At 36.6% G+C, this 72,089-nt stretch overlaps 4 protein-coding genes across 4 annotated transcripts; 2 read left to right on the top strand and 2 right to left on the bottom strand.

Annotated features, from left to right (window-relative positions):
- Window positions 1–9,014: 9,014 nt before the first annotated feature.
- Window positions 9,015–13,800, bottom strand: LOC110892429. The gene is made up of 4 exons (XM_035981171.1): window positions 11,991–13,800; window positions 10,106–11,708; window positions 9,328–9,985; window positions 9,015–9,152 (listed from the first exon to the last, which is right to left on the bottom strand). The coding sequence occupies exons 1-4, from the start codon at window positions 13,798–13,800 to the stop codon at window positions 9,015–9,017; spliced, it is 4,209 nt and encodes a 1,402-aa protein (XP_035837064.1).
- Window positions 13,801–28,460: 14,660 nt separating this feature from the next.
- On the top strand, window positions 28,461–30,935 carry LOC110894080 (FCS-Like Zinc finger 13). Its single transcript, XM_022141254.2, has 2 exons — window positions 28,461–29,251; window positions 30,294–30,935. Exons 1-2 carry the CDS (start codon window positions 28,710–28,712, stop codon window positions 30,451–30,453), a joined length of 702 nt encoding a protein of 233 aa, XP_021996946.1. The 5' UTR covers window positions 28,461–28,709; the 3' UTR covers window positions 30,454–30,935.
- Window positions 30,936–37,969: 7,034 nt separating this feature from the next.
- LOC110892430 lies at window positions 37,970–41,758 on the top strand. Its single transcript, XM_022139594.1, has one exon. The coding sequence runs from the start codon at window positions 37,970–37,972 to the stop codon at window positions 41,756–41,758; it is 3,789 nt and encodes a 1,262-aa protein (XP_021995286.1).
- A 5,623-nt stretch (window positions 41,759–47,381) lies between these two features.
- Window positions 47,382–59,302, bottom strand: LOC110894081 (DExH-box ATP-dependent RNA helicase DExH10). The gene is made up of 18 exons (XM_022141256.2): window positions 59,253–59,302; window positions 58,897–58,931; window positions 57,735–58,712; window positions 56,908–57,222; window positions 55,335–55,439; window positions 55,174–55,242; window positions 54,383–54,550; window positions 54,226–54,297; window positions 53,608–53,724; window positions 52,836–53,051; window positions 51,520–51,678; window positions 51,287–51,376; window positions 50,459–50,551; window positions 50,193–50,346; window positions 49,455–49,603; window positions 49,276–49,371; window positions 48,649–48,741; window positions 47,382–47,688 (listed from the first exon to the last, which is right to left on the bottom strand). Exons 3-18 carry the CDS (start codon window positions 58,698–58,700, stop codon window positions 47,578–47,580), a joined length of 2,973 nt encoding a protein of 990 aa, XP_021996948.1. The 5' UTR covers window positions 58,701–58,712; window positions 58,897–58,931; window positions 59,253–59,302; the 3' UTR covers window positions 47,382–47,577.
- Window positions 59,303–72,089: the final 12,787 nt, after the last annotated feature.

Below are 72,089 nucleotides of genomic sequence, written 5' to 3' on the forward strand. Positions count from 1 at the left end.
TTGTTATAGAAATTATTTATTTTTAATAATAATTCAGATAACGAGAGTTCATAAAGTTTTGGTTAAGGATGCAACATGTAACTAATTATTATAAATTGACAAACCAAAAAATAATCATAATTAATCAGTAGTTCTTTACAGCTAACAACCATAAACAATTATAAAAGGTAAAATTTAACTACAAAACCATTTTTAGAAATACATCTTTTGAAAAGTATCAATATTTTTATGGAAATAAAATGATTGATCCGGAACATGTTATTATAAAAGCAACTTGTCATAGATTAATCGCCGTTCGTCATTACTCACTATACAAACATTTTCTAATTGTTTTTGTCAACTGGTTTTAGTTTTTAAATAAACTCATTCCCAAGAGGTATGGAATATTATTTAAATTAACTTATTATGACATCATCCCTAATATATAGTCAAAGTTTGGTTCGTCTTTAAGTAATATATTAATATTAATATTAATAAATATTAAATATTTATATTAAATATTTAAGTAAATTACTATTTTGGCCCTTGTGCCATAAGTCCATAACCAGTTTAACCATTTCAGTCCAAATTAAAATCTTTTGATATATCAAACCTTGAGATTGCAGTTTATAATGGTTTTGACCCCTAACACTAACAATGTTACTTTTTTCCAGTTAAACCTAAGCGTATTATGGTCCTTTTATAGCTTAGGGGTTCTTTATGTAAGTTATAGAGTTTTTTAATATATTTATTTGTGTAATTACTTATTTTTTTTATTTCTTTATTTCATCATTATTATTTAACAAAATGCATTTTAAATATATAAATAATACATATTTCTTTAATAATTTGTTCCTTTATAAATGTTGTTAAATTTTTTTTAAACTTTTTTAGAATCGTCTATCGTTTTTGAAACCATTTCTTTTTAAACTGTTTGTTTTTTAAATATTAAAAAATCCTTCTTTTTTTTTAAATTGAAAAGTTCATTTTTACCATTCTTTCTAAAACTATATGTTTTTTAAAAAAAATCGTTTTTTAAAGTCGTTCATTTTAAAACAATTTATTTTTAAAGCGTTCTTTTTAGAAACGTTTTTGTAAAACGTTAGTTTTACTTTTAAAGCGCTATTTGAATCGTTTATCCTTTTTAAGAGTTTTCCAGTTCTTTGCCCGTTCGTTTGTTCGAAAAATGTTCATTTTTTAAACTATTTATTTATTAAAACCATACGTTTTCACATAATTTTTAGTACCTTTTGCTTTATTTTCATAAACGTTGTTTTTTAGATCTTCGAAAAAACCATTCGTTTGTTTAAAATTGTTTATTTTTAAATTCTTTTGATTTTTTAAAATCGTTCATTTTTAAATTCCTTTGATTTTTGAAATCGTTCATTTTTTAAAGCTTAAAGCTTATTTTTGCTATCGGAAAAAAATAATATAATACAAATTTTAAAAAACGATTGTTAAAAAATAAAGGTAAAAAATGAACAATTTTAAACAAACGAACAATTTTTTCGAAGATTAAAAAACAACATTTATAAAAAAGCAAATAGTATTAAAAATATAAGGTGTTAAAATGCCAATGATTTTTGTAAACAAAAGTTTTAAAAATGAATGAATTTCGAACAAATAAACAGTCTAAAAATGGAGGATTTTTAAAAGGATAAACGATTCAAATAACGCTTTAAAAATAAAAGTAACGCTTTACATAAACCGTTCTAAAAGGAACGCGTTAAAAATAAACGGTTTTAAAAATGAACGACTTTAAAAAATGAATTGTTTAAAAAACATATGGTTTTAGAAAGAATGGTAAAAAATGAACTATTAAATTTTTTTTATAAAAAGCAAAAGACTTGAAAAAGAACGTATTAAAAACAAACAGTTTAAAAAGAAATGATTTTAAAAATGATAGACGTTTTTAAAAGGGTTAAAAAACAATTTTTTAAAAACGATATTTATTAAAAAAACTAATTGTTAAAGAAATATGTATTTTTGTATATTTAAAACGTATTTTGTTAAATAATAATCGTGAAATAAAGGGAAAAAATTAAGTAATTACACAAATAAATATATTAAAAGAACTTTATAACTTCCATAAACAACCCCTAAGCTACAAAAGGACAATAATACCATTAGGTTTAACTACAAAAAAGTAACATAGTTTGTGTTAAAGGACAAAACCGTTATAAAATGCAATCTTAGGGTCTAATATATCAAAAGATTTCTTTTTTGGACTAAAATTGTTAAATTGGTTAAAACACAAGACCAAAATAGTAATTTACTCTAAATATTTTATATTGAAAAGACTTTTATATTTTGTGAAAGTTGAACATAATAATAAGTAGACGAATAGTTCTAATCTTAAGAGTTTTTTTTTATATTTGTTAAAAATGGTTGAGACCGGATGTCTGTGGAATTTTTTTTTTTAACACTTTGTTAGTATGAGTTGAATCGTTATTGATTAGGCTGGCCCTTTTTATGTTGAGATTAAAATTTTTCCTACACATATTAAAGTATTTGTCAGCTAATCCAGAAAGATTTTAATGTTATATCGTTGGATAACCTGATTAAATACTCTCACGTAAACTAAATCTTCGTTTTTCTTTTCTTGAAAAAAAAATAATATGTTTCTTTTATATTTGAAAATATAACAACATAAACAAATTAGAAACATACTATTTAAAGTTTATGTACATTTTAAATGACTCTTAAAACTAATTATGACAGTTTAAGTTCGGTTCAAATGTTCAACACATTCAACTAGTGTAAGGCTTCCTAATCCAAGATCTCACTCAGCTAAAGCCATCAACAGGTGTGCGGAATCCATCTGATGATTAACCACTGCATATGAAACACTAGTATGCAAGGATTTGAGAGAGAAATCAAGAATACACTGAGTATTCTTGATGAGGAAGATGAATGACGTCACTCACACAAAGCAGCCGCCAGACAAAACACACACAATGATTAGGGTTAGGTGCACAGAATTTCACACAGAATCGCCGCCTTGTCTATTCCACATAAAGGTATATATACAAGGCAAAACCCGGACTTTCAAGACAAACTAGAAAGTCCGGACAAACAAACTACACAAAGCTCAGACCTTTTGTCCTAAACAAAACTCAGACAAAAGGCAAGACTAAAACTTGGACAAAATGTCCAAGGATAAAGTTGTGACTATCTTTCAACAAATGTACAATAAAGACCCTACAAAATAGGAGACATGCACTTATCACCTAAAGTGCATTAACAACTAGTGAATAGATGATAGAATTTGATGAATTTTCTTCAAATTATCTAACGAAACGTGTTATAATGTATCATGAAATACAATAGCAATATATAAAGTAATATATTATAATTATGTTTCGCCAAATCAGTACAATGCATCGGATGATGAATACTTTGATGTTGGTGTGAACCACTTTTGAAGCATGTATGCAATTTGTTTATTGAAGATTGAGTTTTGGAGGAAACAATCATAAAGTGTTTCACAAGGGGTCACTCACTATCATTTTACTTAAATATTTTAATCAATTCAAGATTCTTAGTGAGCATAATTTATTTTCTTTACTTTATTAAATAGTTATGATAATATTTTCTATTTGGGAAGCTATATACAAACTATTAGCCCTGTGAATATTAGCTAACTTTTGTTTTCAAACAGAATAATAATTTTTTAATTAAAATGCAAAAACAAAGAATAGCTTTTGTAAGAATAATATTTGAACAAAATTGTCCAATAACACAATTCAATTTTATTTTCAATATCCATATCTATATTTCTAACCAATATTTTAGTATTTACAGGTTAAAATCATTTATGGTGACATGAAAAATCAATCGTTATTTTATAAGCTTCTAATGTATCTTAAGTTTTATAGGTAAACTTATTCAAATACTTAGGACAAAAACCTAAAGAATACAGGGTCGTTCTTACGTTTTTGGAGAACCTAAGCGAATTATGAAGTGGGACCCTAATTTCGCTGATAAACTCCCCTCCAATTCCGACGCCATGGGTGATTACCCTTACTTTTTCGTCTAGTGATAGCTGATAGCCTAGAAATTCAAAGCGATGGGAAGTGGGAACGATGGTTGCGGCTGTATTTAGGGGCTTTAGGCCGCTAAATATTAATGATTAGGTCTATAGTTGTTAACAAGACAAAATGGGTTTTGAAACTTGGCCTTTTTTTGCTAAACAATATTTATTTGCGGTTCCTTCAATGAAAAACCAGTTTAATTTTAAAATAAACGTATTTATTTAGGCCTAATATAATATATAAAAACTTTCTAAAAACTTGGAGGCTCTTATTTTTTGATGACCCTAAACTTGTACCTAGATTACCAAGCCTATAGAGCCGGCCATGATAAAACACATAGTAAAACTACGGAACAAATGATATAATGAACATCTAAACTATTGTAAATAACATAAACATTATATAGTCAAAGACTGGTGACCGCTTTAAGCCTTTAACGACAATAGTCGATCTTTTGAGTTTTAATTGATTTGTAATAATAATTAAACAGATATAAAATTAAATAAAGTACATTTTCACTCGAATACACTGATTTGTAAACATAAAATGATTATCGTAATTGGATTAAAATAAATAACGATAAAGAAAGTTGAAAATATAAAATGATTATCGTAATGGGATTAAAATAAATATCAACAAAAGAAAGTTGAATGACTAAATATTTTCATGGTACTATAATCCTTCAAACCTCTTCAATTGTTTTTTTTTTTTTTTTGTCTAAGGGGCTGTTTGGTAGTCTCTGAATGTTCATTAAGAGGCTACATCTTAATGGAACCATTAAGAATTTTACCAATTAGAAGGTAGAAGAATATGACATGTGATGATTTACCATTTAGAGATTACCTCTTAACCATTCAGACTTGAGGTTATCTCATATTCATTCAGGGGTTTTAAATCATTAAGAGGTAGCATTTGAATGGTCATTAAGAGGCTACCAAACAGTCCCTAAATATTTTACTGATTTGCTGTATAAATATAAGGAAAACTGAATTTTAAAAACTTAAAAACTGAGAATAATTCATATCGATAATGTGATCTATGATACTCATAACTGTCACTTTCGTTGTTAAGATCAATCTTACAATAACAAATAATTAACTTCATCTTACTCTAGTTTTCATATATGTAATTATATAACTATTTAATTTGCAAGATGTTTGTGTATTAGGAACTTGTAACTTGTGCTTTATTGATGTTTCATGCAATGACTTAGTTGTATCTTTTCTTTTATGGGTTGTACCATTTTCTATACATTCCATGTTGTACACTATGCATGTCTAATTGTATTGTACTATATGGTGGTTTTTTTGTTAAACCATGTGTGACTTTTGAAAACCATCTTCGGCTTCTCATATTTGGGCGTTGACACGTATTAGTATTTTGGGTTTTTTTTTACACACAATAAAGAGCTTCTCTTTTCACCACATACAGGTTCTCTCTAAAATCTCTCTTGCAGCGTAGTTTTTAAGGGGGTTTTGAACTTCATCGATGGCTGTTTGTTGTTTCTGTGACATTCTTGCCTTCTTGGTTGTTGTTTTAGGGAGTTTAAATCCCACAGACCGAATGCGAGATGTTGTTTGGGTTTGTTTTGATAATTTAAATGACTCCAATGTGGGGGTTTATGTAGACTTTGGGAGTTAAGTTGTTTGTATAGATGATTTAACTTGAAATGCAAGTGTCAGTAGTTAGTAGTTATTGAGTTGTTGCTGCATATTGTGGGACTGTTAAGTGTAATGAGCAGAAACAAATGGTCACGATGAATAACCGGATTCCAGTTCAGCCCAAGACTCTAGGAATGTTATCGATGTCATAATAAACAAGTCACGTTTTTATGCCCCCGTCGCAACGCGGGGGGTGCTTAATCCTAGTTTCAAAATAATTTACAACATTTTCACTGGGATAATAATTAGTAAGTTGTTCATTATGGGCATACGTAGTTACTTTCCTTTTGAGTGAGATTGTTTTTTGCAACAAAAATGAAAGTCAAGAGTGCATAGGTCACATTATCAGTATGAATTAGTATTGATCAGCATAACATAGTTTAGATTATTAAAATCTATTTTGCTTAAAATTAACAGACCTGCTATTACAATTTAATATAATTTAACATCACTTTTAGAGTTTGTAGCATACATATTAAAATATTAGGGTTGGCAAAAAAGCACGAGCCCGGTGGGAATATCGGAAACCTGAAACATCCGGTCAGGTATTGAGACGGTTATACGGGTATGGGACTAGGTATAGGATTGAAGAAAAATATTTCGCAAATATAAAACGGATATAAGATTAGGTGATACTCGGGTCGTTTACCTTAAACTATATACAAGTTTACCTGAACCATACACCCGAAGTCCCAAATCAAATAGCCGTATTCTTAATTTTCATTTTTTTTTTGCTTAGTAATACTTAATTGCAGAGCTTCATTACTTAGAAAATAAACTTTTCTTTTTAAATATATATACTAGATTAGAAATCCGTGTATTACACGGGTTGAATAAATGTAATTGTATATACCAAATAATAAAAAAAAATATCTTAAAAAACTTCGTTTATTACACGGGTTGAATAAATGTAACATTATATATTAAATAATAAAAAAGTTATATATTTAAGAACCCCGTGTATTGTACGGGTTGGGTAAATTTATTTTTATATAATTAATAATAAAAAAAGTTATATATCTAAGACCATGTGTATTACACGGGTTGAATAAAATAATATTGTTTACCAAATAATAAAAAAGTAATATCTTTAAAAACCCTCATGTATTATACGGCTTGAATAAATATGATTTTATATACCAAATAATAAGAAAATTATATTTAAAAAAACTAATGACATACTCGGTACGGCTTTTTTTATTTATTTTTTGTTAGACTTTAACTAAAAGACATATATATTTTAAAATTAAACTTATAAAAAATAAACTTTGAAGGTGAATTCTAAACTTAAACATTTAACAAAGAAAAAATAAACTTCCTAATATCTTTCTTTTTATATACAAGAATTTGTGTGAATCTATAATTATATTATATATTAAATGAATTCTATTCTATTAAATTCTATTCTAACATATATAAAGAATATGGCAAGGAATAGTATCTTCCTGCCATTTGTTCAAATGGGTGGTCGGCCCTCTCTCATTAGACCAACCAGTTTATTATTTTATAAATACTTTAAAATTACGTTTTTGCCCTGGAATAGTGTTTACCTGCCATTGGTCCAAATTGGCGGCGAGCAATACCCATTGGACCAACCAGTTTATTATTTTATACTCATTTTAAAATTACGTTTTTGCCCCCAGTTAAAAAATACGGTTTTGCCCCAACTTCAAAATACATTTACCCTTTTGCCCCGAGCTAAAAAATACGATTTCACCCTTGGTAAAAAAAATACGCTTTTACACTCAGCCAAAATTACCTTCTCCCCCCAGTTCAAAATAAAATTTTGTTTTCCTCTGGCTAAAAATTTTGATTTTACACCAGTTTATTATTTTAGACCCACTTTAAATTTACGGTTTTACCCTCAGTTTAAAATTATGTCTTTGCCCCCGGTTTAAAATAAAATTATGCTTTTGCCCCCAGCTAATGTTACGCCCCAATCCTACTATTAATTACGTACAAATAAGTAGGAAAATATTTTTGAAAATTTCGACATGACCTATTCGTTTAACATCATAAACCACCTGTTTTACAAACCAAACTTAAACATTAAACATCTTTGACAAAAACCCAAAACGAACAAACAAGTCCACATTGGTCACGACATGATTTCCATCTAGCAAATTTTTACCAATTTTTACCCTACGACAAAGATGACAACATACTAACTAGACTTGAATACATAAGACCAAGACTTAAACCATTCAAAAGGGCTTAACAACGGAAGCGAGAAGCGGGCGTAAACCATGTGTGCACGTTCCAAGTCGTCCAATCGCCTAAGTCGAGGATTTACCTACATTAAACATCAAACTTTAAAAAGTTAGTATAGGCGCTTAATTAGTCCACAATACCAACATGGTAATTACAATCATCTATATACGTCCATTTCTTATACGCATTCGATTACCCATCTAGTGAGTATGGCATACAATCTCATAATGAGATTTAAGCATTTCGCATTCGACCCGATAATATCGGGTTATATGCTTTCAACTTAAAATCTCTTATTCTATCCGTATAACGGATTGAACCTTCTTGCATACGATTTTGCTCACATGACCACCCGTTCTAGACGGATGGTCACATATCCTTACTCGACCTAGTCGTAAGGACCGGTCGGTTTGCATAACTTAGCATAATCCTTCTTTAGCATAAACGGATCCGCAAGGGATCTACCATCCTTTTACTAATATTGCAATTAACCATAACATAGGATAATTCTTATAACAAGGCTCGTTCAATGTAATTACTAACAAGTAAATAAAAAGTAAGCTTTCGTAAGAACGGATCATACCTCGGTCTTGTGAACCTTCCGGCTTCTTAGAATTCGAGCCTTCTTCCTTTACACCTAAATCAACATGATTAATCATTCATTTAGTACTCAAACTTCATTCCATCATTTTTCCAATTTACACATAACTACTCATTCAAGCATTTCATCGAGCACCTAGTAGGCGTTACCTTAATAAAGCATAGTGTACAACATCTAAAGCATAACTTGCTATTCCATCCTATACATCATCATTACTCAATCTATTTCTTACAATCTCTTTTATCTACATCAATTTAACTAGCTTTTGGGTACTACAAGCTGATTTACATGTAAAATTACATTTGTTCATCATTCCTATAATCCCCATATTCATAATCATAATTTCACAAAGTGGGTTTTTTAGAGGCTTTCTTTCAATTAACTAAAATCAAGCATGATTTCTACTCTAGGGAGTATCCTTAACATCTAAACAACACAAATCATATCACAATTCCATGATTGGGTCGAAACCCTAATTGTAAACATCATCAAAATCAAAAATTCAGCTTACCACTTTACTAGATATACTTAGATGTTTGAAGTTTCAGCACATGCAGCAATTAAACCTTGATTTCTCCTTGTCAATTGGTGAATTCTTGCAAGAACAAGGTAACCCTTGTTTTTCCCCTGCCCTTGATCGATCCCCCCACGTACAGAATGTTTTAACTTTAGTTAAAACATAATTAAACCCTATTAAGTGATAAATTTTTCATATTACCCCCCTTTAATCTTGTTTAACGTTTAATTCAAGCATTTTCATGATTTTACCTATTCTCATGTTAAAATAAATTTTGGGGTGTTACAACTCTACCCTCCTTAAAAGAGGTTTCGTCCCCGAAACCTGAGTACATAACAATTTAAATGTTGACGTACCAAAGAGAAAAGGGTAGTATTTTCGCATTTCATCTTCTGATTCCCATGTAAGTTCCGAACCCTTTCGGTGTTGCCATTGTACCAACACTTGTCGGACCGCCTTGTTGCGGAGCTTCTTTACCTTGACATCGTTAATAGCTATTGGTCTTTCGACATAATTCAACCCCTTGTCCAACTCAATGTCATCGAGAGGTACTAACGCGGTTTCATCCGCAAGACATTTTCTCAGTTGCGACACGTGGAAGGTATTGTGAATTCCGTCTAGGGTAGGCGGTAATTCTAATCGATAAGCAACCCTTCCAACACGAGCCAAGATTTTAAACAGCCCAATATACCGAGGACCTAATTTACCCCGTTTTCGAAAACGGATTATGCCTTTCCATGGCGACACCTTCAACAGCACGAAATCTCCAACTTGAAATTCAATAGGACGCTTTCTCTTATCTCCATAAGCTTTTTGTCGATCCTGGGCAGCTTTCAAACGAGCCCTAATTAATTCAATCTTTTCATTTGTCATTGCTATTAAATCAATTGGCGCGAGCTCCCTTTGCCCCACTTCACCCCAACATACGGGAGTTCTACACTTTCTCCCATATAGTAATTCGTACGGTGCCATTTGAATGCCACTGTGATAACTATTATTATAAGAAAATTCCACTAGTGGTAAATGGTCATCCCAATTTCCCCCAAAATCTAAGGCACACGCCCTCAACATATCAATAAGTGTTTGAATGGTTCTTTCTGACTGGCCGTCAGTTTGAGGGTGGTAGGCGGTACTTATGTGCAATCTCGTTCCCACGCTTTCGTGAAATCTTTGCCAGTAGCGAGAGGTAAATCTAGTATCACGATCCGAGATGATTGACACAGGCACCCCATGTCGAGACACGACCTCGTTCATGTAGATTTCCGCCATTTTCTTGGAAGAATAAGCTTCTTTAATGGGTAGAAAGTGGGCGCTTTTCGTAAGTCGATCTACGATTACCCATATTGTATCGTACCCCTTTTTCGTTCTTGGAAGCTTGGTTACTAAATCCATCGTTAGTTCTTCCCATTTCCACAACGGTATCCCCAATGGTTGTGATTCTCCGTAAGGCTTTTGGTGTTCTGCCTTCACTTGAGAACACGTTAAGCATTTTGCGACATACTTGACGATATCGCGTTTCATGCCCGGCCACCAATAGTTGGTTTTTAAGTCTCGATACATCTTTGTAGCCCCAGGGTGGACCGAATATCGTGACTTATGTGCTTCATCGAGTAGTGCGGCTTTGACTTCACAAAATCGGGGTATCCAAATTCGGCCGAATCGCGTCTTGAGTCCGGTCGAATTTTCTTCTAATTTATCAATAACGCCTTTTAATCTTTCTTTCCTTAAGTCTTCTGCTCCAAGAGACTTTCTTTGAGATTCCCGTATCGTTTCAAGTAGTCGTGGCGTAACTACCATCTTCATGGACTTTACACGGAGAGGAGACGGATACTCTTTTCGGCTTAACGCATCGGCTACCACATTTGCTTTTCCCGGGTGATAGAGGATGTCACAATCATAATCTTTGATAAGTTCTAGCCATCTTCGTTGCCTCATATTCAAATCTTTCTGTTCAAAGAAATACTTGAGGCTCTTATGATCCGAGTAAATTGTACATCTCGCACCGTATAGGTAGTGTCTCCAAATCTTTAAGGCGAACACTACTGCTGCCAATTCCAGATCGTGTGTTGGGTAGTTCACCTCGTGAGGCTTTAGTTGCCGCGACGCATAAGCAATAACCTTTCCCCTTTGCATCAAAACACAACCTAACCCCTGATGGGAAGCATCTGAATAAACAACCAAATCTTCAGTTCCATCTGGCAACGTCAGGACCGGAGGACTCGACAATTTCTTCTTCAGTATACGAAAAGCCTTCTCCTGTTCCTCACCCCACACAAATTTTTCTTTCTTTCTCGTCATTCTGGTTAGGGGTAGAGCTATCTTCGAGAAATCCGGTATGAACCGCCTATAGTATCCCGCGAGGCCTAGGAAACTCCTTATCTCAGTCGGACTTTTCGGGGAAACCCATTTCATTACAGCATCAATCTTTGATGGGTCCACTAAAACACCTTCCGCATTGATCACGTGGCCTAGAAACTGCACCTCCCTGAGCCAGAAGGCGCATTTTGAAAATTTTGCGTAAAGTTTCTCCTTGCGGAGAGTTTCGAGTACTTCTTGCAAATGCCTTGCGTGCGCAGCTTTGCTTCGCGAATAAACTAAGATATCATCTATGAATACTATTACTGATTTGTCTAACATGGGTCGGCACACCCGGTTCATAAGATCCATAAATGCAGCCGGCGCGTTCGTCAACCCAAACGACATGACTAGAAATTCATAGTGCCCATAACGGGTTCTAAATGCAGTCTTTGGAATATCCTCTTCCCGTACTCTAACTTGATGGTACCCCGAACGCAGGTCTATCTTGGAGAACCAGCTCGCCCCTTGTAATTGATCAAAAAGGTCGTCAATTCTAGGTAAAGGGTAGCGGTTCTTTATGGTCAGTTTGTTTAATTCTCTATAGTCGATGCACATGCGCATCGACCCGTCTTTCTTTTTAACAAAAAGGACGGGTGCTCCCCAAGGCGACACACTCGGGCGTATGAAACCCTTATCTAAAAGATCTTGCAACTGTGTCATTAATTCTCGCATCTCGGTGGGGGCAAGTCTATAGGGAGCCTTCGCAACAGGCTTCGCACCCGGATTTAATTCGATGCGAAACTCTATCTCCCTTTCGGGAGGAAGTCCCGGCAGTTCTTCCGGAAATACATCCGGAAATTCGTTCACGACCTCAACGTCTTCAAGCCTCGGGAGGGTTTGTCGGGTATCTCCTACATAAGCTAAGTATGCTCTACTCCCGTTAAGTAAGTACTTATAAGCTTGGACCAAGGTACACAACTTGGTTTCCACGTTTCTCTCTCCTTGAATACTTAATTGTTTTCCACTTGGAGCTTGAATAACCATCACTTTAGTTTCACAGTTAATCTCCACATGGTGTCGCGCCAACCAATCCATCCCCACGATCATTTTAAATTCCCCCAAAACCATGGGTATCAGGTCGATGTCAAATTCTTCGTCTTCTATAGTGAATTTACAATTTCTACAAACCTCATGTAACATATACATCTTGCTATCGGCTATTTCTACTTCTAAAGGCATTGGCATTCGTTCGATCTTAAAGGACGGATGTTGTATAATTTCATTCGAAATAAATGACATAGTAGCTCCAGTATCGAATAGAACATAAACCGGTATGGAGTTTAGTAAAAAGATACCTGAAATCACATTCGGGAGAGACTTGGCTTCTTCGGATGTAATTTGGTACATTCTACCCTTGGCCCTAGAACCTTCTTGTTTCTTATCTTCCTTCTTCGACTCTTGCTGGAGTTTCGGGCACTCAGATTTGATGTGCCCCTTTTCGAAACAGTTGAAACAAGTTTTTGGGCTACTCGGACATTGATAAGATGAGTGTCCCTCCTTACCGCATTTGTAACACCCTTTCTTGCCTAACAAACATTCCCCCGTATGAAGTTTTCCACAAGTCTTGCACGGCGTGATACCACTCTTCGACTTATCCTTTCTTCCTTGCTCTTGATACTTCCCCTTTTTGGTCGGGGTCGAATTTCCACCTTTTTCATTGGGTCTCTTTTCTCCACGCTCTTCTTGCCTCTTGATCTCGATTTCTCTATCCCGCGCTAGATTGATGAGCTCATCAAGAGTCTCGCACTTCGAGGGAGTGATGAACTCCCTAAATTCCGCCTTTAATACGCCATAAAAGCGGTTAATCTTCATTCTTTCAGTTTGCACAAACTCTCCACAAAACTTCATCTTATCTAAGAAAGTGTTTGATATCTCATTTATCGTCTCGTTCTTCTGTCGGAGGCGTAAGAAATCCTCCTGAATCTTATCAATGGCTGACTGAGGGCAGTGATATTTCATAAAGGGATCCTTAAACTCTTGCCAGGTCATCGTTTGGAGTCTTTCTTCGCCTATTTCCTTGCTATGCGCATCCCACCAGTCTTTTGCCTGGAGGGTGAGTTGACCCGTAGCAAACATCACTTGATCTTCTCTATCACACCGGCTTCGTATAAACACTGCCTCCATGTTTGAAATCCATCTTTGGCATGCGATCGGATCAATTTTACCATCATACGTTGCCGGATTGCACGCCATAAAGTCTTTATACGTGCATCGTCGTTCCTTGCCTTTACTCCTAGACCCCTCAATTAGTTCTTTCAATTCCTCGATCTTACTGGTCATCATAGCATCTACGACTCCCAAAACCCGGCTTTCTACCTCTTGAGCCAACCGCGGAAGATTGGCTTGCATAACCCCTTCCGCTACTTCCGTAACTTTGTTCTCGAACGCTTCTTGTCTAGCCACATCGTCATTATCATTAACGTTGCTTGCATCAGCCATCTATACAATAGCATATTTCCGTTTAATACAAATCACAAACTTTCAGTATATATCATTGTTCATTAATCAGCATTTACTTAGCTCATCTCATACAATTCGGTTTATCACTTTACATTCTTACGAAATCGTTCTTGTTGAAATCATCATTTGTGATTACATACTCCTGTTAAGCCTTATATGAATTCGGTTTTGTCGTAAAAGGGGTCTTTGGATAGCCCAGTAACACATAACGTGTGGAACAAAAGAATTCAGCAAGTCGGCATTGTGTAAGCCGTCGGCGACGGCTAACATGCCCGTCGGCGACGGGCTCTTAAAACGAGCGTCGGACAATTTCACCCGTCGGCAGGGTGTTAGGGCGTCGGATGGGGGTACCCCGTCGGCGACGGGTGTCTGGCCGTCGGCGACGGCCCGCCGTTTGCTTAATCGCTGCAGCTTCGTTTTTAACGCTTTAATTCTTTCTCGAGTTCGTTTTTCAGTCATATAGTACCTGGAATTCATTGTTTTGCTACCCATACTACTTATTTCACATTCTTAACTCAATTTTTATATTTCAAACTCATTACATATACTAGTATCCATCGGGAAATTAAATTATTACCTCGTTGGCGACCTTGGAACGAGCACACCTTCGCGAGAGCCATTGGTTTGAGTTCAAGCGCTATTACTCCAGCTTGAATCCCTCAAACCTAGGCTCTGATACCAACTTGTTACGCCCCAATCCTACTATTAATTACGTACAAATAAGTAGGAAAATATTTTTGAAAATTTCGACATGACCTATTCGTTTAACATCATAAACCACCTGTTTTACAAACCAAACTTAAACATTAAACATCTTTGACAAAAACCCAAAACGAACAAACAAGTCCACATTGGTCACAACATGATTTCCATCTAGCAAATTTTTACCCTACGACAAAGATGACAACATACTAACTAGACTTGAATACATAAGACCAAGACTTAAACCATTCAAAAGGGCTTAACAACGGAAGCGAGAAGCGGGCGTAAACCATGTGTGCACGTTCCAAGTCGTCCAATCGCCTAAGTCGAGGATTTACCTACATTAAACATCAAACTTTAAAAAGTTAGTATAGGCGCTTAATTAGTCCACAATACCAACATGGTAATTACAATCATCTATATACGTCCATTTCTTATACGCATTCGATTACCCATCTAGTGAGTATGGCATACAATCTCATAATGAGATTTAAGCATTTCGCATTCGACCCGATAATATCGGGTTATATGCTTTCAACTTAAAATCTCTTATTCTATCCGTATAACGGATTGAACCTTCTTGCATACGATTTTGCTCACATGACCACCCGTTCTAGACGGATGGTCACATATCCTTACTCGACCTAGTCGTAAGGACCGGTCGGTTTGCATAACTTAGCATAATCCTTCTTTAGCATAAACGGATCCGCAAGGGATCTACCATCCTTTTACTAATATTGCAATTAACCATAACATAGGATAATTCTTATAACAAGGGTCGTTCAATGTAATTACTAACAAGTAAATAAAAAGTAAGCTTTCGTAAGAACGGATCATACCTCGGCCTTGTGAACCTTCCGGCTTCTTAGAATTCGAGCCTTCTTCCTTTACACCTAAATCAACATGATTAATCATTCATTTAGTACTCAAACTTCGTTCCATCATTTTTCCAATTTACACATAACTACTCATTCAAGCATTTCATCGAGCACCTAGTAGGCGTTACCTTAATAAAGCATAGTGTACAACATCTAAAGCATAACTTGCTATTCCATCCTATACATCATCATTACTCAATCTATTTCTTACAATCTCTTTTATCTACATCAATTTAACTAGCTTTTGGGTACTACAAGCTGATTTACATGTAAAATTACATTTGTTCATCATTCCTATAATCCCCATATTCATAATCATAATTTCACAAAGTGGGTTTTTTAGAGGCTTTCTTTCAATTAATTAAAATCAAGGTGTCTTAACGCTTATATTAGGATTTGATTTATTTATGAACACTCTTAGGTAATTCAATCAAATCCCAAATGTTACACGAACACATAAAATCAGTTTTACTAGAAAACTGTTTTATTCCATTCAGATGATTGATTTACGCTAATGGCTTGATTTTAAGAGATAGGATCATTAAACATTTCCAAAATCCATTTCAACTTCATTAGGGAGGTTATGTAATCATCAAAGTTAGTAGGCTTTTAAACCTAGATGACCTCCTGAGTTGATTATTGGGTTCATTAGAAGTTTCAGTTTTATGGATTAGCTCTTGGTTAGGTTGCTATCATTTTCATTCTAAGTTTTGTAAGAGTTGGTGCAGTATGGTGTACAAGAGGTGTAATCGGAGTTAAATTCGGAGTGAAATTTAATGACACTCTTCCCCCTGCCTCTTGTATTCCTTACAAATCATGATAAGGACTTTGACTGCTCCTACTGACCTCAGAAATCTTTAGGAACTCAGTATGCTTAGGGTCAGTATTTAACGACCAACAAATTCTAATAGAGAAAACAAATTAATGACGTTAGTCGTTGTGATTTCTCTTGTTGAGGATTATGTTAGTTTAGGTAAGAAATCTAAGTGTGCCCACAATTAAGCAACAATGAACCTTTTGTAAGAGTAGCATTAGAGTTTAAGGAGACAAGTATTGATGAAACAGTGTCATGATGGAGCGGTGTCTTGTACAAGAGGTGCAAATTTAGGTAATGTAGAATTTTCACTCCCCCACCTCTTGCAACTATTGCAAGTTATTATTAAGACACTTAATGCTCCCACTGATCTTTAATATCTCTAGAATGCTACAAGAGAAGTTTCAATGAGCTACGTGACGTGGGAACATATCACATATACGTTAGACTTTATTTGATTTCTTTAATGTCCAGATCATAAGAAACTTTAGGGACATATTTAATAGAAATCTTATTAAGTACATATATGAATAGAGTTCTTCTAAGACAGTGGGCCATATGTGACAAAATTTAGATACAAGTTGATAGTCTGTTAAATGATAAATGAATTATGTCTGAATATTCCATTTGGAATAAGTTCCACGAATGTCAATGAATGACTTATGATGGACCCATACTTATTCCTTAAGCCAAGTCATATTTTAGGGCTTTAACGTCATGATTTAAAATCACTTAAAATGAGATTAGATGAAAAAATCATCCTCATTAACCATGTTATGATTTCTCACGAATTTTGGTTCTAATGGATGAAATTTATAAGTCTCATTTTCCTTTTGTCAAATTCTCATTTGCATGATGACAAAAGTTGTGAAAAAGTAAGGTATCATCTAGTTTCATCTTAGTAATGTTTCTTTCCAGATATTTAGAACAAATAAGAGGAGAGTTTAAGATAAGTGTGACTTTATGTTGACTATGCAAACCTCACAACCTTCATAACATTGCTTAATTATGATACTATATTCTGATTAATCTTCAGAATATATAAGGTATCGAAAAGCGTTGTTGAAAGACTGTTCATTATGGTTCTTATAGTCTTAACATTTAATTTTGTCACTAACTCTCATGTTAGTTATTTGTCGAGTTCTGGTAAGGAAACGTATGGAACTAAAGTCAACTAATCATGTGTTAATTGGAATATTAAAAAAATTATCAGACTTAAATATCATTAGTAAGTTACTATCTAAGTAATTTATCCAAGTGTTGTTTAGAATAATGGATAGTCTCGTTGCTTATGCCTAGTCTAATGACATAATTATGCAGTGAGATTTTCCCTTGAAGAACCTTAACGTTGGGATTAGCACTTGTAATTTGTCTATGGACCTTAGAACAATCCTCTTGTAAAGTTTTAGTGGTTGTAAGGTGAATAACATCTTATTTTCCAGTTTCAAACATTTATTTCTATGTACATATGTTGCTTATCAACACACTCGTTATACTTGGTTACTTTTGAGTGTTATAGCTGATTTATAATGCATCAAATTGTACAAATGAAAAAACTTAGTATGTAATGTACTGAAAAATGTACTTATTTCCATGCGTAAGCCCTTAACTTTATGGGTCATGGTTTTGTACATTATAATATATTCACATATACCACTTAACCTTATAATTTATAATTTTAAATGAAGACATGCACCTTAGGAGTTCTAGTGATTATTCCACAATTATAGATTAGTCTTAGGAAAACTTAATCTGGAATAACCTTTTAGTGACAGCACTTATTCTTGATTATCATAAGAGACATCATGTTCGATTTGTCCTATTCATCATGCTCTACTTTTCTTCTGTAGTGCTTTATCAAAAGAGAGCAATAGGATCATCGTGTCTTAAGAGATAATCAAGGATTTAATTTAAGAGCTAATTCTTATAGAAACTTTAAATAAAGCAAAACATATTAGATTTAGGAATTAGAGTGGATGAGACATAAATTTATAGAAGAAAATTATAGTGAGTAAAAATTATGGGTACTAAGAATAAGGCAGACAAAATGATCACAAAATTAATTAAGGATCATTAATATAAGGATCATTATGTGAAGAGGTTGTGATATGTCTATTACTAACATCAAAATAATAGACTACTTAAAGTTCTACTTAAACAAAGACAAAACAGCTTTGGCCAGAAGTGTAATCATTTAAGCATGTGTGCAAAGTGGTTGTAACAAATCAGGTTTGGCCAGAAATTGAGACAATCACTTTAGTTATGCACTTGTTAAGTATGCCATCTATGAAGGAATTAAATCAGCTTTGGCCAGATATTAAGACATTCATGTTTATGATGCACACTTAACACGGCTTTCGTAATACTTGAACGATAAGTAGATGCATCAAATCAGCTTTGGCCAGAAGTGATACATCAGAAGCTCATTCAAGTTAAGCCATTTTGGTTTTGTAAAACATTATTTGATCCTCATTAATTAACTAAGTAATTACAAAAACCAATCATTTAATAGCAAACCACCTGTTAGCGCGGATCGAACTCCGTGGTGAGTTCGCTGGGGGGTGCAGGGGGACAGCGTACCCCCGCACGGGGTTCGGGGCGGAGCCCCGAGCTAAATCTTAGTTCACATTAAACAGCCTAAAACAATGAGGTTTCGAGTCAGGTCTCGACTGAGTTATGAGATCTCGAATCAGTTATGAGGTCTCGAGTCGCAACCTTGTTGTCACGAGTCGGAACCATGGTCTCGACTACTATATCTTATGAGATCTCGAGTCATGATGAGGTCTCGAGTTGCAACCACGGTCTCGAGTCGCAACCTTATGGTCTCGAGTTATGACGTTATGGTCTCGAGTCGAGACCTTTGTCTCGAGTTGTAGACCTTTTGAGCCCTTATGATTTCGAGTCGAGACCTTATGGTCTCGAGTCGAGATCTGTTGGTCTCGAGTTGTGAAGGTTTAAGGACCTGATGATTTCGAGTCGAGACCTTATGGTCTCGAGTCGAGACTGATGGTCTCGAGTCTGTTAACAGCTGTTATAATAGTGATAATGTAACTGAAAATTCGAAATCTAAGGGATTATGAGATATTATTTCCTGTTTTAAGATGATCTAATTTTATCAACATATTTCGAAAATTATAACTGTTTATCTAATAACAGTTTTCGAATAAAGTTAAAAGATAAAATTGGATCAAACATGGAAAAAACACTCATTAATCCTAAAATATTCCAAAACATAACAGAATTATCGAATTTTCCCAAGAACATGATGAACCCTAAAAACATAAAACATAAATTCTGGAACCCGAAACCTGAATATTAATAGTTTTTCTAAACAGATTTCGGCTAAAACATAACCCAGTTGAATTTGAGTGAACATATAATTAACCTTTTTCCCGAAAACAGAGATCTCGAGTCGATCTTCATGACTCGAAACCGGCTGTCACCGTTTTAAAGTTACAAAAAATCCGTTTTCCAAATTTCAATCCCAGAATTATGGATATGAAAACAGAACTGACTAATCAACATATGCTCTGATACCACATGTTGGTTCAGTTCTGTTTGTGCATGAAGGAAAACATTAAAATATACCTGTTACAGCAGATAGTGCAGTGGAGAATCCAGTTATGGAGTTCGACATGCTTGTCATCGTGATCTGGTTCCTCCTTAGGGTGCTAACTAATGATGGGGACTTAGAAAACCGAAAAGGGTATCGGTTAGGAGAGGAGGTCGAAATTATGATGTTATGGCTAATGGGGTGTGTGTAATTGTGTAACTGAGTAACCCCTTAACCTCCACATAATTCTCCTTATATAAGCACCCAGGAGGAAACCTAATTAGTTAATAAGGGTAATATGGTCCATCAACAATTACCAACTAATTATTTAATAGGTTATAATATATTTTGATCTCTATAATGTAAATGATTATGATGGCTATAGATTAAATATTAATACATAATATATTTAATCTTACACGCTTTATTAAAACAATATTAAAATTTATGTAATATTAATATTAGGGTTATGATATAACAGAAAGTTTTTTTTTTTTTTTTTTTTTTTTTGCTAGGAAGACTAGGAAATAATCTTGACCATCAATAGATTTAATCAAGTGCTAAGATTAAATGAGTGAAATTGAAGAGAAAAAAAGAAGCGCGTGGGTTTGTATAATGGCATTCTAGTCAATACAGCACAATAGTTTTCTCCTCCAATTCCCTCCCACCCCCACCCCCCCCCCTATTTTTTAAACATTAATAACTTTTTCATAAGACATTATTTTTGTATCAAAATTGCACAAAAAAACGAACTTTTTTTTATCGTTAAAACGAATATACTATTGCTATATTTTTTATTTTTTTTAAAAACCCAGTTGCGTAAAACGCAATGGAAAAAAACTCAGTTGCGTAAAACGCAATGGAAAAAAAAAAACGTAAAAAAATGATTTTTTCTAAAACGCAATGCACCAAAAAAACACAAAGAACTGTCTTATTTCTAAAACGCAATGGCCAGAAAACACAAAGAAATATCTTATTTCTAAAACGCAATAGCCTAAAAACATAAAAGAAAGTGTACTTTCTAAAACTTAATGGGCTGAATGTGTTTTACCTAAAACGCAATGCACCAAAAAAACAAATAAATGTCTTATTTCTAAAACGCAATGGCCAGAAAACACTTAAAAATGTCTTTTTTATAAAACGCAATGACCTAAAAACACAAACGAAAGTGTACTTTCTAAAACGCAATGGTCAGAAAACACATAAAAATATGTTTTACCTAAAACGCAATGCACAAAAAACAACAAGAAATGTCTTATTTCTAAAACGCAATGGCCAGAAAACACATAAAAATGTCTTATTTCTAAAACGCAATGGCCTAAAAACACAAAAGAAATTGTTCTCTCTAAAACGCAATGAACTGAAAACACATAAAAATGTGTTTTACCTAAAACGCAATGATTAAAAACACTTCAAAAATGTCTTATTTCTAAAACGCAATGACCAGAAAACACTTAAAATGTCTTATTTCTAAAACGCAATGACCAGCTCGACCCCAGCCAGGGGCTCTGCCCCTTGGACCCCGCCAAGGGCTGCCGCCCCTTGGACCCTGCTCCCAGAGGCGCTGCCCCCGGACCCCCGCCAAGATCGTAAAACGCAATTATTAATTCAAAAACTCAGATCGTAAAAATACAATTCAAAAATTTCTTACATAGATCAAAGCCGATTTCTTCGGACTTCTTCACCGATTGACGAAATTTGAATGTTAGAAACACTTATCAGCGATCAAGTCGAACGAATCGAGTGACTCGCTTCAAAATCACAGGGAAAAAATGAGATATTGTATGAAATTAAACTGCTTCTTTAAAAAAGTTGAAGAACACGTTGATTGGGTGTTTGAATCATTGATTTGTGACGAAAATCGCACTATAATGTAGTGATTATTGAGATAGAAAATGAAGAAAAGGTTGAAGATGGTGGTTTTGAAAATGGTGGGTTTTGAAATTACAGAGAGAAGAAGAAGGGAGAAGATTGGGTAAAATTGACAAAAATACCCTTGCTCTTTATTTTAAATTTTGCCACATATCATAATCCTATTGTTTCCTATCATTCCTAGCCAAAATAAACGTCCTATTTAATACTTACCCATTAATATTATTCTTGCTTTTATCCTTTCAAACTTCCTAAAATTTCATGAAAGATGTATTTTAAAACAAAAATTCCTTAAAATTCATGAGGAGACATACCATCCAAACTATAAAACACATCATTATATAGAACAAAAACATTCCTTAAAATTCCTCGTGTAATTGAATATACCTTATTTATTTCTTCGCATAGTATTTTATCATTTCAGATTTGGTAAATATTGTTTTATACGTATTTTGCAATAATCAAATGGTGTTTTATCAGATATGGTAAAACACGCCATTCAAACTATAAAACACAACATTCCTTAAAATAGATCATCTAAACTTTAAAAGACATACGCTCACCCAAACACACAATTAATCACTATAAAACACATTTTCCTTAAAACTGATCATCTAAACTTTAAAAAGACATACAATCCAAACTATAAAACACACCGTCATATAAAACACACAACACACAATTCCTGGTAAAAAAGCAGAATCGCACAAGATGTATGGGAGTTTAGGTTATTAAACACAATAATGAAGTAGATTTCGTCTTACATTTGTATTGTAGACCAAAATGTTTTTATCAGTCTCCATGATTGTAGGGATTTTAATTCGAATTGAAATTCTCAGATGAAGACGAAGAAGAAGGTTTGAAGAAGTCACGAGATTGTAGGGAGTGTTGAAAACTAATTCGGATTTTAAAATACAATTAATGACCATTTTGCCAATAAACCATCAAGCAGTTAATAACTATAGTACACGTATTAGACCATATGTAGTGGTAATGTGAAGTGGGCGTGTTCTTGCCACTTCACGTCCCAAAACGCCATGTACACCGCCCCCGTGGGCGTGATTCGTCCAAAGAATGGCGCCAGTATGATTTTGGTTTGTCCAATGAAATTGTTTGCTTTTTTTGTTTTATTTTTCTAAAAAATAATAATAATTGGGTAATCATTGCAATGGCATTATGAGATATTATACTACTACACCTCTTTTTAACTTCACATTCCGTAATGCCCCGAGTGCTCCGTGTCGCTTCATGCCTAATGGACGTGCATTATGATAATGTCCCACTACACATGGTCTTACAAGAATGTCACTCGTTTAATCTCAATCATTGATTAACTCATCGAACCACAACACTTTTAGATTTTGTAGAAAAAACATAGTCTGCAGAGAAACTCCAATATATATATATATATAGAAAAAGTATATCGTATATTACGGCTTAACATACTTCACGTGCGACAACGTGCGTTATTTGTTCTATAACATGCGTGATTAATGTTTTCAATATGCGTGATTATTGTGTTTCAACATGCGTGATTTTGGATTTTTGAGTTATAACGTGCGTGATTTTAAAATGAACGTGCGTAATTACCTGTTGTACGTGATGTACGTTAAGCCGTAATGTACGTTAACCTTCCTATATATATATATATAGGGGATGGTTATCTTGAGAACGCTAAATATTACGAGAACCGTGAGAACGAATGAAAAAACCAATCAAAACCGAATTTTTTTAATACAAACCCCATTCTAATTAAAATACAACATCAAAAAGGAATTCACAACATCAAATAATTCATTTCTCCTCTCAAAATCACTCTTATTAGATTTTTTACACATGTGTAAATATAACAAATTTACACATTTGTAAATGACAAACTTAATTACACATGTGTAAATTTTCGTTATTTACGAATTCACGTAAATTTAAACGTGTAAATTTAATTTCTAACATTGTATTCGAATAATAATGATAAGTGTAAAAAGAAATTTTGAATTTGAACTATTTTTGACCAAGTTCTCATGGTTTTTTTTATTTGTTCTCACGGTTCTCGCGATATTTAGCTTCTCAATTAAACTCTCCCCTATATATATATATATATATATATATATATATATATATATATATAGGGGCGGGATTTAGAGAAAACGGTAGAAAGTGTGAGAACAGTGAGAACGCTTATCGATTGTCCGATTAAAACAATCTATGGACTAGATTGGCGCGGTGGCGTTTTCGTAAATAACATCAATTTTATTACGTGGACGCGCCTCATTAAGGGTAAAAGGGTCTTTACACCTCTATACCAAAACGCCATACTGATGAATAAAACCCCATTACGGAACAAAACACATCGCTATATAAACAAAAACATCCCAGACATAAAAACACACCCCCCAGAACCTGAAACGCCATATTTTCTACTATATACCATTCAGCTTACAAACGCCAAAATCCCCAAAACATCAAACACAACTACTCAAAAAACTCCATATTTTCTACTATATACCATTCATCTTAGAAAACGCCAAAACACTTAAACATCAAATATTCCAAAAAAATCGATGGTTCTTTCAGATACACTATTTCCTCAGTAAAATGCAAAAAATGCCAAATATCGTTTCTTGTATATTCAAATATTGTTCTACGCCAAAGTTTCGGATAATGCTTTCTTCCCTGAGGTGCTGTGACTCAAATAACATTTTGCTGCATGAGATGGACAAATCATAAACAAAAAAATGTTGGGGTCAGACTTATGTCATTTTCTGTGTTTTGTTCTTGATGAATATTTTAATGGCGTGAAAAGACGAATAACACTAATGAGTTGTTTGAAGATACATATTCAAACCAAAAACTTATGTCATTTTATCTTTCCAAACAGCCACAAAAACACAAGCATGGCTAAGCCAAACCACCAGCGAACATGATTCAAAAGAAGAAAGAGACTGATGACAGTGAAGATTTGGAAGATGAATTGTTTTTATTTTTATTTTTCTAATTTTTTTTTTCTGTAGTTTGCTATGTAATTTTCAACTTAGAATAAAAAAATACATCATGTTAATAAAACGCCAAACAATCATAATGCATATGAAACGCCATAAATGGAGTAAACACGCGAAAAACTCCCAAACTATAATGAAAGTGCAGAAGTATTAATTAATAAAAGCTAAAAATGGAAAAAACGCCAAAAACTACTTAAACCCATTCAAAAACACCAAACTTGGGAGATGGAAAGTCTATTAACATCATATATTAATACAGTAAAAATACACAGTAACTGAAAAGACAACTACTTTATTAATATCATATATTATAAATAAAATTCCGCCTAAACGACGCGCCAAAAACATCCTATAAGAGAGACGTCTCTACACAATCAACTGATCACAGATGTAGAACCTCAATTCTGCTATATTGAGTATTGATCTGAATGAAGTTTCACTGAATGGATTCTTCTCTGAGTTGGGTATCTCTATAATCTTTTACTGAATAAGATGGACAAATATTCAAGATAAAGAGACTGATGACACTGATATGACATCATGTCACTTTGTTCTTGATGGATATATTGATGGCATGAAGGGATCAACACATTAGAGCAGGCGTTGGTCTTCAACATGTCATCAAACAAGTATATATTCAACCACAATAAAGGATGCCACAAAAAATAAGCATCTTCTAAAGACGGTCGTTATGTAGGAAAATAAGGATCTACATAAGGTATTCAAAAACAGGATCAAAACGCCAAAAAGGTCAAAAGTAGAAGAGGCTGATGACAGTGAATATTTGGATGAGAAATTAGATTATAATTTTTATTTTTATTTTTTTCATTTTCTATTGTTTGTTATCTAATTGTCTGTTGTTTATCATCTAATTTTCTACTATTTTTAAAAAAAATTGAGTATAAAACGTCAAAAACTACAAACACCAAAACGCGTGATAGTGTGAAAAACTGTGAGAACGAATGCTAGCAAAGCACGATGTTGCTATATAAAACGCCAAAAAATGCAAACAAAGTAAAAAGAAAAATAAAAAGACGGTATCATTATTGCCAAACATTATAGTTATATTAATATTAATGACACTACATGGAAATTGAAATTTATTTATTTTTTCAAAACACCGTAATTGTCTGTCACATTATAGGCTTGTATCCTACATGGCAAAACACTTGATATAATAAAATCAAGAAAATTACTGATGTTTTTTACATTAAAGGCCTGCATCCTGATCTAAAAAACAATAAAAACGCCAAAACAATACTTAAAACGCCAAAATATTTATTATGATTTTGATTTAAAAACAATAAAAACGCCGCGTATTTATTAAACGCCAAAAATGAAAAGATGAAATGACACGTGTTTAAAAAAAGAAATATGAAAGGACAAAAAAAACCCCTCCGCCCCTCTCTAAGCGGCGTGACACGTGTTGGGCCAGGAAGCGTTCTCACCGTTCTCACACTTTTGAGCGTTTTCTCCCGAACCCATTTCTATATATATAGGGAGGGGCTCATGCGAGAACCACCCTTATTGTGAGAACCGCGAGAACCAATGTGAACACAACCTAAAATAGCTAAAAAACCTAAAAATACCTAACCCCACCCCCCCCCCCCCAAAAAAAAAAAAAACCTAACCCCCCCCCTCTAAGCTAAATGCTAAAACCTAAAAAAAACCTAACACCCCCCCCCCCCCAAAAAAAAAAACCTAAACCCCCTTCCCCCACCCCCAAAAACCTAAACCCCCCACCCCCCAGTTAAAATGCTAAAAACTAAACCCAAAAAAACCTAAAAAAAATCTAAAAAAATAAAAAAAAAATCTAATTTTTTTTTTAATATTTTTTATGCTCAAATCGCTACTTTTAGTGGTCAAAAAAATTTTTTTTTTGGCTTCAAAAAGTAGCGATTTTTATATAAAAAATATTAAAAAAAATTGTGTGATTTTTAGCTATTTTTAGACATATTTGGTGTGTTCACATTAGTTCTCGCGGTTCTCACAATAAGAGGTGGTTTTCGCATGATCTTCTCCATATATATATATATATATATATATATATATATATAACGTCTCTATTTGGCATTAAAAAAATCGAAAAGAATCTTTGTAGGTTATTATTGGCAGAAATTATTATATTCTGAAAAAGATAGAAATTAAAAAATAGAAAAAAAATGTGGAGAAGAAAACAAGAAGAAAATACTGTATAACACCCTGAGGTTTTCAGTAGTGGGTCCAAAGGTCCCAGTAGTTCATAAATTAGCTTATCAAACCCTCAGGTTTAATATGTTATACACAAAATTCAAAATATCCCATCATCAACAGGCAAAAATAAATATCTCTGCATTATTATATACAAGTGACGACTAAATCAAAATATCAATACACTTGCATACTTTTTATTTTCCTAGTCATATACTTTTCTTAATTTTAAGAACTCGAAACTAATAAATAATAATAAAGGGTATTTTTAGCCATCCATATTTGCTTATGATAACAACGAGCCTTTTACGTGAAATAGTAGAACACCGTCCATAAGTAATATACTTGATCAGAAAACATGACAGCCTTAAAACAGTTCTTCAAAACAATACTACAACTATAGAAACACTTTATCTAAATATATACAACACGAAAAGTCTAACCAATGACTCTTTATGATGATTATGAACCGACTAATAGCTCATCTATTTATGGAAAAAAAACATATTATTTATTCGGCATGTAAGTAATTACAAGCAATGTCATATTGAGATTATTTGGCAATCCATTAGGTTTGTTTGGCAAATAGTGAATAATTTTGTTCAATCATTATGAGAGTTTGTTATAATGATAGAAACTTAGGCAAGTATAGTCTCTATTTCCCAAATTACATTGGAATATTTGAAAGGTTGTTGGCTATTGCCAAATAAGAAGTTTGCTAGACAAAAAGGACCCAAATTACATATGTCACTAAATCACAATTGTGCTTAAAAAAGTATTTATTTCAGTAATACAACACTTATTTTTTTTTTTTGAACGGCCAACGAATCCTTCAAATGGGTTACTGGCGAAATTCACCACATCGGGATACACTCGCTTTCCGAACCGGGGAAAACCCTCACCTAGGGCCGAAGCCCGTGAACACTCGCCCGAAGGCACGACAGTGCGGTGAGGTAAAACCCGCTCAGTTCAAGGATCGAACTAGTGATCGCCGCCTACTCGCCTAGTCTCCCATCATCACCAGGTGCCGCAGAAACTAAATGCTAGGGGCAGGAATTGAACTTGGGTCACTTGGAACACAAGGTCTCTCCCATACCTATTTAATCTACTTATTTAATCTACTTATATCATATAATAGGCCATTCTTACAAAACTTGATAACGTGGAATACGTTTAAATGGCCCACCACGTCTACTTATCACTATCACCCTCCGCCATAAAAAAAATACATAAGATAAACAGATTTCATACTTTTGTTCTAGAACAATTTGTTTCGACTCGTATCCATTTTGATCGATACCTCTTTTATTCTAATCACAACAATACACTTTTAAAACCGTTTGCTCCAGCCTGTACCCCCTTTGACCCGTTACCTGACCCGAATAAACCCATCCATTATATGATGATTCTCTTTATGCACTTTTAGAGTTCTCTAGATATTTTTAACAACTAACAAAAAAATAATATTCTCAAATCTCAAGGGAGTAAACATGCTTAAACACCAAAACCCAAGGGAGTAAACTAAAAAATTGCCAAAAGTAGGAAACAAATCTTCACCCCTCAATTATGAATTATTTACAAGATTGCCATTATGTCTTCTTTATTCTCCATAAATCCCTTGAGCCTATTTCAGTGAAGAAGAAGCAGAAGAAGAGAGGCAGGTGGCCTTCTCTCTCTTTCTCTCTCTACTCTCTCTCTCTCTCTCTAAACCCATTTCATACATACACCCCCAAGTGTATCTATACATACACCTATATATATGTACAATACAGTCAAATCAAAGTCAATTTTCAATTTCACTCAAAACCATGTTTTGTTTCTGATGATTTGTATGTAAAGATTTGATTTTTAACAAAACCCAGAAAGAATCTTGTCTAAAAATGGCAGAATTCAAGTCAAAAAGCAATAACAAATCAAGATTAACACTAAAAACCCTACCTTTTTTCTTTGATCAAAACAAGCAACCAAAGAGATTCAGGGAGCAAAACGGCGTCGTAGGGCTGGGGATTGTGGTTGCTTTGAATGATGAGTCATCGGGTCATAATACCCAGAACCCGGTTTTTTCAGTTTCACCAAGATCCGACCCGATTCCGATATTTAGCAAAAGACCCGGTTTAGAAGATGTGGAGATTGAGTTGTTGGAGGAGTACACGTGTGTGATTTCGCACGTGGGGAATAATATGGTGAAGAAAAGAGAGTATTTTGATGATGGGTTTAAGAGAAAGAGTCTTGTTAGTGATTGGGTTAGCACTCATGGTGGTGGTGGTGGTTGTTATGGTGGTGGGGTGTTTTGTTCACCGTCACCTCCGGTGGTTTGTGGTGGTGGTGGTGGGGGTGGGGTGGTGTTTGATGAGGTGGATTTCTTGAGTTGTTGTAATCTTTGCAAGAAGAAGCTTCATGGGTTGGATATATTCATGTATAGGTATGAACATACTTTGTTTTTATGTTTATTTATGTTAAATTTGTGTTATGTTTTTATAGTTATGTTTTTATGTGTTTGTGTAAATAGACGGAGTTGCGGATTTAAGAACTTTTTTCACCGAGTTCCTTTTGTTAGATACTCACTAATTTTGTCTAAACCGAATAGGTTCTGAGAACCACAAAAGTGGTCTAGATCCGCCCCTGAGTAGATGACTTTTGGGTTGATTGGGTTTTTCTTGTTTTTTTTTTTTTTTTTGGAGTGTTTTTGAAGGGGGTGTTTGAAGTATAAGATGATTGGAAGTCTTAAGGTTGTTTGTTCTTGATTTAAAAAATATAAAGAATCCATCTTGAGCTATTGTTTTAGGATATAATCTCAAGTTTAAGGAAAGATAAAATGACAATCTTGCACATAATTAGGCTACAACATGTTTATGTTGTTTTCTTGTGCGTTTGATTTCTTCTAGTAGAGGTGTCAGGTTTGAATCCAACCGAGGTTTATCTAGTTCTTACTGGTTAGCAGGGTGTTGACTGGGTTTAGACGCGCTAGTCTATAAGCACTAGTGTCCTCATAGGTTCTCACGGTTACCAAAAAAAATAATATAAAAGTACGAAGCTTGATTTTGTTATGGTAGTGTGTATTCCGGTTGAAAGTCCTAGATTTGCCATTTGGTTTTGCTTCTTATCGATCGATTAACGCGATCATCACGGGCGGACCTAGCTACCTTAGGGGAAGGGGTAGCCTCCGCTACCGCTTGGGGCTCCGGCGGTAGTGTAAATTTTGGAAAAAATTGACCTTTTTTCGATATCGTTACCGTTTTTTATAAAACGTTACCGCTACGAAGATTTTCTAGATCCACCACTGGCGATCATGATCTTTATAGCATATCGACATGAAATCTTTGGTTTGCAATTGTATAAATATTCTGTTTTCTGTCATGAATTAAAATCTATTTAGAGATTCGTACGCGTTCTTTGATCATTACAAGAAAATATATACTACATCTATTAGCGTCTGATTGTTCGCTTATCTTTTTCACTTTCAGAGGTGAGAAAGCATTTTGCAGCGAAGAATGCCGGTACCAGCAGATCTCCATTGATGAACACAAAGAAAAGTATGCATCAAGGGTGAAGAAACAGCCCGAATATGTCGAGACGCTATGCTCCAGTCCTATGCAGCTTCCTGCCGGGATGGCTGTAGCATAAGCGAATACGTTGCGCCTCTATGCTCTAGTCCTATGCAGTTTCATGCCGGGATGGCTGGAGCATAGAGGTTTTTTATCAGTATACGTATCTTTATACATATATATAGATATAAATAACAAAATTGTAATACGAAGTTTGGCTCAAATATGAACCCGAAATAAGTTATTTACCTTGGGGCGGCGGAAAGAACAATGAACAATGGTAATGAGGGGAGTCTAAGGTGAAAGAGGGGTTTTGGGGTAGTATTATTGTTTATATAACAAGGAAGTTTTGTTGAAGAGTATGGTTGTTTGTACTTTGTAGCTTGTAACGAATGATTCGCGATTTTGATGTATCCGGTACAACTAGTCGCGCATGATGTACAACCCATTGAGTCATGTGTTACCAACTTCTGAGTTTGTTTGGCACCTTGCTTTGTTGTTATAATGTGGTTTAACCAATGGTACTTCTATCGATTAATATAATTGCGCGTTTTAGATTAATGACGGGATTATAATATGTTTTAGTATTGGATTATTTTGTAAGAAAAACGCGTTGAAAATACACAATTCTACTACAATGCCTATTCATTTCGCTTTCTCATAATACCCTTTTCATTTCGCTTTTTCTCATAATATACAATATTCGTCTTCTCGTGATTAATGGTCATAAACATACAACATGGTATAACGGCCACGTAGTGGTGGGTCTAGGGGGTTCCTGGGTTCCTAGAAACCACCTTGGTTTGGAAAAAAGTTGAAAAAGTTAGCGGAAAATTTGTATGATTTGAAAAAAAAAAATAGTGAGAATCTACTAAAAGGAACCTCCTGAAAAAAAAATTATGAATCCGCCACTGCGGCCACGAACATACAAGAGAAAAATAGCGAACCAAGAATCAAACGTTAATCTAATGTCATTAATCTGTGATTTGTGTGATGTACGTCTCTCATTTGACCATACTACCGGTTGGTATGGCCGTATCACTTCAATGGCATTTTTAAGTATTAGTTAAAGATTATTAGCGAACCTAATGTTTGTCAAATCTCAAATTTTAAGTGCTAATTGTTTTTGAATTGAAACCTAAAGAATTAAGATCTCTTTCAAAATTTGAATTTGAAACACTTTCCAAATATAAAGCATTCTTTAGGACAAATGGAGACTTATATCTGTCTTTCTGGCCATTATTGGACTAGATAAAAGGGCTGTCCTTCAATGCATGTGGGCCTGTCTAATGCACATTGGCCTAGGTTATGGATTTTAAAAGGTGTTGTTCCATACGAGAAAAGCACATGTAAACATAACTATATCTATCATCGTTGCCGCGTTACGGCGAACTTCTTTTCTTATTTAGTCTGTGTTTACATGTGTTTTGAAATTACTATAAGCGTGTTACGCACGGAACCGCTGACAAGAATAAAAAGAAAGTGGAGAAAAAACACTAAAAGATAACCGAAAGAAAATCAACCAAAAAAGTTGTATGGTAATAATTTTGTTCTTATGAAACCCATGGTCAGAGATGAGCAAATGGTACTAGGAACCGGTACCGAATTCCCGAACCGAAAGATCTTAAGTACCAATTTGGTACCGACTTTTGGCATTCTTGGTACCGGTTCGCTACCGGTTTTTACCTTCATATACCGGTACCGTAACCGGTATTTTCGGTACTAATACTGATTTGGTATCGGTTGGCGCTAATCTCATCCCTACTTCTGAAACTAAAAAATGAAATTATTAAAAGTTGAAGAAAATCAACAGAAAAAGTTGTACGATACCGTTGTTATTCGTACGGTACCAATGATGAGGGATGAACAAATGGTACTAGTAGCATTTATCCCAACCCGTACCCGAGGTAAAATAAATCATTAAAATTAAGAAAAATAATAAAGATATAAAAGTGTTAAAAAACAATATATATTATTAAAATAATAAAAATACTATTCATTAGGTTCGTTTATTTATTAATTAAAAAAATAAATTGATAATTAATGATAATAATAATAATAATTAATATTAATTATTAATTTATTAATTATTAATTATTAATTTATTGATATTAATATTAATTGTTAATATGTTAATATTAATATTAGTATTAATATTAATATTAATTAATAATTAATATAATATCATATAATTAATAATATCAATTAATTTAATTAAAATTAATTAATAATAATTATTTAATTATTATTATTATTATTATTTAATATATATATATATATATAATAGTTTAAAAATTACATAAATATTTAAATACTAATCAATTTGCAAATTCTTTATTTTTAGTCTTCTTTTCTAGTCCTATTAGGGCAGTCAAGAGTGAGAGCCGGGGAGGGCTTGGTGAGAGCTGGCCCTGACCAGGCACACCACCCCATCGGTTCTGAGGTTTTTTTTTTCATTAAATTTCGGTGACTTATCACCGATCAAAGAGGAAGTAAAGAAAGACACATATGAATACATCTATATACACACAACACGCATATGTGTATGTGACTATGTATATTAATTACTTTTTATTTTAAAATCAAATGTGAAATATGAACCTGGCAAAGTGGAACGACTCCCTACAATCTGGGGGATATGAATAGAAAGCTGATGTGATGCTGATGTGATATCCGGGAAACTCTGGAGATATACTAAATAGTTGGTTGGTGTTCATAAAGTATAACCTAAATATTGTGTACACAAAAGGGGTCCTAGGTCTTTAGGAACTGGTGTATGCATAAATATATCTAAGTGTCTACATACACTAGCAATTAGTTTCTAATATAAATGAATGCATTTATGTCTAGATGTTTACACACTAGCCTATAAGGGGTTGCTATTTATTTGTCTACACCTAGACCAATCTCTAGTAAGTGTTTACATGTTGACGTCCTGGTATGCAAGATCATCCCTAAGAAAGATCTAAGGGTGTGTGTATGTTAAGAATCTAGATTTGACAAAATTATCATATACGGTTGTTTGTAAGGATGTGATTACGGATGAAGATTTAGAAGACGTTCATGTTAAGATTTTAAAATCAACGATGAACTCAATCAACGATAAAGACACTTACAAAAGCCAAAGTCCTACATTCAAACCATTAGCAAAGCAAGATAATTAAAAGATTGTTGATAACTAATAGAATATATAAAAACTAAAAATTCCGTATTCACTAGTTATATATATATATATATATATATATATATATATATATATATATATATATGATAACGCTTGCTTCTACTCTGTTAGATTAATAATTCTACATTATTCACTCTTCCGCCAGATTGAACCTGGGACCTTTCTTTTAAGAGGCATATAAATCTACGAAGTGGGCTTACCCCTCATTTAGAATTACATATATATCATGTGAGCTTTTGCCCCTATTGGTTTTCGTATTACAAGGGTATATTGTGAAGATTATCTTAATCAATTAAAAAGTATAAGTCGTATGTTAAAAAAATTGAAAAAGTGCATTCACTCACATTATAAGACATGAACATTATTAAAATTGGGACCAACAATTCTCCTCCCCCACCTTCCATAGAAGGAAAAAAGCAAAGAGAGTGTGAAGGGACCTTTCCTTGTCTTTTTCAATCTTATTGTAACTTGATCTTGACACCCTATTTGTCGTCACACTAATCCATCTCCTAACCGTATGCTCCATTATGCTTCTTCTTCACCTTATACTAAGCCATCCATTTTCTCTAAAGCACAAACATGTTAGTAATGTGGTCCAAATTTATGTGCTTCACTCCTCTATAGGCCACATAGTTGGGTGAAAATGGGTGTATAGAGTTTAGAGACGCCCTCGTGGTACTATTTTGGTCTCAGTAAAGCAAAAACTTTTACAAGCGCTTTCATTAGATATATAGTATTGACTAACCGAGACTTTTAGTATGGTAGTCAAGCTAATGACCATTTGTTCGTTTTTTTTTTTTTTTTTTTTTTTTTTTTTTTTTTTTTTGACCCCGATGGGATCTCAAACTTGACTTTCCAATCTCTCGTCTGCTCGTTATTTTTTTATTTATTTCAGTAGTATTACTCGGCCATAGGTTATTTATGTTGTTAGTAAGGTTTCTAAATTGAAATGCATTAGACTATGTTCAAGCATAAATTTCAAGTATCTTTAAGGTGCTAGTTCTCATAGTTTTGACTAATAGAAACTCAACCAATACTATGTAACACATTTACGTTGAGGTAGACTCGCTTCGATGCCCTTGATGATTGTCGGTTTGCTAGTGAATATTACGTTTTCTTAGACCCAATCCCATGCGTTGAGTTTCAAGAAACAACAGACTTACCAAGTCGGGTACCAAGGTTGAGTGCTATGCTAGGCCCTTTGTCCACCCGCTTGTGGTGTGACAATATTGGCATTTGTCGTCCGGTTAATATGGTGATTCATCGTCACGTGACATCATAATATGTCGTCCGGTCTCCTGACCAACGGACCCCTATCTTCTTTCCAAGCTTCATATATCTTCCATCGTTAAGCTTACGTATAGGGAGTGTTAATAGTTTCTTATCTTCCATAATCCGCTTTAATGGAGAATCTCACATCATGAGCATCTACTCATGCGAATCATCTCGGAAGCTTTTTCGATATGTCACTAATATCATGAATTTAGTGTTTGTTATAGCTATACTATTACTGATGATGAAACTTGTATACTATTTTAAAAGAATATTTGGATAACCTAATAAGTACAACTTCATTGATTATATTAGTTGGAAGTTTTAAACTAAGATAATTATTAATTTAAATACTTAAAAAGCTGGCTCATGCTTTAAAATGTAAGATATAAATCTCAGTCAATGGTCGTATATTTGACTCTTCAGATATTAAAACTCAAAATTAATGCTGAAAAATGGAGTCTACATATTAATTGGCAACTATTGCAAGCTATTATTGATAAGAATCTAGTTACATTTTCTCCATGACTCCATAAAATGGCACTTAAAGTTTCAGTCCAGTCAAACAAATTAATCAAGCCCCATACAGTACTATTATATTTCTTTTGTTTTTTTCCCTTTTAGAAGCATGAAGTCAAACTAAAATAGAAATTAATATATATATAAACACACGTATTCTAAAACTAAAATAGAAATTAAAACACACACACATATATATACACACATATGAGCATAAGCTGTGAAATTACGCACGTTGTAAAACTCAAAACCCTAATCACACATGTTGAAAAGACATAATCAAGCATGTTGAAAACCATAACATGCTTCTGACGAGGTGTGACCCGCATCGGTCACCCGACCCGGTTACAACCTTTTATATTAATGTGAATAACAAACATTTATTCTAGAACCTTCCATATCTACATGGAAGGTGCACAACTAAATCTCCCACTTTTTGGGAAGATCGTGTAAATCTCCAGTTTATCGGAACGTATCCTGGAATAAAGGAAACCCTAATGGAAAACCTATAAATAGAGACAAATGCATAAGGTATGATCATCGAATTCCCATATATCTTCCTCTCCAATACTTCTCTCAAGAACGAATACTTATTCTCACGCCGGAGGGTGGTTACAGGAATAACCCCATTCCTGTAACGAGTCCTGACGGTGTTTCTGTTTTGCAGCCACTCGTTCAAGTCACTAATCATCGAAGTCATTGGTGCTGTTAAGGTCAGTGTTTCTTCATTGGCGCCATCCGTGGGACCATATTAGCGACAAAGAACTTCATGGCAAGTGATCAGAACATGGCTGGTCAAACGTTGACAAATAATAACTTGGCGCTGGGGGCGGGAAGCGGAACCGCTCCACTATCGTCCCCGGCCGTTACCAGGTCGTTAGATCCAGAGTTCGAGGCGGAAGGGCCGCCACCGGGTTTTGATAATATCACCACCGTCTCTTCCCAGGCCGTGGTTACAAACCCTCTCCTCTATATGCCCTCACAAACACCGCCTGGGAGGATGGAGGGGACAGGCGCCTTTGCCCCAGGGACTGCTGTTTTTTCACAGACTTCACGCCTTTACTCCACTCCCGTCATCACCTCGGCGAGCCCCAGTATCTTAGTATCTGAAACCAATACTCCCCAATACTACCAACCGTTGGTTTCTAATCCAATGCCACCGTTGTATTCAGCCGCGCTTACGGCGGCGTTATCTACCCCACCTCATCAGCCGGTCATCATGCCAACCGGGGTAATGAATGCCCCTGTTACACCAGGAAATCAAATGTATTTCCCGGGGTATTGCTACGCGCCCCCTTTTGGGTATTTACCCTCATACGGGGGAACAGCTTATCCGCTTCAGGGAACAGCGCAAGGAAGCTCTCAATCGCCATACGCGGCCTACATGCCGCCGTGGTGGAACTTTCCGACGCCACAACCAATGTATACCCAAGCGCCAACTGAACCTGTGCACAACAGAGAAAATGCGGTCAGACCCCGGATGACTCCTTTGGAAAACTCCGGTCTGGGAACAGGTCCCGCCCCGGGTGTGAACATCCCACCTACACAGCCGGTGAATGTAGAAGATGACGAATTAACCAAGCCGTACAAGCCAGTAGATGCAACATTCCGATCCAAATTCACGCGTAGGATCGCTGAAGCCCCTATCAAAGAAAAACCGAAGATGCCCCAAACAGTCGGCAAGTACGATGGCCTCACTGACCCGGACGATCATCTTAATTTATTTAAGAGCGCGGGTGAAGTGGCCTGCTGGCCCATGCCCCTATGGTGTAAGATGTTCGTGCAAACTTTAGTGGGAGCAGCACGAGTATGGTGGGACAGCTTACCCACGGGTGAGATAGATAGTTTTGAAGATTTGGAGTCAAAGTTCATCCTGCAGTTCAGTCAACAGCGCCGACACACGAAAGATAGGAACGAACTCCTTCATATCCGTCGTCGAGACAATGAGACGGTAGAAAACTTCATCATCAGATTCAACAAAGAAAGCCTGGCGATACCAGGCGTCACCAATGATTTGGCATGTGGAGCTTTCCTCCAAGGGGTTAACGATGATGAATTACTAAGAACATTGCACGGAAGGGACGGGGTACCCCCGACCATAGACGAGATACTACGGATAGCCAAAGTATACGTTATACAGGAAAAAGCGGTAGCGGCCAGCCACGCGGCTAACAGAAAGAAAGAAGCCCTAAAAAACCAGGAGGAAAAAGATCACCGGGGGTCCAAGAGCAAGCACAGGGGAGACCGATATCAGCGAAACGACAAAGACTCGCGGTATGACAGACACCGGAGCTCCTATTCAAGGAATGAGACGTCAAAACCTCGGTCTGAATATCCCAATTTAAGCAAGACCCCGGCAGAGATCCTTGCCTCAGAAAACCTCAGGCTCAATCCGCCAAAACCACTGAAAGACAACCCGAACAAAGATACGAGCAAATACTGCGAGTATCACAAGGGGAGCGGACACGACACTAACGATTGTTTCCAGCTTAAGAAATAGATCGAATACTTCGTAAAATCAGGAAAATTGGCACACCTAGTGCGAGATATCAAACAAGGCCCGCCCGTGATCAAGGAGGAGAATGATAAGGCGGCAGGAAAAAGGCCGCGCGAGTTGAACATGGTTCATGCCGATATAAGAAGAGGGGCGAAGCGGAGTTTCTCCACGCTCGAGCCCTGGATGTTGGCAACAATGACTATAGAACCACGAATGGAAGATTTGCATCTTACCACGGACGCCCTGATCATTTCCGCGGCGGTAGGGGACTACCGTATGAGGCGAATCCTAGTCGACACTGGAAGCTCAGAAGATATCATCTACGAACATTGCTTTGATAGAATGCAACCAGAAGATAAAAAGCTGCTCGAATCAGTGCATGCCACTATTAAAGGTTTCACAGGAGAAAAGGTGGATCCTATTGGTCAAATCACCTTCCCGGTAACTTTCGGGCAAGCACCCAAAGAAAGAACAATACTACTAACTTTCCTCGTGGTCCGCGCCGAATCCTACCATAATGTGATTATCGGAAGGTTCACCCTGGGAAAGTTAGACGCCATAGTCTCCACGGCGAGAGGTTTTATGAAGTTTCCAACACCACAAAGTATCGCTACCGTATTTCGTGATAGAATTGGAGAAATATTGGATACCAAACGATGTCGCCAAGGGCCCGCGGGGGCCACGGGACCAGAAAGGTGGGTATTAAGCACACGCCACCCGGACCAAATGGTCACCATCGGCGACACTCTGTCCCCAGAAGTAAAGAGCGATTTGAAGCAATTGTTAAAAAGAAACGCAGACATCTTCGCTTTCGAGCACGCCGATATGACGGGAGTCCCCCGCGATAAAGCGGAACATAAGCTCGCCACGCTCCCAGGCATTAAGCCAGTCGCCCATGGTAAACGCAGCATGGCCCCGGATCGCCGGGCAGCGGTCGTTAAGGAAGTGCGCAAGTTAGTGGAAGCTGGAATCCTCAGGGAAACACAGTACCATACTTGGGTGTCTAACCCGGTCATGGTTAAGAAACCAGATGGCACATGGCGGATGTGCATCGACTTCAAAGATCTGAACAAGGCGTGTCCAAAAGACGCGTACCCGTTGCCCGAGATTGATTTAAAGGTTGACTCCCTGGTGCCATATCGATACAAGTGTTTTTTAGATGCGTACAAAGGGTACCACCAGATCAAAATGTCCAAAGAAGATGAAGAGAAAACAGCCTTCCACACCGATGTTGGCATCTTTTGTTACACCAAAATGCCTTTTGGGCTACGGAATGCAGGAGCTACCTACCAGAGGCTCATGGACAAGGTGTTCGAAACACAGATCGGGCGAAACTTGGAAGTCTATGTAGACGACCTTGTAATCAAGAGCAGCGAAGAAAAACAAATGTTGGCAGATATAGAGGAAACTTTCCAGCGGCTCAGAGAGTACAACATAAAGTTAAACCCAAAGAAGTGTTCGTTTGGGGTGGAAGAGGGGAAGTTCCTGGGGGTAGTAGTCACCCGAGACGGTTTTAAAGCTAACCCAGAGAAAATAACCGCCATATCGCGAATGCCTTCTCCCCGAACGCTGAAGGAAGCTCAAGCCCTAAATGGACGACTGGTAGCAATCAACAGGTTCTTAGCAAGGCATGCTGAGAAATCATTACCATTCATAAAAACGCTAAAAGATTGCCTCGACAAAAAGAATTTCAAATGGACCAGCGAAGCGGAACGAGCTCTGCAGGAAATGAAGCGTTTCATAGAAAGGCTACCCACGCTGACTGCGCCTAGACACAGTGAAGTGCTAAAAATGTATCTAGCGGCAGCCCACACAGCAGTGAGCGCCGTGCTCATGGTTGAGCGGGAAGGAAAACAAACACCAATATACTACATAAGCCGGGTATTAGCAGGACCTGAAACGCGCTACCCTACGCTGGAAAAGCTAGTTTTAGCATTGGTACACGCCACGAGGCGATTAAGAAGGTACTTTCAGGCACATCGCGTACAGATCTTAACCAACTATCCGCTACAGCAGGTCCTGCACAAACCGGAGGTCTCGGGTAGGTTGGCCAAGTGGGCTATCGAGCTGGGAGCCCTAGATATCGAATATCAGAAGCGAACGGCGGTTAAGGGGCAAGTAATTGCTGATTTCTTAGCCGAAATACCGGAAGGAGAGGTTGTTACAGACCCGGTCATCCAAGATATACCAGAGTCCAGCACCGCGAGGCAGACTTGGAAGTTATACACAGATGGATCATCTAGTGGAAAGGGATCCGGGGCAGGCCTGATGCTGATAAGTCCAGATCAAATCAGGCTAATGTACGCCTTACGTTTTGACTTCGAGTGCTCTAATAACGAAGCGGAATATGAGGCATTACTGGCGGGGCTGCGAATGGCAAAATCCATGGGGGCAGCCAGGGTAGACGCGTACGTCGACTCGCTGCTGGTCAACAATCAAGTCAACGAAACATATGAAGCAAAAGACGAGGCAATGGCAAAATATCTGGCAAAAACCAAAGAGCTCATGAATTCCTTCGGCAAAGTCACACTTAACCACGTGCACAGAGGGAAGAATCAGATAGCAGACGCCTTAAGCAAACTCGCCACCTCCGGCATGGAAAGGGAAGTCAAAGTTGAAACATTACAGACACCTTCAATCGAACCACGGAGCGTTTCCGCTGTCACAATAGAAGAACCCTGTTGGTATACCCCAATCCTACTTTTTCTTAAAACAGGCGAGCTGCCCCCCGCCAAGGGCGAAGCACGAAAGTTACAAACGAAAGCGCTGCAATATGAAGTCAACGATGGCGTCCTGTATCGAAAATCTTACTTGGGTCCGCTGCTGCGATGTGTTTCCCCAGTAGAAGCGAAATATCTCGTCAGCGAAATACATGAGGGTATATGCGGCATACACGCCGGACCTCGAGCAGTGGTGGCCAAAATTCATAGCGCAGGGTATTACTGGCCCGGGATGCACGAAGACGCTGTAAGAGAATTGCGAAGATGCCTTAGCTGTCAGAAGTTTGCTCCTCAAACAATTCGGCCCAAAAATAGTCTGGTACCGGTGACATCAGCATGGCCTTTTCAGAAATGGGCCGTAGATATCGTGGGACCTTTCCCGCCGGCTCCCGGGAAGTTGAGATATTTAATCGTGGCGGTTGATTACTTTACCAAATGGGTGGAAGCAAAACCTTTGGCTAAGATAACGGCGGAAAACGCCAAAAAGTTTCTCTGGGAACACATTGTATGCAGGTTCGGCTTACCGCTCTACCTGGTAAGTGACAATGGGACGCAGTTCACGGATAGAATTTTCCAGGAATGGTGCGCCGACCTCCACATCCAGCAGATCTTCACGTCGGTAGCACACCCACAGGGTAACGGGCAGGTGGAGCGGACGAACAGGAGCTTGCTAGAGGGTATTAAAAAGCGGCTAGGACACGAGGGAAGCTCGTGGGTGGAAGAGTTACCACATGTCCTTTGGGCACATCGAACAATGCCCAAGACTAGCAACAACGAAACCCCATTCAGCCTTACCTACGGAATGGAGGCGATGATACCTGCTGAAGCAGGGTTGCCGTCATTACACCGTCTCAAGGTAAACAACAACAATGATCAATCGCTGAGAGAGGGCCTAGATTTGTTGGAAGAGAGGCGCGAGGCGGCCGCCATCAGCGAGGCACGATACAAAAAAGCGCTGGAAAAATATTACAACAAACGGGTGGCTAAACTAAGTTTCAAGGTAGGCGATTACGTCATGCGCGACAACGAAGCAAGCCGAATGGAACCGGCGGGAAAACTGGGCCCAAACTGGGAAGGCCCCTATGTCATCCAAGAAGACCTGGGTAAAGGGGCCTATCGCCTGTCCCGACTAGATGGCACGCCGGTCCCGCGCAGTTGGAACATCGCCCAGTTGAAGAAATGCTACCTGTAATGCCTTGCTCCTAACAGCAAGAGTTAATTATCTCCTCCAACTCACACTTGTAACCCGTGATGGGACTTTTTTCTGTTTTTCCTTTTTGCTTCATGCAAGTTTAATAAAGATTTAAGTTCATTTACTACAAAAGTTACCACCGCACGATGAATGCATTAACCGGTAAAAACAAAAACAAAACCCTTAAACACGAAATATCTTTCATTATAAGTCATAGGGTTAACCACAACAAGCGCTTACGGCGGGTATCTTGGTAATAGATACATAAACCGCCTCAAAAATAGATAGGCGTCATCACATATACATGACCTATCTCAAAAAATTAAAAACCAAGTACTTGTCCCTGTTTCTAAAAACCAAACATAAGGGAACCAAAATACAGAACATGTTCACAAACACCTACTGAGGAAGGCTGGGTGCCATCACCACTGCAGGGGTATGCACTCCCACCTCATCACCATCGTCATCATCCACCACCACCACAGGGTTGACGGCCAAATGATCAGTTGAGCCACCAACCATTGGGGGTACCATGCCACAGGGTTGACGGCCAAACGACCACCGGACTGGCGCTGGTATATCAGACGATATCGCCGTTCAGGGTCCACCGGAATTAAACCAGTCAGCACATCAGCCGATAGCTGCACTCCGGGATCCACCGGTTGAGGATCCAAAATAACAAGGCTCTGACATGCTCGGTTGGCACGAACCGGAGCAGCATTTGGGATGGGTCTTCTCCCCCTAAGCATCGATTTTGTTACCGGATGTTGCAGCATCAGCAGGCCATCAGCAGCATCAAGCACCCGGAAGATTTCGGAAAGTCTTTGCCTGTACCGTTTTCTTTCCATTACACAAACATAACCAAAAATGGAAACGAGGGGTGAATTTATAGCAGTAGTTAAGAAGTTTTGACAGTGGTGACATCAGATGTATTAATTAAAAGTAATCATCACAAGTCACAGAGCCATATTTTACAAGCCGGCGGTGTCAGAAATCATGACATCTGCATTAATTTAGCTGTCAAATCAAAACAGAAAATGGGCACTAAACCCAATTCAAACAGTGTCATTAACAAGGCAACAAGAGTACACAACAAGCAACAAAACGAATAACAGAGTAGTCATTCTTCTTCGGATTCATCCGCGGGGTCCAGCATCAGACGCAGCGACTCTATTCCATCCTCATTGACTTTATCCATTAGGTCGCCATAGCACTGTAGAGGCTCGGTATACGCCGCTTCAAGGGCACTCGCCATATCAGCCTGCAACTTGTCTTTGATAGCTTGAAAATCCAGCGGCACTCTCTCCACTTGCTGGCAATCCATGTAGCCTTTATGTACACCGTCATGATGCCCGGATTGGTAGGCAGCTGCGGAGAGACGGTCAATCAGGCTAGTAAAATGGGACGATTCACGCAGATACTCGAACGCCCCCACAAGCCCATTAGTTATCAACCAATTCCTGTCTCCCCGCATAGCCGCTAGCTGGCTGGTCAAGTCATCGATTTCTGCATTGGATTGTGCCAGCGCGTTCTCCACCTCTTTTAACTTCGAAGACGACGATGCAGCAAGTTTGTTGTTTTGAGTGACAAGGGAGTCACAATGATCCTGCATCTCCTTGAGTTTTTCTTCACGCTCCTCCAGCTCTCCTTGCATCAGTCGGATTTTGGTATGGCAAGCTTCTACTTCAGCTGTCAAATCCTGGTACCGCTCCTGAACCTGGGACACAAAATCGGTGTCAACACGAAATTTTTCCAATTGGGCTGATAACTCGTGTCTCACCTTCTGAGCCTCCGCTACAGCCTTACGTTCCAACTCCTCTTGCACATTTTTCGCCTGAGCCAAAACCCGATCTTTTTCCGCCATATCGCGGGCCCATAAGATCCGTTCCTCAGCAAGATGTTTGGTCACCCTTCGCAAATCTTCTTCGGCCTTGTTTTTCTCCGACAAAAATCGGGCCTCTTTTAAACCCGCAGTCTGCAGTTGACTTTCGAGGCGATGCTTGTCGTCCCTCAGTTCTTGAATAGTCGCCCGGGCCTCATGAAGTTGGGTGTTATCACGCATCCACCGACGTCGAATCTCTACCAACCTTCGTGGTAGGGTGACAGAATCCGATATGGAAGAATTCATCAAATCTTCATTATTTAACCCCTCAACGTACGCCGCTTCGGCAGGTGGATACGCCCTCTCGATCCAATGTTGAACCACAGGAGGAAAGATCAGCCGGGAGGATTCAGCAATTTTCCATTGAGGTTGGTAACGTTTATCCTGAGCATGAGGATCCCAGCAAACGGTGGGCATAAATAGGTCGTCAATCAAACGAGCACCGTCGTCAGCAATACCGCTGCTTGACCCTCGATTGTCACCACCACCCACGCTAGTCGCCTCATGCGCGGTCGACGTGGCAGCAGCATTCGTATCAACACCAACAAAAATGCCCTTGGGCGAGTCAAGTAAGGGTGTGTCAGGACCGCCTGATCGAAGCGACGATAGCGGATCAACAGATACAGCTACCGATACTGTAGGACTAGGGAGAGGCATGACACAGCTCACAGCGGGAGCAATGGAGGCTAAGGATTGCGGGCTCGTAGACATGCTAACATTAATACCAGGGCATGACGCCGCTACGGTCGGCACAATAATGGATGTCACAACTCCGGATGACACTCCCACGGAGGTACCTACACCATAAGCATAGAAGGACGTTAGTAACATGAGCGCCGATACGCTATAAGGGTAGTTAGCAATAGATACCTGGTGAAAAAGCACACGCAGCCTGCACCGCTTTAAACGCGCTCAGAGTAGGCGCGACGAAGGTTTTCCTTTTCTTCGAGACACGACCGGGACTAGTCAGGTCGGAGACCAAGGGAACATCACGCCCCATACTGGACGTTTCCTCCATTGTGGGCACACTCCCGTGTTTTTTCCCGGACAGTTTTATTCGGGCAGGTTTTTTCTCCGACGACGCCACGACAGTAATCGTCATACCCGACAGGGGAGCAATGTACGCCAAGGGGTCCGCTGGTACAGCGGGTAGAAGAAATTGCTCCAGATGCACTTTTAGCACATCAGGCTCCCCTTCGTCCAACATACGGTCGGCAGACTTCAACGCGAGGTGCCGTGGTGGGTCAATAAAGTCAAACATACCCCACTCCCCTGCGCGAAGTAAGTGATTTTGAAAAAAATATATATATATATATACACAAAAACACACTGTAAAAGTTAACAAGGCACGGTGATGTCAGCATACCTCCATCGTCCCGTTGAAATGAGGGATAACGCTTTATATCCGGCCATAACAGACTCATGCCGGCCATCACCAGTGCACCTTCTGGAATGATGGTGCACTCAAAGGGGCGGCCACATAACTTTACATATAGCGCGTTCGATGCGTACAAATCCTCAGGAGGAGCATCATCCTTCACTTTATCTTTCGGTCCCTTCTCTTGCCAATGCATCTCCCCAGGAATGGCAACGGCGTCCAGATAGAAGAACTTTTTCTTCCAATCTTTGTCCCTAGAGCTAGTGGGAATCTCCCTTAGGCATGATGCGTCTGTATCCCTCCGATCAAAAGTAAAGAAAGGGGATTTCCACACAAGCACAAAGAAAGCCCTAAAAACAATTAGTTCTGGGATATGGCCCAGCGCTATGCAGGCATACTCGAATTGTCGAAGTTTTACCAAGCCAAGGGGATGTACTTGAGAAATGTGGATACGGTAAAAATCAAGCACCAATTTCAAAAATTTGGTGATGGGTAGCCGGAAATTGCAAAATTTGAAAAAATCACTGAATAAAGTGATTTTACCCACCTTCAGGGGGAAGGCAGTGTCGGTTTTCGACGGCAAAACAGGATTCCACTCGGCCCTAATACCGTAATCATGCACAAGATTGTTGAAGGATGTTACGCCCCATTTGCAAAATAGTATGTCCGTAGGGGTGGCAGTGGTGGAAGACGATTCGTTCGTTTTCGAAGCCATGGAGTAGAGAGAGTGACGATGGAGTGATTTGGGGAAGGATTTTTGAACTCCTACGTAAGGTATCGTTCTTTATAAGCTACGGAAACTTTTCAAATTCAAAAATGTGTACGAACCGACACACGTGTCCATCAAGGGAAAAGACAGCTGTCACTAACATGGTGACCCAACTGTCACATCCTGTATTTTCGCCGTATTTTCCAAAGGTCGTTGTAAAAATCATCATGAGTTCACTTTTTCTTTTTCTCTTAGTCCGACCTAATGGACTCCCTCCATGAGCTCGGACTGGGGGGACATGACGAGGTGTGACCCGCATCGGTCACCCGACCCAGTTACAACCTTTTATATTAATGTGAATAACAAACATTTATTCTAGAACCTTCCATATCTACATGGAAGGTGCACAACTAAATCTCCCACTTTTTGGGAAGATCGTGTAAATCTCCAGTTTATCGGAACGTATCCTGGAATAAAGGAAACCCTAATGGAAAACCTATAAATAGAGACAAATGCATAAGGTATGATCATCGAATTCCCATATATCTTCCTCTCCAATACTTCTCTCAAGAACGAATACTTATTCTCACGCCGGAGGGTGGTTACAGGAATAACCCCATTCCTGTAACGAGTCCTAACGGTGTTTCTGTTTTGCAGCCACTCGTTCAAGTCACTAATCATCGAAGTCATTGGTGCTGTTAAGGTCAGTGTTTCTTCAGCTTCATTACCTAAGTATAACATGCGTGATTATGGTTTTGAATTTTACAACGTGCGTAATGTCACATCGTACGCTCGTAGGTTAAACAATATTGTATTTTACACTTTCACTATATACATATTCTAAATATATAAAAAATAAAATAAAATATTTTGAATTGTAAAAAAAAAACACTTGAAATTTAAAAAAGAGTTAAGTGTCATCTACGTTCCTGTGGTTAGACCACTTTTCCCATTTCAAATCAAATTTCAAAATTGTATCATTTTCCTCACTGTCATTCACGAAAGATGTCATTTCAGTTCAAAAAACTAACTCCAGTTAAAAAACTCAGTTAGCTCAGGGGTAAAATTATCATTTTACATAGTTGTTTGGAGTGCTTTGGAGGTTTTACATACCCTCCACCGTGTACCAACCTCTGAACCATTCTTGACCACTATGTAAAATAACCATTTTACCTCTAAGTTAACTGGGCTTTTTAACCGGGGTTAGTTTTTTAGACTAAAATAACACATTTCGAGAATGACAGTGAGGAAAATTATACAATTTTGAAATTTAGACTGAAATGGCAAAAGCGGACAAACCACAAGGACGAGAATGTCACTTAACTCTAAAATATATATATGTTTTGAAATTAGAATCTCTAGTCTAGTCAATATCTGGACTAAAATCAAACGGTCATATTTCCATTTACATATTAAGCCGGATATACACAAATCCATCAATGCATGTGGGCCTATAAGAGGCCCATGGACCTATATGTATACATACACACCATGTGTACACACTGCCCACACTATCAGGTAATCCATCAATGCATGTGGACCTAGGGTCCAAGACCTATATGGCTATATATGTATATTCAAGCCTACTATATACAACTACACATCAAAATTAAGATTTAGATAGTTGGCAATGCCTCAATATTTGACAATATCATTTTTAAACAATTTTTTTATCCACACATATTTTTCATTCATACTTGCCAAGTTACATCAAAACAGAAGGTAGACGGACAACAGGCTGCGCCGGCACCTCTTTCTGAATTGAAAACAGTTACCGTTGGACCTTTGCTATGATCATGAATCCTACTAACTTCATGTGTTGTATATATTCATGTTAAATGTTGGGTGATTTACAGATATAGAGAATTTGCAAACATAATACCGCGACGCAGGCTTTCACTGGCGGCACCAAACTTTTCCTCTAAACCGGCTTCTCCAACAGCATGAGCAGCAGCACGTAACTGTTATAGTCGAGTTATGAAAATTTCATCAGCGGATAAGTTTAGAGGCCGCCAGGGGCGGAACCAGAGGGGGGTCAAGAGGGTCAGTTGACCCTGCGATCACCATAATTTATTGAATTTTTATATAGAAAATCAGAGTTATAAAGAAACAAAAATGAAATGGACCCCTAATTTTTAACATGTAAAGAAAATAAGCTTATGATGACCCCCCCCCCACCTAAAATGTTCTGGTTCCGCCACTGGAGGCAGGGTGTGACTTTCTGGCACGACACAAAATTCACACGTTTATTTAAAAAAATAACGTATTTTTTTGTTAAATTAAAATGGGTATGTATTTTATGTCAAATCTTTTAAAAGTTAAAAAAAAAATAAGTGTTAGGTTTGATGATTTAAACGTGTTTTTTTATACGCATTTTTAATTTTGCTTGTAGATTTAGATGTTATAATATGAGAAAAAAAAATAATAAAAAAAAATTGGGTTAAACAGGTCGCATTCGTGTCAACCCGCAAATATTCATGCCTTTGACATGATTTTTTGGGTACATGTAATATTCGTGATTTTCGGGTACATGCCATATGTTTTGTTATCTCTAAACTGCAAAATAAAATAAAAAAGTACCTCAAAAAAAACATGTCAAATTGTTGGTTCGAAGTCGCTATTGAAAATTTTATCGTTGAAATAATCTACGTTTTGTGATCACATATACCACGACACGCTAATTGTTTACAAATATTTAAGATATTTTAGACTGAATTTTGGACAAACCAAATATGACGCGTACGAAAACAAATTTTACATAATTTGAATTTATACCCAAACCCTACCACTTCACCGCCAACAATTTGCCTCGAAAAAAATTCATCCATACGCAATTAAAGTGTCAAACGAAGGCTAATAATTTCCAGGAAATTGCAAACTACAAGAATTTAAATTTTTCGAGCATAGATCAACGAACTTACCTGATTTAGAAACTCGTCAAGTCTTCTAGCAAGCCTTATAATACTCCCTTCAAAGATATCAGTCATTTGTATAACTTCAGAAAAAGATGATCCCTACAAAAATACTAACGCGTTGTCAGTATTTATACCAAATGCAAGAAAAATTATATAAAAGAAAAAAAATACAGCTTAATAAAGAAACCTGTTGAAGAGGTCATAAATCACCTAAAGTGTATCTTAAAACCTCCCACAATATTTAACTCAAAAATAAAGATTAATACATTATTACTATAAAAATATTGGACACGCTATGCAGTTAATATCGGTGATAGGTTATCGGTCCCCATGTAAAATATCGGTGTCAAATATTGGGGGGGGGGGGGGGGGGTTGTTTTTTTAGGTTCTTTTAGCTATTTTAGGTTGTGTTCACATTGGTTCTTGCAATAAAGGTGGTTCTCGCATGAACCTTACCCTATATATATATATAAATTCTGCATGATATTAAAATTACCAATAACTCACCGAGATAACCTATATCTCAAATATCGGTCCTTGACCGATATCCGATATTTTACCGCATTAACTGCATAGTGGACACGCTAACTATATACAGTGAAATTCTTTGGTAAACGCATGGAAATATCTTACCTTTGACCAACAATATATGACATCCATCAAGAACGGTCTAACCGCTGCCTCTACATACTCGTCCACATTAACTTCCAATTTACATTCATGTTGTATCTGCGTATTCAAATTATCATTTTTTAAAACTTTAGTCAATAACTGTTACTTTATACATTTATACGGTTATGATGCCAACTCACCTCCGCTATTCTACGTGCACTATCTTGAAGCTGTTGCAACGGTTTAGCAAGTTCCGATCTTAAATGTATTTGTTCTGTTGATTTGTCTCCGGGAATAAAACAACTTGCAAGAGCTGCAATCTGATGATGGTCGAGATCGTTAAACGTACCTGATTCGTTAAGACAAATATAAATTAATAAAATCGGAATATATGTCTTGCAGCCACGTTTAGTTATTATGAGTTAAGTTCCCGTAAAAATAAAATTAACGTACTAAGCGTACGAATTGGGGGAAAAGCAAAAAGTGGCGGTGGCATTTTGGTAATTATCAACAACTTCAAAATTACTCTAGTAGAGTAATTTTGAGCTTCTGTAGAGCAATTTTGTAAATGTTCATGTAGAGTAATTTTGGTCGTGTAGGGTAATTATCAAAATTACACTAACCTCCCCCCCCCCCCCCCCAACCCAACTAAAAGCTAAAAACTAAACCATAAAGCTAAACCCCATAACTAAATGCTAACAAAATTACTCTATAGAAGTTAATTACTCTACTAGAGTAATTTTGAAGTTGCTGATAATTACCAGATTGCCACCGCCACTTTTTGCTTTTTCCCCAGTAACTTTGAAGTTGCTGATAATTACCAGATTGCCACCGCCACTTTTTGCTTTTTCCCCCAATTCGTACGTTTCGTACGTTAATTTTATTTTTATTAGATCCTTTACCTAGTTATTATATGTGAAAGTAATTTCTTTCATTACCGTTGAACATTAATTCGGTGACTAAGAGTTCATCTCCTGTGTCAATTAAGCATGCTGCACGACCTTTCACTTGCACTATTCCTTCAGCGTCAATATGTCCAAGTTTCTTTAGAACGCGTGATCGGTTTTTAAGCTCATCGCGGAATTTTTGAAGCTGTTTAAAAAAAATTGATGTAACCAGAAATATGTAACATGTAAACTAATGTAATATATAACCTTAAAAAAATTAACATGCTAATAAATATGCACATGCACATATAGTATACCTGTGAATCACGAATTTTTGTTTTCAACTGTTGAATTTCATGATTCACTTCGGCTTTCCTCTTGAAACGTTTGATCTGGTTTTCATCTTGAGACTGAAAAGTACAATTCATGTGTGATTTTAGAATATGAAAGAAACACTAAAGAGTTAATTACGGTTTTCGTCCCTGTGGTTTGTCAAAAATCACTATTTCAGTCCATTAGTTTAAAAATTGCGATTTCAGTCCCTGTGGTTTCACTTTTGTAACCATAAGTGAAACCACAGGGACTGAAATCGCAATTTTTAAACTAATGGACTGAAATAGTGATTTTTGACAAACCACAGGGACGAAACAGTAATTAACTCAACACTAAATAAGTACTCTATACCCGCAAAAAGATTGATGCGGAATAAAAAGTTAAAAAAAAAAAGAGTAGAGTACACGGATGGTCCCTGTGGTTAACCAAAATTTTGGATTTGGTCCCTAGCTTTTCAAAAAGTACACAGATGATCCTTGTGGTTTGCACTTTGTAACGCATTTAGTCCCCAGGCGAATATATCTAAAGGTTTCAGCAGGTCCAAGTTAGGGACTACATGCGTTACAAAGTGCAAACCACAAGGACCATCCGTGCACTTTTGGCAAAAGTTGGGGAATAAATGCGTTAAAAAGCGCAAACCACAGGGACCATCCGTATACTTTTGGAAAGCTAGGACCAAATCCAAAAGTTGGGGATATCCGATTTTTCGGATATTTCGGATTCGGATATCGGATATTTCGGATCGGATTTTCGGATACGGACAGTTTTGAACACCCCTATATTTTACTCTAAAAAAGGACTAGCTGCCTAACCTTGTTTAGTGGATGAGAAAGCAATTGTTGTTCAAGTTTCTCGATCTGATTTACTAGCTCAACAAACTCAGGTTCTTCTATGCCCATATCCTGCGGAAAAAAAAAAAAAAAAAAAAAAAAAAAAAAAAAAAAAAAAAAAACATGGAGTAAGGAACAAAATCTTCCAAAAAAACCAAGAAAACAGATTCTCATTATAAATGTCTAATCCCACTTTATAGATTTTAAATATGTACCTTAACAGGATTAAGTTTTGGAAGACCTTGAGGAAACCGTTTTTCAAGCTCTTGTACTGCCAATAATATATTTTGGCGCGCTTCCATTGGGCGAAGATCAGAAGAAACCGATATTCTCAGTTTGCTTAATCCCGATATCAGAGGCAACTGAACAGGAACCTGAAGAAAAAGTTTTTTAGTCAACATGGTCAAAGTTACTACCACATCATCAGTGTTGACAGCTTGGCTTTAAAATGAGCGCATAATGCATGATTCGCATGATGCGCTGGAAAAAAAAAAGAATTGAAAGTTTTTGAGGTTTTTACCAACGTTTTTGGACATAAGTCAACACGGTGAAAAAAAGTCAACTTTGTCAAAAAAAAAAAAAAAAGAATTGAAAGTTTTTGAGGTTTTTACCAACGTTTTTGAACATAAGTCAACACGGTGAAAAAAAGTCAACTTTGTCAAAAAAAAAAAAAAGAATTGAAAGTTTTTGAGGTTTTTACCAACGTTTTTGAACATAAGTCAACACGGTGAAAAAAAGTCAACTTTGTCAAAAAAAAAAGAATTGAAAATTTTTGAGGTTTTTACCAACGTTTTTGAACATAAGTCAACACGGTGAAAAAAAGTCAACTTTGTCAAAAAAAAAAGAATTGAAAGTTTTTGAGGTTTTTACCAACGTTTTTGAACATAAGTCAACACGGTGAAAAAAAGTCAACTTTGTCAAAAAAAAAAAGAATTGAAAGTTTTTGAGGTTTTTACCAACGTTTTTTAACATAAGTCAACACGGTGAAAAAAAGTCAACTTTGGCAAAAAAAAAAAGAATTGAAAGTTTTTGAGGTTTTTACCAACGTTTTTGAACATAAGTCAACACAGTGAAAAAAAGTCAACTTTGTCAAAAAAAAAATTGAAAGTTTTTGAGGTTTTTACCAACGTTTTTGAACATAAGTCAACACGGTGAAAAAAAGTCAACTTTGTCAAAAAAAAAAAAAGAATTGAAAGTTTTTGAGGTTTTTACCAACGTTTTTGAACATAAGTCAACACGGTGAAAAAAAGTCAACTTTGTCAAAAAAATAAAAGAATTGAAAGTTTTTGAGGTTTTTACCAACGTTTTTTAACATAAGTCAACACGGTGAAAAAAAGTCAACTTTGTCAAAAAAATAAAAGAATTGAAAGTTTTTGAGGTTTTTACCAACGTTTTTTAACATAAGTCAACACGGTGAAAAAAAGTCAACTTTGTCAAAAAAAAAAGAATTGAAAGTTTTTGAGGTTTTTACCAACGTTTTTGAACATAAGTCAACACGGTGAAAAAAGTCAACTTGGTCAAAGTTACTCACCACATGCATTTCACCCTTTTGACCAGAACGTGGTGGGCATGGTCTAGGGCGAGAACCACTTTCACTTGAACCAATGGAACAATGAAGCAAAGTGTCGACTATATAGCTACTGCCACGTGATGTAGGGGCTAACGAGCCTAGTGATGGGGCCGGTTTTTTAACGACATTGACAACCACACCCCACCCCCAGTCTGTTCCACCTTCTCGAACTTTAACCTGAAAACAGATCAAGTAATAAACATACAGTAAAAATATAACAATCTAGTTGAAAGAGTAAAATGCCATTTTTGTCCCTGAGGTTTGGCCAGTTTTGCGACTTTCGTCCAAAGGTTAGTTTTTTCGCATCTGGATCCAAAATGTTTAAAATCTTGCCATTTTCATCTGAACCCGTTGACTCCATCCATTTTTCTCCGTTAAGTCAAGGGTATTACTGTCTTTTTAAAAAAAATATTATTCTAAAAACACTATAAGAAATAACGTCAACAGCGGTGGATCTTTATTTCTTATAATGTTTTTAGTTAAATAAAAAAAATGTCTAAAAAGACGATAATACCTCTGACTTAACGAAGAAAAATAGATGGAGTTAACGAGTTGGATGAAAATGGCAAGATTTCAAACTTTTTGGATCCAAATGCGAAAAAACAAACCTTTGGACGAAAGTCGCAAAACTGGCCAAACCTCAGGGACGAAAATGGCATTTTACTCTAGTAGAAAAGAAAACGTTGCCAACAAAAAAAAAAATGAAATATAAAACATCAATCTCACCACATACCAATCTCCCGGGTAGAAGAAAATATAAAGCTCTCTCGGGCTTTGTTATTTCAGCCATCATTTTCTTCTCAAGTTCGGAGATTTCAAGTTTAAGCTTATGATATTCCGCAACATCAACCTAACAAACAATATTAAAAAAAGAGTTAATTGCCCGGATGGTCCCTATGGTTTCACGTTTTTTCACGTTTAGTCCCCACCTTTTGAAAATAGCAGGTATGCTCCCTATGGTTTGTTATTTTGTTACTCGGATAGTCCCCCGAGTAGATGTCAGTTTGTTTGGAAATAGCAGGTATGCTCCCTATGGTTTGTCATTTTGTTACTCGGATAGTCCCCCGAGTAGATGTTAGTTTGTTTGGAAATAGCAGGTATGCTCCCTATGGTTTGTCATTTTGTTACTCGGATAGTCCCCTGAGTAAATGTCAGGGGACTATCCAAGTAACAAAATGACAAACCATAGGGAGCATACCTGCTATTTCCAAAAAGTGGGGACTAAACGTGAAAAAACGTAAAACCACAGGGACCATCCGGGCAATTAATTCTTAAAAAAATAATAATAACAAATAAAAACTCAATGTGCATTGAGTTACTAAAATACTACTTATAATCAAATTATAGTTACCTCTCCGGAAGCATCAAGCTTAGTGGCCTCCTCTTCTAGCTCGGCAACCTTTTTCCCTATATCGGGTAAAGTCTGAAAATGGGTGACGAAACATACGTTAGAAGTTATTATAATTATTCGAAATAAATAAGTAGTAATGTTTTGGATTGGAAGAAACCTTTTCGTATTGAAACTGGTGAAAAGAATTTCGGATAACATGCTCTGCTGTAAACTGGCCTTCGGCACGTCTCAATAAGTTCAATATCGAGTAATAACTTAACCTGAAAGTACTGACCAGTGGGGCTGGTTTCCCTAACACCATGTCCTTTAGAGTATTCATCTCCATCTGAAATGAAAAAAAAAAAAAAAAAAACAAAGTTATTATTAATTTATTTAAGCAAATTGGAAAATAATAATCCATCTTTCTGAAATTGGCCGATAATAATCCCAAGTCAGTTATTAGCCGATAATAATCCGACCTCGTCCAATCTTTTTGTAAAATAGACCGCCGTTAAAATAAGCTTAACGGAGTTAAGTTTTTTTCCGAATTACAAACCGATGTTTTACGCTTTTGATCAGAACGAGGATACGAGTCGATTGATGTAAAATTTACCTCGAAATTGTGTTCGAAATGGCTTGAATTTTGTTAAATGGAAGTTAAACACCCAAATTGAAGTACCGTTTTTGTGGGTTGGGGGCGGTATTTTGAGGTAAGTTTTACATCAATCGACTCGTATCCTCGTTCTGATCAAAAGCCCTAAAAAAGTCGGTTTGTAATTCGGAAAAAAAAACTTAACTCCGTTAAGCTATTTTAACGGCGGACTATTTTACAAAAAAATGGACGAGGTCAGATTATTATTGGCTAATAACTGACTTGGGATTATTATCGGCCAATTTCAGAAAGATGGGGTTATTATTTTCCAATTTGCCATTTATTTAAAAATTAAGAATGTAGCAATTTAATTATACCTGTTCATCAATCATTATAAGACATATACCTCGTTCATCTTTTCCACGACGTCCAGCTCTCCCACTCATCTATAAAGTAAAGAAGACACAAAAACACAATAAAAAACTTATTTCAAGACAAAATGAACGTAAGTACGTAACTATTATGTTATGATACGCACCTGAATATACTCACCAGATCCTACATACCGAAAGCTATCACCATCCCATTTCCTAACGCTAGTAAACACAACGGTTTTTGCAGGCATGTTCAACCCCATAGCAAACTGTTAGACATTTTAGCCAAGTGAAACATATTATTAATACAATCTAAAACAAAGACAGTGATAAAGAACCTTAAGTAGAGGCATGGTTGCAAAAGTCGCTAGGCGGTCCCTAGTCGGTCGACCGGGGAGTTAAGAGTACTCGGCATAGGCGGAGAGTACACGGGGAGTACTCGGACATGTTAAAGTATAAAGAAATTGGTTTTCGGAAATTAAATATATTTCAAATAACATAAATTTACTAATATTTTTAACAAAATACGTGAACATGACATTCATTATTTATTATGATAGTCATATAAATTATGTTTTATTATTTTTTAAGTCAAACTCGGCCCGAATTGACCTACTAGATCCGATTTTGGCCGAGTTTGACCGCATTTGTAGCGACTACTCGGCCTTGGAAACGTTGTTTTACAACCATGAGTAGAGGTGACAAGCTTGACCCATTTACTGTGAATTGGTAGATTTGGGTTTACGCTTTATCTTTAACGTGTCTAATGTGCCAAATCAAAACATAGAGTAAAGTACATGGATGGTCCCTGTGGTTGACCAAAATTTTGGATTTAGTCCCTAGCTTTTCAAAAGTACACATATGGTCCATGTGGTTTGCACTTTGTAACGTATTTAGTTCCCAACTTTTGCCAAAAGTACATGGATGGTCCCTGTGGTTTGCACTTTGTAACACATTTAGTCCCCAACGTTTAGTGACCCTCCATGCGTAACAAAGTGCATACCACAGGGACTATCCATGTACTATTGGAAAAAGTTGGGGACTAAATGCGTTACAAAGTGCAAACCACAGGGACCATCCGTGTGGTTTAAAAAAGCTAGGGACTAAATCCAACCTTTTGGCTAACCACAGGGACCATTGTGTACTTTACTCCAAAACATAAAAGAAAAATGAGTCGAAAGTTAATTGAAGCATGATTTAACTCCACACAAGTTCGAACAACATAAATCATTGTACTCGAAAAACTAGAGGGATACTGTAAATATATACAATCTCTAGTCAAATTTAGAGTAAAATGCACGGATAGTCCCTGTGGTTTGGTGAAATTTCACCTTTAGTCCCCAACTTTTCATAATTACACTCTTAGTCCCTATGGTTTGACTAGTTGTTACTCGGATAGTCCCTAAAGCGGATGAAGGTTACTCGGATAGTCCCTGTGGTTTGACAAGTTGTTACTCGGATAGTCCTTGTCATTTCACACCTACTTAACCAGAAAAACTAACCTCCATTCGCTTTGTCCGAGTAACAACTTGTCAAACCACAGGGACTAAGAGTGTAATTTTGAAAAGTTGGGGACTAAAGGTGAAATTTCACCAAACCACAGGGACTATCTGTGCATTTTACTCTCAAATTTAACACAATAATTATTTAACATGTTACCCAAGTCCCGACAGGCACAGTTTGTGTAACCTCTAACATTAAACTGTATAATGCATTTCTAAAAAGAGACGAAATTACCGTCTCTGTGGCAAAAAGTGCTTTCACAAGGCCTTCTTGAAATAAAAGTTCGACAAGTTCTTTAATAATCGGAAGAAGTCCCGAATGATGAACAGCAATGCCTCGTTGTAATAAAGGCAACATGAGCTCAATCGCCGGAAGATTTCTATCTTCCTCACTCAGGCACATAATAGCATTTTTGAAAACCTGCTCCACAACGTCTTTTTCTTCTTCGCTATTGAAATCAAGCTTGGTCATCGACATCGCATGTTGCTCACATTCTCTTCTACTAAAACTAAAGATAATAACCGGTTGAAATTTTCTTTCCATGATCATCTGTCACATAACGAATTATTCCTTAATCAAAAAACTTTTTATGATCAAGGTTGGAGAACTCGCTAGTCGCTAGCGGGTCGGTGAGGTAGGGACTAGCGACTACTCGGGATTACTCGGGATTAATCGGGATTAATCGGATCGGACTTTTTAAGTATAATTATAAGTTTTTATACATATATACATATATTTTTATACGTAATTTTTTAAGTGGACAAGTTTTGACCGGAATCTGAGAGGTTTTGGCCGGAATATGTGTTTTTTTCCGTTTTTTTAAATTTTTTCCGTTTTTTTAAATTTTTTCCGATTTTTTTTGTTTTTTCCCTATTTTTTCCGATTTTTCCCGACCGACTAGTCGCGATTAGGGCCGACTAGGCCGACTAGCGATTTTTTTTACTGATTAGCTGAAAATTACTCAGTTGATGGGCGACTAGCGACTAGTCAGCGATTACTCGCCGGCTAGTCGCGATTTTTGCAACCATGTTTATGATCAAAAGTAAAAAAAGGAGATAAACCTTGACGATTTTATATATATCGGATCCACCGGAAGCGTTTCCTGCTTTAGCGATTCTCCCACTCGGTTTACTATTTCCACCGGTTAACCTCTGCTTGATAAAAGTGTCTTGCAGCTTGAGGAAATTATCCTCTCGAAACTGCTCGTTTTCATCGACTACAAGATACAATCCCGAACCACCCATCGGAAACACGTAATGCTGCAAAGGTGTGGGTCGAAAATCCGTATACACCACATGACAAGGCTGTTTATGTATGTTGCATATCCACTCAGCAAATTCCGTAGCATTCGACATGGTTGCAGAAAGAAAAACCATCTTAATCGCCGGAGGCAAAAATATTATACTCTCTTCCCAAACTACCCCTCGTTCACGATCCTTCATGTAATGAATCTCGTCGAATATAACCCACGCGACTTCTTTCAAAACCTCCGACCCTCTGTAAAGCATCCCTCTAAGAATCTCCGTAGTCATGACTAAACAACTCGCGTTCGGCGAGAGTGTGACGTCACCCGTCATCAACCCGACATCCGAAAACTCTTGACTCAACTCTCTGTATTTCTGATTACTTAACGCTTTCAACGGAGACGTGTAAATGACTCTTTGCTTGTCTCTAAACGCCATAGCGATCGCATACTCTGCAACCGCGGTTTTCCCAGCGGACGTATGCGCTGATACTAAAACCGACTCTTTTCGCTCCAAACACGAAACGGATATCTGCTGAAACGGGTCGAGGACAAACGGGTAGGTTTTAGCCATCTCGCCGTTATAAACCGGGTCCGATAACGTCCCATGGATCGTTTCGTCTTTACTCGCGGTATACCCTTTTGGAACTGCTACCTCATGAACACAAGTTCTTGCCACAACCCGTTGCTTCTTCGATGCCGATTCTTCGTTCTCGGGTTCCGCATCATCCACCGAGGGTTCTTCGGGTAACTTCCGTTTTTCAGAAGTTGAATTATCCTCCATTATTAACTATTTCTGGTACAAAATCATCCCCACAAATGAGGCATTTCTATCATTATAAAGACACAATTACAGGAATGTATATAATGGGCGATTTGCTATAGACTATGTGAACCCTAATTTAATCGTTTCTGTTGTATGATTTTTAACGGAAAAAATTCAAATTAGAGCGAGGGTGAAGAGAATGAACATGTGTTACCTTATGATCCGATATAATGGCTGCTGAAATTGTGAGAGCATTCACATCCAATCCATCAAATTATACATACATTCCATTAAAAAACAACTTCTATATCAATATATTTTCACTAAAAACAAATACTTTTTCTCTCTCCTTTCAATTAAATAATATTATCATTACATTTTTCTCTCACTTCCACTCACAACCACTTTCAAAATATATTAAAAAATTATAACGGATGAACAGTGTCCCCCCAAATATACAGATGAACAGTAACATTTTCTCTCTCCTCTACTCACAACCACTTTTTATACCCTTTATAATATAAAAACCCCTCCTCACATAATTTGATGGTTAGGATGTGAATGCTCTGAAATTAAGGAGGATAAACCCTAAACCCAATTGATTTGATCTTCTATTGTTGCAAATGGAGGGTAAAAAATAATAAGCACAATTTTTTTTTACCTAAATTGGATGAGCATTTGGTATCAAATACCGATCACGATTCCGTCCCGTAACGCTCCCGATCTTGAAATACCGTATCGAATTTTTTCGGTACCAGAAACGGTATCCACTTTTTCGTATTTTCGGGATCGGTACCGGTTCCTTACGGTATTGGTAAAATACCTTACCTTCAAATACCGCTACCGTACCAATACCATACCAATGTCGTACCGATACCGTACCATACCGACATATTTCGGTATCGGTACCCAGTTTTGACGAAATTCAAGATCGGGATTTTCGGGATCGGGATTTGCTCATCCCTTATGGTGTTGGGGTCACAAATTTGATGGGTTGAATTCGCATATGGTACAAAGGTTAAGGGGTAGATTTTACTTTCACTACAAAACTACTGTAGAAACTCTATAAAATAATAAAGTTAGGACCACCAAAATTTATTAATTAAAAGAGTTATTAAATAATCGATAAATTAATAATTATTAATTTATATATTAATTAATATTTTATTAATTTATAGTAGAATACTTAGTTTACAAACACCTTTCAAGCTTCCACTTAATTATTGTATACAATGCATGTATATCAAATGAACGGCCCAATTTGAAAGAAACCTTCAATCTCCCACCTTATTATGTTTCTTGTGTTCAATGTATCACTTTATGAACATTAAAAATATTTTCTATATAAATACACGATCAAAATAAGTTAACACAAACAAATCATACACACAACATGGCTTCCCATCTTAAAGGTGTGAAAAAAACAACAATTTGAGACGAGATTCAATTTATATTTTATATGGGGTCTAAAGAAATTATCAAAAATGTATTATCTTATAATTTTAGCGAATTATTAATTTAGCACCTTATCCCCGAGTCGGGACCGGCAAAAAATATTATCTTAGAGAGTTTATTAAATAATCGAGTTTCTACTGTAGTTGGATGTCTTTTCAATATGGAAATCTTATAATAAAAAAACCTGGCACGAAATTTATGAGTTTACTTTTAGAGTCGGATACATAGATAAGCTTATACAAATAAGTTTTAGGGGGTGTTTGGTCTAGCTTTTATGTTTTTGCTTATGCTTATATTTTAAATTAGTTTATAGCTTATATTTCTATCATTTGATAAGCTGTTTTTAAGTGTTTGGATTAACTTATTTTCTATCAATTGCCCTTACACAAATAAACTAAAAAACCATCTTCAAATAAGCTTCTTCAAATTAGCTTATATAAGCTAATAAGCATAAGGGGGTGTTTGGCCTAGCTTTTATTTTTTTGGCTTATGCTTATATTTTTAAGTAGCTTATACTTATTTTCTTTCATTTGATAAGCTATTTTCAAGTGTTTGGATTAGCTTATATTCTACAAGTTGATAATTAATAATTAATCTTTAGTTGTTTGTTAAGTTATTTTGTATTATGGGAAAGGGTATAATATCATTGTGTGTAATGAGTAAAAAACCATCTTCTTCAAATAAGCTTATTCAAATAAGCTAAAAACCATGTTCCCATAAGCTTCTTAGAATTAGCTTATATAAGCTAATAAGCATAAACATAAAAAGCTAAACCAAACATCCATTAGTGCTTATTTTGTAAAAATAAGCTAAAAAAGCTATAAGCTTACATAAAAAAGCTAGGCCAAACACCCCCTAAGCCTAAAAAGCTAAACCAAACACCAAATTAAGCTTATTTTGTATAAGAAAAAAAAAAGCTATAAGCTTTGTTAAAAAAAGATAGGCCAAACACCCCCTTAGTTTATAGAAATAGTGTTTGTGGTTTATCTTTATTACATGTTTTGTTTTTAAAATGGTTTTGCGAAAGCTTCATAAAGAGTGGAGGCAGTCGATTGTGGTCTTTAAAATTCGTTAAGGGGTGTGAGGAGTTATATTGAAAAATGGGAATGTTCAATGGGATCTATGGGGATAAAGAGAGGGTGATGAGTGGGGAAGAAGGTGTGTCTCATGTGAAAAGACATAGATATAGTAGCGTGTTGAGGGGTTACGAAGCTCAACGAAAAACTAATATAGTGGTGATGTCGGGCTGCCAGCGAAGATGGCTTGAGCCTGGAGGATATGTCGTATACCCGGGAAACTCAAAGCTCCCGATGTTTTTTTTTTCTTGAAAAAAATTTACACATGTTATATACATGTTTTTAAGGGTTTTGGGCAAAAAAAAATCAAAAAAGCGCCGAGTATATATTTTTTAAAAAAAATAAACAAGTTTTGGTGTAACACATGTTACATTCATCTGACATATTTGTAACATGTGTTACACCAATACTTGTTTATTTTTTTTAAAAATATCTACTTTGCGCTTTTTTGATTTTTCTTGCCCAAAACCCTTAAAAACATGTATATAACATGTGTAAATTTTTTCAAGAAAAAAAAACATCGGGAGCTTTGAGTTTCCCGGGTTTTCTAAATTAAAGTGGGTTTTCTATAGATACTTACATTGTGTATATATATATAGGTAAAGAGTAAAATACAAATGCGCTTATCATACGATACGTACGCGATCATCCCAGCCGTTCGATCAGGTGCAGATCTGGTGCGAATTCAATACATATCGCATGTGAAAAAATGGTTAGCATGGGGTAGTGTGAAAAATGGCATGGGGTGTGTAGATGGACAAAATCGCATGTGGAAGATTTGAATATCGCATGTGAAAAAATGGCATGGGGTAATGTGAAAAATGGCATGGGGTGTGTAGAATCGCATGTGGAAGATTGAATATCGCATGTGAAAAAATGGCTAGCATGGGGTAATGTGAAAAATGGCATGGGGTGTGTAGAATCGCATGTGGAAAATTGAATATCGCATGTGAAAAATGGCATGAGGTAATGTGAAATATGGCATGGGGCGTGTAGAATCGCATGTGGAAAATTGAATATCGCATGTGAAAAAATTGCTAGTATGTGGTAATGTGAAAAATGGCATGGGGTGTGTAGAATCGCATGTGGAAAATTGAATATCGCATGTGAAAAAATGTTTAGCATGGGGTAATGTGAAAAATGGCATGGGGTGTGTAGATGGAGAAAATCGCATGTGGAAGATTGAATTCGCACAGCTCGTACAGTTCGCATGGAGGTATTAAATCGCATGGGAGATGAAGATCTGACGGCTAGGGTTATCGCGTACGTAATGTACGATAAGCCCTATTGTACGTTAACCCCCCTCTATATATATATATATATATATACAGGTAAAGAGTAAAATACAAATGCGCTTATCGTACGATACGTACGCGATCATCCCAGCCGTTCGATCAGGTGCAGATCTGGTGCGAATTCAATACATATCGCATGTAAAAAAATGGTTAGCATGGGGTAGTGTGAAAAATGGCATGGGGTGTGTAGATAGACAAAATCGCATGTGGAAGATTTGAATATCGCATGTGAAAAAATGGCATGGGGTAATGTGAAAAATGGCATGGGGTGTGTAGAATCGCATGTGGAAGATTGAATATCGCATGTGAAAAAATGGCTAGCATGGGGGTAATGTGAAAAATGGCATGGGGTGTGTAGAATCGCATGTGGAAAATTGAATATCGCATGTGACAAAATGGCATGGGGTAATGTGAAAAATGGCATGGGGTGTGTAGAATCGCATGTGGAAAATTGAATATCGCATGTGAAAAAATTGTAACATCCGTCAAAATGAGTCCCTGAAATCCAACTCATTTTGAAATGTCCGAATCCTAACCATTGGAAACCACGAAAATATTTCGCGAATTAAAATAACCGTCAAAAGATTTATATATGGTTAATGATTTGTTTAATTGATTATATATTTTGTTTAAAAAAAATCAATATAGTAATTAATTAATTAATCTAATTAATTTAAAAGGTTATATAGATAACCAAGTTAGTTATAGCAAATGAAACTTAAACCAAGTTGAGTCAACTATTTAATTAACTCTTAAGTTGAGGGACTGTTTGGGTAAATATTTGAAAGTAAATAAAAAAAATAGCTAACCCTAACTCCCTTTTTTTATCAGCCGCACATCACACACACAAAACACACACACTCACTCGGTCCTCTCTCCCTCCTCAAGAACTCCGGTGACCGGAGCGAATTCCGGCGACCTCCACCCTTCCGACGAGACACCTTCAATACCCCCTCAACTCTTCTTCACTTCAAACCCATTACTCCAACCCCCTCCCCTCACCTCCGCTCGCTGAACGGCCACCACTGTGGTGGCGGCGCACGACGGCGACATCAGAGAGAGAGAGAGAGGCGGTGCGGCAGTGGTTTTCACGGCGAACCACAGCAACAGCGACGTGAAGGAGTGGCTCGACGACAGCGCCGGTTCGGGTCGGTTCAGGTTACCGACGCCGGCGACTATGGTGGTCATTTTTGTTGTCTTTTCTGTTCGAACTCAGGCTCAACGAGTTCAGGTTTAGATTCAGATTACGTGTCGAACTCGGGTCAGAATCTGAGTTGGGTTTTGTTTGTTTAAGTTCGATTCATGTTCATTTCAGTTTTTGTTTTGTTATTTCAAGTTGGTTTCGGCGGCTCGGGTTCGAGTTGATTCAAGCCGACAGCTCAGGTTCAAGCCGACAGTCTCGGTGCACGTCGGTTCAGTTACGAGTCTCAGTTTTGGTTCTGTTCCAAGTCGAGTCAACACCGGTCAGATTTGATGTTCGGCTCGGTGAACTGGTCAAATCGGGTCAGCTTCGGTCAAACCAATCAACTGGTCAACACGGGTTAAACACGAGCCACGGTAATAATGTCACGAATATTATTTATGTTGTTTTATTTATTTATTTATTTTTTTTATCTAAGTATTGTTTTACTCGCGAACGCTATGTACATTGTAACAAAAAATGTAAACATATATATAAATATATTGTTTCGTTTATTGTTTGTTGAATTTTGAAAATAATAATCGACACCTTGTTGTCGGGATCGTCCGAAAACAGGGGAAACTCTGCCCGTTTTTCGTATAAACTGGTAAAACAAACGTGTTAATTTCATAAAGCGAAACCTATCAGATTCGACTAATTTTTATGAAATAATGATAAATGTATAGTTATTTCGACAAAACTTATAAAATATTTTAATAAAACCTTTATGATTTCTATTCTTTTAAAAGTTCTTTTAAAACCTTTATTCCCTAAATCCATTACTAATTAAGCGAGTCTTCATGTAAAATTCTTACCTTGTAAGAATCTTTATAAACCGTAAAATTATAAAATAAATATTCTTTGCTACTTTATAATAAACTCCAAGAACAATAAACAATTCGTTATAATTCCTTTTATAACTTTAAGGGTTAATGTTGAAGTAAATTATCTAAATAAATTAATTTATTTGACTATTAAATAATAGCGAGTTCATAATATTTTAAATATCTAGGTCAAACACTCTCATTCTTTCTCTTGAAATTGTCCCAACCTTTACTCGTGCGTTATTTTACTAGGAGACGCAATCGTAACCACTCACAATCTCGAAACTTCGGTTTTCCTTCCTCCTGATCTCGTACACTCGTCAACACTTGGATAATCGGAAGAAATTGCAATATTGTGAGTATACTCGTACTTTTCCCCTTTTACTTTTACCACTTTTGGGGTGTAACATGTTTACCTATTGAAACTTACACATGAACTTTTGTCTAAACACACGAACATTCCTATAACAATGCTTGTATATGTGATGGCTTGATACTTTAAATTTGGGTGATTCTTATGTGTTGAACTTATCATTAACTTCGTACGAGCCAAACCTTGACATATGTAGCGCTATAGGGTTAACGACCCGCCTCTACTGAAACTTTGGTTATGTTATGAGCAAGTTGCGTTTTCTTGGTTGGATATGTTATACACATGCCATATTTAATGTTTATCTTGAATCGCATGCTTGCTATGAGGAATTGTTCACACTTTTATCTTATGCTATGTATGTACCAAACTTGTATACTCGCCTTTGCTTTTGCATTGACTTTATTTTAACATGTTACAGGTGGATGTCGACGATGCATGGAATTTAGTAGGATGCTTAGATACACACTTAAAAAGAATTGTATTCATATTGTATTATTTTATTATTCAGGTTGTTGTATTTGTTTCAAAAGCTTTGTAATTGATCCTTTAGAAATGGAATGAAATGATTATTTAAATACTTGTCACAATTATTAGCGTTATGATGTCTCGAGCAATCTTCACACTTCGTCTCATCCCGATGTTTCCGCCATTGGTTGGGGTGTGACAGATTGGTATCAGAGCCATAACTATAGGGAATTAGGAAAAGTAGGAATGCTTTAACCTAGTCTATAGTTTTAGAGCTTTATTCTCGTGTATCGCTTGAAACTACTTGCATGCTATTTTACTCGCTTCTCATTTATTCGCCTTGACTTTTAAACATATAGGTCGCTTGTGTGTTAATACTTGAATTGCTATTCTTATGTGTCAATACTCGTTTACTATGTGTCGATACTTTGATTTATTGACCTATTCTTTGTGTGTTATTCTCAACATGCCTTCTATGTGCTTATACTTGTTCGCTATTTCCTTTAATCTACGCCTTTTCACAAGGCATTTTACTCGATTTTTTTTTCTCTTCTTTCTTAAACTCGAAAACACTCATATTATACGAACGAGACGAGTTTACCAAAATAGGCGTGAAACCCACAATTTGGTAAACGACTCTCACCCCGCTTGATTCTAATTTTTTTGCACGAAATTCACCATTAAGGTAGGAGTGAAATCCACATCTTAACGGAAATTTCAAATCTCAAATTCTAGTGGACCCTCGTCAAAGTGTGGAAATTAAATTTTGACCCAACGAGTACCAACCACACTTAGGATACGAAATCGCCAAGTCAGGGGTGAAACCCGCACCTTGTCGACTAGTTCCACTCCTTGATATTTTTTTTAAAATCCCGCCAAGTCTCGAAATTTCGATTGATTTGGGACATGTAGTAACCGGAAGGGTAAATACCGTTAACCGACTTGTCGGCGAGAGTATTCCACCTATTAGGCCAAAGCATGCTCCCCATACTCGAAAGATTTTTCGACCACTTTGGTTAGTCAACGTTCCGTTTTGGAACCCTCCGAGTTCCTTTTATCAAACTCACGCTTTATTATTTTCGATCTTTTGTCAATTTTGAACCGCTTTGAGATTTCACTTTTACGCATACATCATACTATTACTTTTCATATGGTTATACATCACTAGCATGCAATTTTTCTCGTAATTTTATTTACATCCTTTTCTTTTTATAACAACAAGTGGAAACATATCGTCGAGATAGGAGTGATTTCCTTACCTTGACGATTAACTCCGCTTCTTTTTCTCATCTTACAACGACCTCACCAATGGATTAGGGGTGATTCCCTTACCTAGGTGGTCGTTTCCGATACTTTCTTTTAATAGACTATGTTATGTAAACACGATCATTTATACATCTAAATCGTTTATCATTAGCCAAATCCCTAATTATTTCAAAAAGCATTCTTTAAATGAATGAACTTCTCATCCTACAATCTATATTTTCATATAGCCTACACAGGTGAAATTTTAACTTTTCCGTAGACACTTGTTTCTCAATATTCAAAATTTCACGAAATACTACTCGTCAACCTAGTCGGTCTAACAAATCCATTGTCCACAAAATTTTGTAATCAACATAACTATTGAAACACTTATAAAATATTACAAATATTATTCGACATTTACTAAAACTTCTTTCAAAAGCAATAAAACATTTTATTAAAAGACGCTTTTTCAGCAAACACTAAGTCCATATACCAAATTCCTTTTCTAAAGGATCAAATTTTCACGAAAATCCGTAAACTTCGAAACTTTCTAATACGAAGTTACATAAAACGGCGCAAACTTATTAATCTCTAGAACTTTTCAAAACCTCACTCGATACGTCAATTAACTACAAAACACGTGGGCAAGGAAACTTCATAAGGACCGACAAATTTTCAAGTTCTGTAATCTCTTTTAAAACCGTGGTAGCATTTCCATTCTTTTTACAAAGCACGTTTCACGTAACCAATAGCTGTTTTATATTCCCTTACATTCACAAACTAGATTCCGCATTTCATGACAACTCAATCTATTTAACTTCACGTTTTACGCAAACAACTACATATGCATACCATTTTATACGTTTTAGTCAATATCTCACAACAATTTCACGCGTGTCACTCGTTCACTTTTTCTTTCATACTCAAAACTTTTGATCTTTTACGCACATAAACTTGTGTATTTCAATTTATACTGTAAACAAAATCATTATTTCCTATATCCATATTAATACATTTTATGCCTTCACGTATGTTCACACTTAAACATTCAAGTTATACTCGTGATTCAAAGTTCATACGTGTTACGTTTATACATACATTCGCAATTATACATTTATGTTGTATTCATGTTTATACTACATTCATATTCATAAATTTTATGTTTTCATATACACTTATACAACCTTGTTTACACTTATATTCACGCACATATATTTTGTTCATACTTAAACCTTCATGTTTTACATTTGAAACCACGTTCATATCGATGCTCATGCATCCTATGTTTATACTCATACTTATATATGTATTCATACTCACACAATTCATACTCACATTTATAAGATTTATGTTATACTCGTGCTCACATATATACTCTAGTTTATACGATTTATGTTTATGCTCCCGTTTATTCGTATATGCTCAGAATTTGTACTCACATTTTTCGTACACGTTATGTTTATACTTGTAATCGTACTCGTGTTCATACATTTGTGTTATGCTCACGTGCGTATTCATATTAAAGCTTATACTATGCTTATGTTTTTATTCATACTCAAAATTTATACGTTCGCACCTGTACGCGAGCGAAACCCGAGGGATTCGCTTGCGTTGGTCTTATAATATTTGGAACACAAACGTGCTTATATACTACCTTTCTATACACTCGCACTCTTATTTTCAAAATTTATGCATACCTTGATTCATACGCAACTAGTACAAGATATGCGGATCGTGCGACGATTGTTATAATCGCGGGTGCACACGGGATTATAATAATAAGCGCATGAGAACCATAGAGTGTACTGCTGCGTATGGTAAGACACGGAACGTAACATGACACGAATAACGAAACGGACGTAACATGGTCAAAACATTGTGGATACGCCGCTGGTACTTCCTATATATAAGTGTTTTCACCATGTTACCAAACTCTCGTAAAACGTGCCATGAGAAATTCAGTGTTTTGCAGACCCTTTGACCTAATACAACCTTTACACAACTCACAACGCATTATATCCGATTATCCATGAGGGGAATTCATTCTTAACACACTACTTTCGTTTATCAGATACTTATGCTATTCTTATACCCGCATTTGTGTGTAAAAAAAAAAATCAATCGTTCACTTTTACACTCCCATTATTCTCCTTATTCGTTGTCTTTTAAACGAACCCCGTTCGCGATCAAGTCTCATCTATTCTCTCTGTTGAATCTTTGGATCTCATCTTTTCAAAAGTCTTCCTCTTAGATTTCGAGGACGAAATCTCCTAAAGTAGGGGAGACTGTAACATCCGTCAAAATGAGTCCCTGAAATCCAACTCATTTTGAAATGTCCGAATCCTAACCATTGGAAACCACGAAAATATTTCGCGAATTAAAATAACCGTCAAAAGATTTATATATGGTTAATGATTTGTTTAATTGATTATATATTTTGTTTAAAAAAAATCAATATAGTAATTAATTAATTAATCTAATTAATTTAAAAGGTTATATAGATAACCAAGTTAGTTATAGCAAATGAAACTTAAACCAAGTTGAGTCAACTATTTAATTAACTCTTAAGTTGAGGGACTGTTTGGGTAAATATTTGAAAGTAAATAAAAGAAAATAGCTAACCCTAACTCCCTTTTTTTATCAGCCGCACATCACACACACAAAACACACACACTCACTCGGTCCTCTCTCCCTCCTCAAGAACTCCGGTGACCGGAGCGAATTCCGGCGACCTCCACCCTTCCGACGAGACACCTTCAATACCCCCTCAACTCTTCTTCACTTCAAACCCATTACTCCAACCCCCTCCCCTCACCTCCGCTCGCTGAACGGCCACCACTGTGGTGGCGGCGCACGACGGCGACATCAGAGAGAGAGAGAGAGGCGGTGCGGCAGTGGTTTTCACGGCGAACCACAGCAACAACGACGTGAAGGAGTGGCTCGACGACAGCGCCGGTTCGGGTCGGTTCAGGTTACCGACGCCGGCGACTATGGTGGTCATTTTTGTTGTCTTTTCTGTTCGAACTCAGGCTCAACGAGTTCAGGTTTAGATTCAGATTACGTGTCGAACTCGGGTCAGAATCTGAGTTGGGTTTTGTTTGTTTAAGTTCGATTCATGTTCATTTCAGTTTTTGTTTTGTTATTTCAAGTTGGTTTCGGCGGCTCGGGTTCGAGTTGATTCAAGCCGACAGCTCAGGTTCAAGCCGACAGTCTCGGTGCACGTCGGTTCAGTTACGAGTCTCAGTTTTGGTTCTGTTCCAAGTCGAGTCAACACCGGTCAGATTTGATGTTCGGCTCGGTGAACTGGTCAAATCGGGTCAGCTTCGGTCATACCAATCAACTGGTCAACACGGGTTAAACACGAGCCACGGTAATAATGTCACGAATATTATTTATGTTTTATTTATTTATTTATTTATTTTTTATCTAAGTATTGTTTTACTCGCGAACGCTATGTACATTGTAACAAAAAATGTAAACATATATATAAATATATTGTTTCGTTTATTGTTTGTTGAATTTTGAAAATAATAATCGACACCTTGTTGTCGGGATCGTCCGAAAACAGGGGAAACTCTGCCCGTTTTTCGTATAAACCGGTAAAACAAACGTGTTAATTTCATAAAGCGAAACCTATCAGATTCGACTAATTTTTATGAAATAGAGATAAATGTATAGTTATTTCGACAAAACTTATAAAATATTTTAATAAAACCTTTATGATTTCTATTCTTTTAAAAGTTCTTTTAAAACCTTTATTCCCTAAATCCATTACTAATTAAGCGAGTCTTCATGTAAAATTCTTACCTTGTAAGAATCTTTATAAACCGTAAAATTATAAAATAAATATTCTTTGCTACTTTATAATAAACTCCAAGAACAATAAACAATTCGTTATAATTCCTTTTATAACTTTAAGGGTTAATGTTGAAGTAAATTATCTAAATAAATTAATTTATTTGACTATTAAATAATAGCGAGTTCATAATATTTTAAATATCTAGGTCAAACACTCTCATTCGTTCTCTTGAAATTGTCCCAACCTTTACTCGTGCGTTATTTTACTAGGAGACGCAATCGTAACCACTCACAATCTCGAAACTTCGGTTTTCCTTCCTCCTGATCTCGTACACTCGTCAACACTTGGATAATCGGAAGAAATTGCAATATTGTGAGTATACTCGTACTTTTCCCCTTTTACTTTTACCACTTTTGGGGTGTAACATGTTTACCTATTGAAACTTACACATGAACTTTTGTCTAAACACACGAACATTCCTATAACAATGCTTGTATATATGATGGCTTGATACTTTAAATTTGGGTGATTCTTATGTGTTGAACTTATCATTAACTTCGTACGAGCCAAACCTTGACATATGTAGCGCTATAGGATTAACGACCCGCCTCTACTGAAACTTTGGTTATGTCATGAGCAAGTTGCGTTTTCTTGGTTTGATATGTTATACACATGCCATATTTAATGTTTATCTTGAATCGCATGCTTGCTATGAGGAATTGTTCACACTTTTATCTTATGCTATGTATGTACCAAACTTGTATACTCGCCTTTGCTTTTGCATTGACTTTATTTTAACATGTTACAGGTGGATGTCGACGATGCATGGAATTTAGTAGGATGCTTAGATACACACTTAAAAAGAATTGTATTCATATTGTATTATTTTATTATTCAGGTTGTTGTATTTGTTTCAAAAGCTTTGTAATTGATCCTTTAGAAATGGAATGAAATGATTATTTAAATACTTGTCACAATTATTAGCATTATGATGTCTCGAGCAATCTTCACACTTCGTCTCATCCCGATGTTTCCGCCATTGGTTGGGGTGTGACAAAAATGGCTAGCATGGGGTAATGTGAAAAATGGCATAGGGTGTGTAGAATCGCATGTGAAAAATTGAATATCGCATGTGAGAAAAATGGTTAGCATGGGGTAATGTGAAAAATGGCATGGGGTGTGTATATGGAGAAAATCGCATGTGGAAGATTGAATTCGCTCAACTCGTACAGTTCGCATGGAGGTATTAAATCGCATGGGAGATGAAGATCTGACGGCGGGGGTTATCGCGTACGTAATGTACGATAAGCCCTATTGTACGTTAACCGGCCTATATATATATATATAACAGAGATCCGTTAGAAACCACCCTTTATTGCGAGAACCACGAGAACCAATGTGAACACAAACAAAAATGCCTAAAAATAGCTAAAAAACATAAAAAAAAAATTAATATTTTTTATAAAAAAATCGCTACTTTCAGTAGCAAAGAAAATTAAAAAAAATTTAAATTTTTTTTTGCTACTAAAATTAGCGATTTTAACCAAAAAAAATAGATTTTTTTTTATTTTTTTAGGTTTTTTGGGGGTTTAGTTTGTAGCATTTTAGCTTTGGGGGGGGGGGGCTGGGGGGTTTAGGTGTTGGGGGGAGGGGGTGGGGCAAGGCTGTAAACGAACCGAACGTTCAGCGAAC

This window comes from Helianthus annuus, chromosome 12 (genome assembly GCF_002127325.2).
Source record: "Helianthus annuus cultivar XRQ/B chromosome 12, HanXRQr2.0-SUNRISE, whole genome shotgun sequence".
Taxonomy (NCBI): Eukaryota; Viridiplantae; Streptophyta; class Magnoliopsida; order Asterales; family Asteraceae; genus Helianthus; species Helianthus annuus.

Bases quoted from the DNA above. Each gene is read 5' to 3' on its own strand.
- LOC110892429 (XM_035981171.1), bottom strand. From the start codon at position 13,800: ATGGCTGATGCAAGCAACGTTAATGATAATGACGATGTGGCTAGACAA. The intron at 11,709-11,990 runs GTTTCATACGCC...ATGAATTTCTAG, and splicing joins GCAAGATCTTTTAGATAAGG to TCATGTCGTTTGGGTTGACG. The intron at 9,986-10,105 runs GTCAGAAAGAAC...TAGTTATCACAG, and splicing joins CACCCTCAAACTGACGGCCA to TGGCATTCAAATGGCACCGT.
- LOC110894080 (XM_022141254.2), top strand. From the start codon at position 28,710: ATGGCAGAATTCAAGTCAAAAAGCAATAACAAATCAAGATTAACACTA. The intron at 29,252-30,293 runs GTATGAACATAC...TTTCACTTTCAG, and splicing joins TTGGATATATTCATGTATAG to AGGTGAGAAAGCATTTTGCA.
- LOC110892430 (XM_022139594.1), top strand. From the start codon at position 37,970: ATGGTTCATGCCGATATAAGAAGAGGGGCGAAGCGGAGTTTCTCCACG.
- LOC110894081 (XM_022141256.2), bottom strand. From the start codon at position 58,700: ATGGAGGATAATTCAACTTCTGAAAAACGGAAGTTACCCGAAGAACCC. The intron at 54,551-55,173 runs GTATAATTAAAT...TTTTCATTTCAG, and splicing joins TTATAATGATTGATGAACAG to ATGGAGATGAATACTCTAAA. The intron at 49,372-49,454 runs GTGAGTTGGCAT...TTGAATACGCAG, and splicing joins GTGCACGTAGAATAGCGGAG to ATACAACATGAATGTAAATT.